General features: G+C 38.3%; 2 protein-coding genes, 1 long non-coding RNA gene and 1 pseudogene across 3 annotated transcripts; 3 read left to right on the top strand and 1 right to left on the bottom strand.

Moving 5' to 3' along the window:
* The first annotated feature begins 6,530 nt into the window (after positions 1-6,530).
* Positions 6,531-7,666, top strand: LOC120524631. The gene has a single exon (XM_039746462.1). The coding sequence runs from the start codon at positions 6,869-6,871 to the stop codon at positions 7,664-7,666; it is 798 nt and encodes a 265-aa protein (XP_039602396.1). The 5' UTR covers positions 6,531-6,868.
* Positions 7,667-9,510: 1,844 nt separating this feature from the next.
* On the top strand, positions 9,511-10,346 carry LOC120524632 (annotated as a pseudogene).
* Positions 10,347-14,663: 4,317 nt separating this feature from the next.
* On the top strand, positions 14,664-26,676 carry LOC120523970. The gene is made up of 3 exons (XR_005632729.1): positions 14,664-17,698; positions 20,781-20,927; positions 26,447-26,676. It is a non-coding gene; the product is annotated as an uncharacterized LOC120523970 (long non-coding RNA).
* Positions 26,677-34,367: 7,691 nt separating this feature from the next.
* Positions 34,368-39,963, bottom strand: LOC120523971 (high mobility group protein B1). The gene is made up of 5 exons (XM_039745726.1): positions 39,864-39,963; positions 37,492-37,668; positions 36,137-36,282; positions 35,764-35,938; positions 34,368-35,023 (listed from the first exon to the last, which is right to left on the bottom strand). Exons 2-5 carry the CDS (start codon positions 37,636-37,638, stop codon positions 34,856-34,858), a joined length of 636 nt encoding a protein of 211 aa, XP_039601660.1. The 5' UTR covers positions 37,639-37,668; positions 39,864-39,963; the 3' UTR covers positions 34,368-34,855.
* Between the last annotated feature and the right edge of the window lie 32,126 nt (positions 39,964-72,089).

The raw sequence follows: 72,089 nt of genomic DNA on the forward strand, positions 1-72,089 counted from the left end.
AGTGGCTTTGGATAATGAGGAAGAACTACATACCTGGAGACCAGGATGCTGGGATATACTGCTGAACTAGTGGAATTACAGGCTTATCAGCAAATCATTGAGTAAAGAGGGTTAGAGTTAAAACTTTAAAATTTAGAAAATGCCACCACTTACTTGAATATCCTGCAGAGTCCATATCTTGAAGAAATGATCACACCAAAGAACAACACTGGAACTGTTGCTGTTTGGATCATCAAAGGCCAAAACAGTACATAAGATCTTTGCTGATTGGACCATAAATAGTCACAACATAGCACAAGAATGTCTACTAACTAAACTCTCTTGCTATGTCAGAAGAGCAATCTTAAGGTGAGAGCAGCCATGGAATTATTGCTGATTGGATTATCAAAAGACACATTAAAAGAGAATACCTTTGCTGGCTGGATCATAAGCAACTACAGCAAAGTGGAAGAAGGTACATTTACTTGACCATCTCATAGAGTCTCAGTTATGTTGTTAAGGTATTTTAACATCCAGTCCTACACAACAGATTTTATTTAGTAAAGTAAAGTCAAAGTTATACTTATTAAAGTACTTATAAAATGTGCATACTGATAAAATCTCCCTGTAAATTAAAAATTTCATAATTCTAGACTGTTGTGTGTGCAGAGTTTGCACATTCTCATTGTATCTTAGAGTGCTTTTTGATAGTTTTTAATGTGGTCAAATACACATGCGAGATGATGTTTTCACAGCTTTTGGTTCATCAGCAGAAAAGATGTGTTATTTTCCTTTTATTTCTTACAAATGTAGCAAATTGTGCACTCCTGTATGCCATATTTACAGCACACAGTTGTTGAAAATATGCATACTGAATATAACACAGAGAGGGACTTAAGTAATATCAAGTGCAGTGGTGAAGTCCTTTTCTTTCCCCAAATACCCAATCACCACACAGTCAGCTCTGTAATAGAAGTTAAGCCATCTGTAAGCTTAGTGTGCCGATTCTTCAAAACATTTAAGGGACATTGAAATATCTTCGTAGTACAGGTTTAATTATTCTGTCCTTCACGACACTCCCAGTGAAGAATATAGATTATTTAAATGAAGTTAAAGTTTTATCTGTATAGTATAAAAAGCATATTTTGCTGCATTTCACCTTAAAAATGATATCGTCATCTTATGTAAATACACCATTTATAAAGTGGCTCAGGTTGTGCGATATTATAACTGTAGTGCAAGTTTACAGTGGGGTGATTGTACTTATAAATACAAACAGTTCTACAAGGTGCAATTGATTAAGTGCGTTTATAGTTTTTGGGATGAAACTGTTTCTGAACCGCGAGGTCCGTACAGGAAAGGCTTTGAAACCTTTTGCCGTGGCTGAGACAGCGTGTCCTTGAAGCTGTATATCGATAATTCTCTTTCCGATCAGCTGCTGCTGTGATTCACACTCAGATACAGTGATATAAATACTCTGAGTGGTGCAGCGAGAGTAATATGGAAAAAGATGATCCGCTGTGGTAACTCCTAATGTGAGGAGCTGAAAGAAGAAGAAGAAGAAGGTGCAGTGAGAGTAACAACACTAAAGTAGTTATGGTATTTGGAATACTATGGCTGTTCCCTGGACAATTATATTGTTACAAGTTAATTACAATCGGATGCGTTACACTAATAAACAATATATATAATTTATAAAGCCGCGTCAGGAAAATAATGAGTAACCACACAGGAACAGTAGCATTGCTTTGGTGCTGGGTGCTGCCAGTCTGCAAAACCAAGCAGAGAACTTGCGTACGACAAGGTATGAGGTACAGTGGAAAAGTGTGTGGCTTTATGCCAAGTGTAGGTTTTATACATCGCGATTTGAACGTGGAAAAGTTCTTACGCAACATTTCTGTGCGTACGCACCGTTTATACATGAGGCCTCTGGGCCCCAGTGAATATTTTTACTTTCAAAACCTGAAGAAATTGTATGTGGGCAGCAGTTTCCACATCATACTGACATCAAGAAAGTGGTGGTAATACTGGAGGACAAAGTTGAATCCTTCAATTCCTAAGGGATTAAATCACTGGAGGAAAAAGTGGAATACATGTGTTGAAGTCAAAGGGAATTGCAATGAAAAGTAACAAGGTGCGTTTGACCATTAGATTTTATTTAAATAAATTATTGAACACCGCTTAGTTATGACACATTGCTTTAGTCATTAATGCTTTTTTTTTTGTCCAATAACTGTTCTTTCAGTGTTCTGACTGAGTTCCTCCTGACATTCTGGCTTCCTCCAACCCTCAAAAGACATGCTTGTTAGATTGATTGGCAACTCTAAATTGGTGTGAATAATAGTGCCAATGCAGTGGACTGCAGTCTTTTGTATGCCTGATGCATCTAGAATAACCTCTCAACTCTTCATTACCCAAAATGAAAAATGCATGGTTCATATCAGAAGGTTTATTTATTAAATATTTCTTTGATTCCTCAGATTGTACCTTTATTTTCTTATATCAGAGTGCAAGTATTAGCCCAGAAATTCCATATTAACTTTTCCAGTTTGTTATATTTATGATTGTGACCACCACATTACTAAAATGGAATTTTGTATTTTTTTCACTGTAGTTATATCTGTATATATTATGTGCCTATTATTATGGAATTTTAAACAGTTTTGGTTTTACTGGTACGCCTTTTTTAGCAAAGATATTTGCTACAGGAAACTGACAAAGGTAATGTGGTAATTAAGAGATACAGTTTTGTTTTCAAACTAAGTAGGAACTTTTTGCAGGTAAGATCACTGAGACAGTTGTCAGGGGCATTAAATAATGTATCTACCTAAGTAGGAAAGAAAAGAGTTTTCAAAAAATAGTTTTTTTTAATGTACGCCCCTGATAACTTTTCATCCACTTTTCCTGCAATGACTTAAACCCCTTTAAAAAAATCTTCTGTTTGACCTTCAAACCAGGACGTCACAGCTGCCTTGACATCTTCATCACTTGAAAACTGCTATTCACAGAGAGATTTCTTCAAAACTCTGAACAGGAATTGATCTGAGGGAGCCGGGTCAGGACTATATGGTGGATGGTTCAGCTTCTGGCACCCACATACTCGGATGGCACCCTGTGATTGACGTGACATGTGAACCTACACATTGTCGTGAAGAAGCAGCATGCCTGCTGTGAGTTTTCCTTGTCTTTTCTCCTTGATTGACTCCTGTAAAGCGATTGTTGTGTTGGAGCAACTCTTCCCAGTTATGGCTGTCTTGTGTGGCATAAACTCCAGAAGCCAAAGTCCTTCAGTATCACAGAAGACAGTTGCCATGACTTTGCCTGCAGATTTTTATGTCTTGAACTTTTGGTGTTTGTTTAATGACTTGTGCTTCCACTGCATTGACTCCAAACAATGAAAGAAATTCACTTGCTCTTCATGGAGCATCTCAAACATCTCCTGACAGCACTGTAGCCTCGTGGCCTCCTGACATGGCATCAGCATTCTTGGAACCCATCTTGTACTGATCTTTGACATGCTCAACTTTTCATGAATTATTTTACAAACTGTACCTGCCGAGGTGCCCATTTCTTCAGCTATTCAGGAAACCTTAATCATCTGTCTGACAAAATTAAATACTCAACTTTCTTGCACATTTCTGTGGAAGTTGCTTCCACAGCCGTCCAGTGCAAGGGTCATCTTCAGTGGAGTCTCTACTCCCCCTTAAACTGCTTGCTCCAAAATTTTATTTTGTAGGATGATGGAACAGACTCACCATAAACTGCAGTCATGTGTTCATGGATCTCCTTCGGCCTTTTTCCTTCTTTTGTGAGAAATTTTATCACTGAATGTTGCTCCAAATCTTGCATTTTCTTACTTGATACGCACAAGGACTGTCGTGACATCCTGTCTCTTGGAATGTTAGACTCGCAGTGAGCCACAACTGTGCATGAGTGACCTGAGACATGTCACAACATGCCCAGACTTGTTTCAACATGCCTTCTACTTTCTTTCATACTCGGATAAATTATTGAACACCCCTCGTAAAATCCCATTACAGTGGAACCTCGGTTTGCGAGTAACTTGGTTTACGAGTGTTTTGCAAGATGAGCTAAATTTTTTAATAAATTTTGACTTGATAAACGAGCGATATCTTGCAATACAAGTAGTATGGATACACTTTGTCTGCTGAGCATCATGTGATCACAACTGAGCTGATGGTTCTTCTCTCTCTCGTGCGCTTCTCTCTCTCTCTATCCTTATCTCTCTTTCTCGTGCGCGTCTCTCTCTCTCCCCTTATCTCACTTGCTCACGCGCGCGTCTCTCTCTCTCTCTCTCTCTCTTGCGTCTCTCTCTTCTCTTGAGGGCAATCGTTTCCTATTCACCGTCTGAGTCTGCGTGCCTCACTCATATAGTCAACATCCGTACGAGCGTATACTGTTTACTACAGCATTGTGAATGTGTGTGTGTGCGCACTCGCGCACTTGTGTGCTGTGAAGTGCAAGTCCCCGTCTTGCACCCCAAAACACGAAGCTGAGTCTCAGTACTTTAACAACACCAGCTTTATTCAGCTTGAAACGGCAACAGAGCGGTTATGTATTGTAGTGGGATCTTTATAATGTTCCTTGTATCACCCATCGACGGCAGGCGCTTATAGAATGTCTGCTATCTTTTTGGATATGCATATACGGCGAACTGCTACAGCGCTGGGAGACTGTGATTGCTTTTGACATTCTTCCACGTGTCGTTCCGTTGGGTGGAATCCCACAAAAGTTTAGAAACTCGCTCACACCAGCCATGATTCTTTGTAAAGGTAAAGTGCAGGTTAATTTGTTTTATGTATTTTTACTTTAGATTTTGTATTAATCATTTTTATATGAATAGTTTTGGTTTATGGAACGAATCTGAGTTTCCATTATTTCTTATGGGAAAATTCACTTTGAGATACGAGTGCTTTGGACTGCGAGCACGTTTCCGGAACGAATTATGCTCGCAAACCGAGGTTCCACTGTATACTTATCATGTATAGAAATACCAGTTACTTGTTATATTAGCTAGTGTGATGTGAAGATGAGCTTCCTTTGACTTTGAGCGAGAGTCCTGTAGCAACTAGGATTATTCAACCTTGGATGTTCCATAAGTGATCTTAGCTAATATGATGTTTGCATGGAGTTAGATGGGAAGGGATCAGAGTCTACAGAGAAATTCCGGACATCACCTTGATGGTATTTCATTATTCAAGATGTTAGCAACAACAGACAAGCACCTCTGAATCATTGTCCTTCATTTGTTGACATATGTTTATCAAAGCAGTCTGTCAAGAACTTTGCAGAAACAGATAAATCTCTTTTTAAACCTATAATATGTATTTGTGGATGAATGGTAGTGTCAAAAACACAATAAAAAAGATAATCTGGTCAGATGAGTAATTCATTGACCTGTTATCACCATTTGTACTAGAATTATTAGTAGCAATAATATTGTCATGTGTACATAGAACATATCTCCACACATGTACATAGCTCTCAGAATTGTAAATATACATACATATATAATCAAACTGTTTATTTTTAATACACACTTATTAAATTTTACATACTGTTTGATAAATCCACTACAAATAAAAAGGCTCACTGCTTTGAGAAAGAATTAATACATTTGCAGAATATATGCATATATATCAGTGAATCATTAGCCCTGATGATCAAAAATCCTGTTAAAACAATTTAGATAGTTGCTTCGTTTATGATATCATTTACCTACTGATAGAATATTAACTACACAATAGACAAAAAAACCTCTGGATTTGCGTGTAATTGAAAATACAGTATATGGCCAAATGTATGGGGAATTCAGCTATGATTTAATAGAATGTGCACTAGAGATGTTGCCCATTCGAAATCATTCAACTTTCACTAAATAAGACTCGATGTGTGATCGGTAAATTGGCAGATCACAAAAACAGATCTTTTTCAGCCCCTGCTTTTCTAGGCTTTATGGAAATTTAGTTGCAGTACTCCTTTCAACAAAGCAAGTCAAGGCTTGTTTTACAAAAGAGAGAATGAGAGACATGATTGGAATATTATATTTAAGTTAAAGAAAGTGGATAATAAACTGAGAAAAAGGAATCAGAGAAGTTGTCTTGTGCAGTTAGACAAATGGCAAGAAAACCTACTTTAAAGAATTCAGAACTTTTTATTTTGTCCTTCAAAACTGACACCATTTGAGTTTCGACAGCGAGCTTGTTTAAGTGCAGCAGTTTACATTATCACTTGGAAAAAGAAAAAATAAAGATGAATTTGTAATTGCTGTTTAAATAACAATAGTCTTGTTATTGTAACAGAAAACTGGCTTTTATTTATAAACCTGTTAAGTTTGTTAGCTTCTTCTTGATGAAGAACTTATGAACATTTGCAACTTTTTTTAAAGATTTGTACTGTGTTTATGTAGAATTATTATCTCAAGAATTCTAAATGTCTAGCTGATACACTGAAAAAATACACCTAAGTTTAGAATATTTATACTTTATACTTTAACATTAAAACAGTGTAGTGCAATTAATGATTAAAACCTATGAGTGCAGGTGTTATATATCAGTATAAGTGTACATTTCAGTTCAGCTATTGATGTCTGATTGTGGGTTGACACCTGGTGATTTGATTGGTAATGCCTTGCACATTTGTTAGTTGTTCAAATAAAGACAAGAAAGAAAAAGGCACGCGCTGTCTGCTCGTCCGTTCTTATCAAATGAAGGTGAACTGTATTATTAATACATGACAGTGGCGACGAGATCAAGCAGTTAATTTTGAGCACTGTGACACTGAATAACAGCAGCGAGAACCGCACCGAGTAAGCGGAAAAGCAAGGACCCGACGCGATAGTGCAACGTGAGTACGATAAATTGCAAACATGTCGTACATCGGAAAGATAGATATTTTTGATAGTTCCACGGAAGATTGGAATATGTATGTTGAAAGGCTGCAACAGTATTTCGCTGCAAATGATATTCCAGCTGAAAAACACGTTCCTGTGCTACTGAGTGCCATGGGAGGGAAAGCTTACGGCCTCCTCCGTAGTTTAACTGCCCCAGACAAACCCGCCGAGAAAAGTTTTAACGACTTAGTCCGTGTAATGCGGGATCATTTGTCACCAAAGCCATTACTGATCGCGGAACGTTTCAGATTCCATAAGCGTAATCAGAACGAGGGAGAGACAATTGCGGCTTATGTGGCAGAACTGAAAAAGTTATCAGAATATTGTCAGTTTGGTGACGGGCTAAACGATGCATTGCGTGATCGTTTGGTTTGTGGAATCCTTCAAGAGGGAATCCAGAAGAGGCTGTTAACTGAGGCAGATTTGACATTTAAACGAGCAGTAGAAATTGCTATTTCAATGGAAACTGCAGCTAAAGATGCACTTGAACTACAAAGAGGAGTGAATACGAGCAGCGTAAATAAAATGGCGGCAGCCAAGATAAACAAAGTACATAAACGGCCCTGTTATCGCTGTGGACGCGACTCCCATCTTCCCTCACAGTGCCGATTTAAAATGAAGAGTGCAGACAGTGCCACAAAACGGGCCATATTCAAAGAGTTTGTCGTAGTGGAAAGGCAAAGTTTAGTGCGGAACACAAAATGCATCACAGCGACAAGAAAAATGTGCATAATGTTGCAGAAGTCTCTGACATTGATAGTGAAGATGCATTAGCAAGTCTGGAATTATTTAGCCTTAGTGGAAAAGACAAGCAGGCAATCTGGCTCACCCCCAAGATAGATGGCCAGGTGGTAAAAATGGAATTGGACACTGGCTCAGCTGTTTCAGTTATGTCACTGAAAGATTACAAGGTGTATTTCAAGAAGGAGAAGCTGAACCCTCTTCTGTTCTTCTCAGAACATACACAGGTGAAAAGGTTATGCCTATTGGAGTGCTGCATGTGACAGTAGAGTATAATGGAAGAAAAGAGGTACTTGATTTACACATAATACAAAATGGAGGTGCACCATTATGGGGCCGTGAGTGGTTAAGAAAGTTGGGAGTTGACTGGAGAGAGATTAAAAGCCTCCGTGTTTTGCCTGTTGTGCAACAGACTACAGAAAAGAACCTAGAGCTGATATTAAGAAAAGCCGCCCCGGTATTTAAGAGTGGCATTGGGACTCTTCAGCACATTAGAGCTAAAATTGTACTTAAGAGTGGTGCGACCTCACGGTTCCACAAGGCACGCCCAGTACCCTATGCCATCCGACCCCTGGTTGAAAAGGAATTGGATAGGTTGGAGTCAAACGGCATACTTTCTAAAGTAGACTGGAGTCCTTGGGCAACCCCAGTTGTCCCAATAATAAAGAGAAATGGTACAGTCAGGCTCTGGGACTTTAAGGTCTCCATTAATCCTGTGCTACAAGCTGAACAGTATCCTCTGCCGAGAATTGAGGACATTTTGCCAGTTTGTCGGTGGTCAGCGTTTTCAAAGTTAGATTTAGCAGATGCATACCTCCAGATGGAAGTAGAGGAAGACTCTAAAGTGTTCCTGACCATTAATACAATAAAGGGTCTTTATCGTTACAACAGGCTGGTGTTTGGGGTAGCCTCTGCCCCAGCTATTTGGCAAAGAGCAATGGATCAGATCCTTCAGTCACTGCCAGGCGTCCAGTGCTATTTAGACGACATTATTGTCACTGGAGCGACAGATGAAGAGCATTTAGAAAACCTCAAAAAGGTTCTGAAAAGGTTAGAAGAGTATGGACTAAGAGCCAGGCGAGGAAAATGTGAGTTCCTGAAGCCCAGTGTCAGGTATTGGGCACACCATAGATGCCCAAGGTTTGCACAAATGTCAGGACAAGATTCAGGCTGTATTGATGGCACCACAACCACAAAATGTTTCACAGCTTAGATCCTTCCTGGGGTTTGTGAATTATTATAATAAGTTTCTTCCAAACCTGGCAACTGTGCTATATCCACTCAATGAGCTATTACAAGCTGGAAAACAGTGGAAATGGTCCAAAGAATGTGAAAATTCATTCCAAGATGCAAAGAGACTGGTGACATCTGACACAGTCCTAACCCACTTTAATTCGTCCCTTCCAATCAAGCTGGCTTGTGATGCTTCTCCATACGGCATTGGAGCAGTGATGTCTCATGTTATGGAAGATGGCAGTGAGAGGCCTATAGCTTTTGCATCACGCTCATTGTCTGCAGCTGAGAAGAATTATGCCCAAATCGATAGGGAGGCATTGAGTCTAGTGTGGGGTGTAAAAAGGTTCAACCAGTATCTTTTGGTAGGGAATTCATCCTTGTCACAGACCACCAACCGCTAACCTCAATTTTCAGCCCACAGAAAGGAGTTCCTGCCACAGCTGCTGCCCGAATGCAGCGCTGGGCATTGTTTTTAGGTGGACACAGGTACAAGATTGAGTACAAACGTACAGCCTGCCATGCAAATGCAGATGGGTTGTCGCGACTGCCACTGGAGGCTGAAAAAGATGAGTTTGGAGATGAGGAAACAATAGATATGATCTCCATCAGCCAGATTGAAAGTCTGCCCGTCCACGGCAGACATGGTGAAAACAGAAACAAAACATGACAAGGTCCTGTCTCAGGTGTATGCTGCCACACTGAATGGCTGGACAGCCCAGCACAAATCCCTGCTGGCTGCATATTACTCGAGACGTGATGAAATTGCCTTAAATGCTGGATGTGTGATGTGGGGTTAAGAACTATTGTACCCACTAAACTAAGACACAGAGTATTAAAAGAGCTTCACAAGGGACATCTAGGTGTGGTGAAAATGAAGGCACTTGCCAGAAGTTTTGTGTGGTGGCCAGGCATTGATGAAGACATCGAGAAAATAGCGCAGCAATGTAGTGGCTGCCAGATGGTTCAGAATGATCCAGAACGTGCACCACTTCATCCATGGGAATGGCCTACATTACCATGGCAGCGGCTTCATATCGACTTTGCAGGACCATTCATGGGGACAACTTTCCTGGTGGTAGTCGACGCATGCTCTAAATGGCCAGAGGTTTTCATTATGAGCTCCACCACTACTTCTCACACTATTGAAGTACTAAGGAATTTATTTGCTAGAACTGGAGTTCCACAACAACTGGTGAGTGACAACGGACCCCAGTTCACAGCAACAGATTTTCAGATTTTCCTCCACAAAAATGGCATACGGCACATTACATCTGCCCCATGGCATCCAGCCACAAATGGCCAGGCAGAGAGGTTTGTGCAAAGTTTGAAACGAGCCCTTCGAGCAATGACAAATGAGAAGCTGACCCTTCAGCAAAAATTGGCCAACTTCTTATTTGCATATCGGAATTCCATCCATGCTACAACTAACCAGACTCCAGCTATGTTGTTCTTTGGCGTCCTCTTCGCTCTAGATTAGACCTGCTGCAACCAAATATTAAGCAGACTGTGCAAGACAGACAAATCAAACAAGGTCATAAAGCAACGGACAAGGTTACACGTAGCTTTGCCATTGGACAATCAGTTCTTGCCAGGAGCTACAGAGGAGATCAGAAATGGGTTCCTGCACTAGTGAAAGAGCAAACTGGTCCCTTGTCATACAAGGTAGAGGCTACTCAAGGTGTCATATGGCGACGTCATGTCGACCAGTTGAGAAAATCAGGGTTGGTTAGAGCTAAAGAGATACCCACACTGCCTGTTGACTCCCCTGCTGTTGCTCCTACAAACTGTCCAGAGCACTTACCATCTCCTCAAGCAGCACAAGTACAGAGCCCATGTGCATTATCTCCATCACCTTCTGCAGAGGCTAACACTGCTGTAACAATTCAAGAAAAATTACCCTGTGAAGAGAGCGTTACCCAATTGCATGCAAGCCTCCACAGAGACTAATTGAAAATTAAATGTAAAGATAGAATTCAATGTTTTGATTTCTTCAGAGAAAAAAAAAAAAAGGGAATAAGTTAATTACTTCTAATTTTTAGATGGGAGGAATTGTTATATATCAGTATAAGTGTACATTTCAGTTCAGCTATTGATGTCTGATTGTGGGTTGACACCTGGTGATTTGATTGGTAATGCCTTGCACATTTGTTAGTTGTTCAAATAAAGACAAGAAAGAAAAAGGCACGCGCTGTCTGCTCGTCCGTTCTTATCAAATGAAGGTGAACTGTATTATTAATACATGACAGCAGGTATATTTACATTTGATCAGTTTTTAATTGCCAATACCAACTAATTGATTGTGAGAGTGTATATTGTTGTTAGAGAAATGATGAAACCTACTTTTTTAATAAACCTTGTTTCAGATGGGTACATTACAGAAAAAACATTAACAGCTTGTACTTATGAGAAGTATTTTATTTTCTTTTATGCATTATGTAATGTGGATAAATATTTTTGTACGTTTTTATTTGTATGAATTTTAAGGAAATTTTATTTTAGTATTTTTATGGTCAATAAATAATAAACCTACAGGATTTAATTTTGTTAATAAAAAAAGTGATCTATAAAGTACACTTTAATTTAGGACATAAAGCTTCTATGACATAGGAGCTTAGTGTAAAAAGTTTTTTGAAGGAAAAAAAATCAGAAATGGTATTGGGAACGGCCGATTGAGTAACATGAAATCGGTGATTGGTATCGGCATTAAAAACTTAATTGGAGCATCCCTAACATGCACAATCACATATCAGGGCCGCCAAGTGCTGAAGACTGTATCACATAAAAAAAATCACCTACCCCCTGTTTGAATCAGACACAGCAGACTTCCAGACTACCACTGGAAGCAACAGCTGCACAAAAACCGTGCTTTACATTAGGTTTACATTACTGAACAGGCGCATACAAAACTATGATCACTGTGTGCAATACAAGAGTTATCCCTAACCTGAGCACCTTGCCATTGGACTTTGGAGCAGTGGAAACGTGTTCTCTGGTTTGATGAATTATGCTCCACTATCTGGCAGTCTGATGGACATATCTGAGTTTGGAGTATGCCAGAAGAACACTACCTTCCAGTAGGAGTGGGCAGTATGGCCAAAATGTTATATAACAATATAATTAATTTTAATATAATTAAAAATGGTTATGGTATATTTCACTGTATAATCTATGTGCATATACTTTTCAGACTGAATCCAGTTTATGTGTTTCTATTGGCCTAATTTTAACAAACTGAATGACGTAATTGCTGTTACAGTGAATAGTACAGGCCATATGAAACACTGAGGGTTTAGCCAGTTACCTTACCAGCAAGCTTGCCAAAACGTACCATCATGCCTGTCAAAGCTGCTTTGCCTCAAAATAAATGAATCATGACCCAGCCACTGAGACACAATGTTGTCCAGTAATATCTTGGATGACTTTTGCATTAACACTAGAATCTCTGAAGTCTACAAAAAAAGTTGTAATCCTGGGCCACCTTAAATTCCTTCGCACTTCCTCACCAGTATCTTTGTTTTGCAAATGTGTCGATCAGCACTGGCTGCAAGCAGCCTGCTATCCCATCCCCCACCAACACAGCTGAAGTTCTCCCAGCTAAAGGCTCTTTATCTGGATGTGAGGTGCCTGGAGTTGTATAAGGTAAATAATACTGTATATCATTATTTGGAATACATGCACTTCATTTGTGTTCCGTGTCTACAACGATCTGGGCAAATGTTGGTTGCTGCTCTTATTGTTACTATTGTAGAATAAAAACATTCATTTGATTTTAGTCTGTAACAGCTGGTGTAAATTTATGGTACTTGTAAAGGTTAGTTTTTTTTTTTTCAATTTTATTCTCTCAGTCACTTTCATGCTCCCCCCGATCTGACACTGTTAGTTTTGAAATAAAGACTTTGTATAACAGAGGTGAACTCAGATGAGGATGAGGGTTCTACATCAGAGAAAGAGAACAGAAGCCCAACCTACAAGAAATGTCCAATCACACATAAGAACAACGCCTTTTGCCTTTATGCACCAGGCATAAAGGCAAAAGATAGTACCTTTTGGATGCAGCAAGAGGTTAGAGGGTTATCCTGCCAGTGAATCTGCCAAACACATGTCCTTCAATAAAACAGCAAGGCCTACAGAGCTCGCCATGGTATTGTGCAAAGTTCTGTTTGTGATTATGTTTTTGATGGTCTTTATATGAAAAACATGTATACAGTAATCCCTCGCTATATTGCGCTTCGACTTTCACAACTTCACTCTATCGCGGATTTTATATGTAAGCATAACTAAATATATAACGCAGATTTTTAGCTGCTTCGTGGGTTCTGCGGACAATGGGTCTTTTTACTTCCTGTACATGCTGCCTCAGTTGGTTTGCCCAGTTGATTTCATACAAGGGACGCTATTGGCGGATGGCTGAGAAGCTAACCAATCAGAGCACACAGTTAAGTTCCTGTGTGCTGAATGCGATGTTAACCAGGAAGTCTCGTCTCGCTCATTCAGCATCAACGTGTTTCGCTGTGTAAAGAGTTAACTTTTGTGCTCTTTTGTGTTTATCTTTGTGCATAGTCAAGCCCTTCATTATGGCTTCAAAACAATCTGCTCCTGCTACTGCTTCAATGAGGCTATGATTCTTTTCATTTTAAAAAGTAGGAAAGGAATATAAGATCTACGGCCGCAGTGTCCTTTTAACCAGGGTGCAAAACGAGTTGTAAGTGGATGTAATAAGGCTGGAATCTGCTTTAGGGATTTGGATTGAAGTCTGCCGGAAGAAGAACAACGGCGGTGATATACAGTTGCCTGAAGAGGCTCCTTTGGAAGAGCTGTAACGCTCTCCTTTGTTGTGCAGTAAAACTAAACTCATCGTTATTGGACAAGTCGTCGTGTCATTGTTGGTGAGTAACTATAATTAATTTTCTACTTACAGTACTTAGTACATGTATGTACGTTTAGTGTCACTGTACGCACATTTACTGTATACAATTTTTCTTGCATTGTACGTATTTATTGCTGGTGGCCTGTCTGTTGTAATGGTTGTAACATATGTGATATCGGAGACACTATATCTTTAAAATAATATTTAGGTTTTACTATATATAAACAGTGTGTTTACATACATAATTTCAATGAATCTTACCTAATATCTAAGAGAATACAAAGGGTTTATGCTGTATAACTGTGCAGGGAATATTTATAAACAGTGTGGGAGAGTTTACAAGGGTTTAAAATATATAAAAATAACCATGCAAACATATGGTTTCTACTTCTCGGATTTTCACCTATTACGGGGGGGTCTGGAACGCAATCCCCACGATCGAGGAGGGATTACTGTATATTACTTATATAAAAGCCACATCGAATGTTGTTTACCTATATTTATTCATTTATCTTCCTACAGTGTTAAGTCAGAAGTAGACTGCAGTGCTTCCTGTGTTTGATCGACATGGGCACGCTGACAAAATATATGTGTAGTGGTTAACAAATTTAACAGCTTCGTTCTCGCTAGGTTATTGCAATAATAGTGCAGTGAATTGTTTTGATTGTGTTGAAGAGAACCAGACAATGTTGCAAATTGCTTTTTTTATGTTGGCAAAATCATGTTTTATGTATGTACACCCACATAATATGAGAACTGAATGTAGTGTCTTGCAGGTCAGTTAATGGCTTGACGCATAGCAGGCATGATGAAGTGAATCTTGACTGAGATATTCCTGACCTGTTGTCCAGTTCCCTGGGAGTGATAACAGGTAGCCAATATACAGTAACCTGACAAAAAGCAAATCCAAGTTCTTCAGTGCAAATACGTAGCATCTTAAAAGGGAACCAAAATATAGTCTGTGCATCATAATAATTGTTTTTTGATGTGTAATGTGTTTATCATGTCAACACTGATTACAAAATGGCTCAGCGATATGAATTACACATGTGAGCCATGATTTAGCTGGTTTGGCTGCATTTCCCTTCCGGATAATTTACCAGAATGTCTGAACTGTTGCATACGCAAGGGTCAGTTTTGCCATAAATATACGCACATTTCCTTCATCAAGTTTTCTTTTATAAATCCCAACATTTGCAGTGAATTTTCATATTTACATTTTAAGCTTCTTTTTGCACATTTGCAAGCCCCTGAACAGAGAAGTAAACTAAATTAAATGCTTTCCTGAACAAATGTTTTAAGTTTTTTTCTTAAAAGAAAGATTTGAGTCAGTTGGTCTAATTTATATTCAAAACTAAGCGGGGATGTCCAGTTCTTACACGGGTTGGAAAAAAGTGAAATTATATCCATTTATTATTTGGCAGTTAATTTATTATTCGAATATTGTTCAAAATTCAGACTGCCATTATTAACAATTAGCGGACTGTAGTTGCTACAAATCATTTAGAGTGACTTATGATAAATGTCATTTTTCATTTCGTCATTAGTAGTAAAAACATATTCGCAATCCTACTCTGGAACAGGTGATGTGTAGCTGGCTGTGTTAAAAGCACGGTTCTTTGAAGTAAACTCCAGTTACTTTAAGTGATTGTTCTTACACTTTATTTATGGACATTTCAAATGCAAGATATATTGGAAATGGAAGTCGTTTGAATCTGAAAGGGAGGTCTTTGGAAATCATAAGTATATGTGGAATGAAAACGTTCTCTCCTTTTCTGATACCAGTTAGAATTGTAGCTTTGATTAGGTGTGGATGATGTGACAGTGTCGACACATTTCTCACAATTAGAATTTACTGTTTTAGGGTTTTCCTTAATTCTTTTTAATCATGTTCACACATTTCATTTTTTTATTAATCGCTGAAACTGTAGCTTTTGGATATTTTCTCTTCCTCTCACTTGGTAATTGTGTTGTGACGAACATTAGGAAAGACAGACTTTCTTGCTTATTTATTAGATGTCTTTATTTTGCAAAATAAAAGTATAAAACTGAACAAGAAATAAACATATATTACACATACCATTGAAAAGACACAGCATGTTTGAAAAAGTGGACTGTATACAGTTAAAAAAAAAATGAAACAAGACTAATAATAAAAAATGTCCAAAGAGGTTTTCTTCACTATTCCTTTGGATCCCAATTGAACAGGAACAACAAGCAAGCATAATTAGATTTTAATATTGCCTTTCAAAACATCTTTATGAAGAAAAATTTATATAAAGACAAACCAAAAAAATGTAGATCTACGTTGACTGATTACTGACTCTGCGGAGGCTATCAACCAAAGCCCTACAATACATTTAGCCTACTAAAGAAAGCTTTCACACTTGTCACATGATTGATTTTCTGAATTATGTTTCTACAGAAATTGATGTTGGTGGAAAATCTTTTAATATTCTAATGAAGAAACATCATTATTTGCATGAAACAAAATGTCTCCTGTTCCATTGCTTTTATATATTTGAAGGTATACATCATTTCAACATCAAATGATGTAAAAAAGATGCTTTTTGTTGCCTTTGTATAACTTTATTTATACTTAGTTTTCTCCTACTTTTTTTTTTAAAAAACTCTGCTGCTCCATTTTCCGTGATTCCCTAAGCATGTACTTATAGTGCTTAATTAGCCAGGGCTACTTTATTATCATTATTTACAGCATTTGAAGTGCAATAAATAACCATACTGTTTTATCTGCTTTTTCAAAGATCATGGAGGCGAGGGAATGGCCCTCTTTAAGGTCCAAAGATGTGATTAAATGAAAAATTATTTTGTAAGCATGTGGGGGTAAGGTTATTGGGTGGAGCGAGGGCAGTTCTCTTCAGAATCCAAAGATGCAGTTGTAAATAGTTTCAGATACAAGAGGGGAAGGGCAAGGGTTATGCATTGTGAGAAGTGCTGGATATATCAGAAGTTAATGGAGTGCCCACTACCCACCATGGACCATCTCTATTACAACAAGTAAGAAAGGCAGCTTCCTGATTTATTTAACCACAATTTAAATGATATACAAAAAGTTTTACTGGATGACAAAGTTCTCGTTTCTACTGGTATACTGCCTACCACTATCTTCCAGATTGCATAGACATCTTTCTTTTCCATCATTTGTCCAATGTACAAAATTAGGTCCATAAAGACATGGTTTGATGAATTTAGGGTTTAGAAACTCTAGTACTCTGCACAGAGCCCAGGGAGTTCTGTATTAAATGCCCGTGGTTTTGGAAAGAGACATCCTAAAAGCTCATATGGGTGTGATGGTCAGGTGTCCACAAACATTTGGCCATATATCGTAATTTTTGGACCCGAGTCTGCAAATAACAAATTAATGTAAAAATATTCATAAAACTATTTTGTGACAGATAACTTAAATAATTAAGAAACATTTGGCACATATCATTCAGATTTAATTAAACAAATTAATTTGACCCAAGTGTGAAGAATTTTTTTGTAGATTGTGGTTATTGCTGAAGAAAAAATTTTAGTCAGATAGTGAAGATATAGAAAGGTTTAAGATTTTCTTTCAGTGTAAGCCCTTCAAATGCTTAAGCATTGCGTTTCATTCATGTCATCCATCTATGTCTTTGCTGAACCTGTTTTTTTATTACAGGTCATGGGAATCCAGAGTCTATCCTAGCAACATTGAGTCCAGGATGAAAATAAAACTGAAAGGAATGTTTTACAGAGCACAGTAATCTACATAATATGTCGAGTAATACTGGGCTTATTCAGAAATGCATGTTAACCTTACATGCCCTGCCTTGGAGCATGGGATGAGACTGGAGTACCTGATAGAAACTCAACACAAAAAATTTGAAAACTCCAAAGAGACAGCAATCAGACTGGAAATGGTTTACTTTAGCACTCTCATTTATATAACTGCATGCTGATTTTGCTTAGAATCTTTTGTGGGTATTGAATGTACAATTTTCACATTTCACAGTACTCATTAATAAAATTGTCAACATATAATTTATTACATTGACATTCTCAAGTAGTAATTGTTTTGAATAGTTTGGAATTTATGTTAAGAAGGCAAAAATAGTTATAAAAAAGTAAAAATGTCCTAATTGTATATTGTTTTTTATATATCAGAACATAGCCAATAATCATATAGTACTAAAATTAAGTTAATGCACAATAAGGTGACAAACACAGGTTTTACTTAATCATTTTTAATCATTAAAAATGTATCAACATGGTTAAGCTATGTATGAAAAAATTAGTACACTCAGTGATTCAGCAGCTGATAGAGCCACTTCTAGCAAAGGTTTTCTTTATGAGCTTCTCCGTTTCTTATGTCGTATCGGAGGGATTTTCACATTCTATTAGAATACTTCATTTTATTGATATTTAAGGATATGTTTATCCACATTTTTTCAGATTTCGCCCCAGCATATAATTGGGGGTTGAGTTCTGAGCTCATTCAAAAACCCAGATTCATTTCACCATTTCAGTAGATGTGCTTGGAATCCTTAAACTCTTGCATGATCCAGTTTTAGTTAAGCTTTAGATTTTGGTCAGATGGTCTCCTATATTCTTTTTGATACTACTGCATAAAGAGGAGATCATGTTTCAGTCTATGATTTTTGCATTCAGAAAGACTTTCTAGTATAATATTTACATGCAAAATAAATTCAGAAATGTGTACTCTTTGCCAAAGCTTTAAATTTTAATTTTCTTTTTAATTAATCTTTTTCTGTGAATGTTGCTTCCTTAGTAGTATCCAAATACTAACAATTATTGATTAGTCATGCAGAAATGCATGCAAATGACACTGATTGCTAAAGCAGAGCAGCAGCTTCAGTGTGAAAGTGATAGTGTGTTAATTAGTAAGGAAAGGCTCTTGTAAAGGCACAGGAAGAATGTGAAAACACCACTCAAGTAGTCACCTTAACCACTGTGCTAACATTTAGCCCACTTTGAGATGAAATGCTTAAGAGCAATTTCTTAATTTCCCTTTTGTATGTATTAATATGTTGCTACCATCTAATGTTTTTATATTTGACCACAGGGTAGGGATTTTGTTATACCTCATACCAGCTCATGTTTATTACAACAAATTCCATGTACTGAAATATACTTTTTCTTTACTTGAATTAAAAGTACTGTGTTCCTGTTTAATATGTTTATTTTGAAAAATATTTTTCTTATTTTTTGAAAAGATCTTTAATGTAGCAGAAAGCATTTATTCATGTGGTATTAACAGATTTTATTTTTTCAATATTTTGATGAATATTGATAGAGTTCCTTTTTTTCTTTTCAACATTATGAATATTGTATATTCAAATATCATTGATTAGGATGTGCCTTAGTATGTCAGACTTTAACTATTGGCCATGTATTCGTTTTTTAATTGACTAATTAAAAAAAATAAAAACAAGGAATAAAACTATATAAAGGTTCATTAATACAAAGGAAAAGTAACATAATACAGACTTTTTTACTTTGAATTTTAACAGTATTGCTCTTCCTGTTCCCTTGAAGTCTTCCAGTTGAGGAAAGGGTTGAACTAAACATTGCCCAAAGCTGTCTCTCAGCACCAAGTCTGAATATTTACATTGTGATATAAATGGTAGGACATCAAAGGGCATGTTTTTGTAGTAAACCACATGAAACCACAGTACAGTGGTGTACAGTACTCCAAAACCACATGGTGTGAACAGACTCTAAAGCCAATAAAAGACAGTGGATTTTGAAGACAGAAAATAATAATAAATTAAAAAAAACAATGTTTCACCTGACCATTTATAACCTGTAAGTTTTTCAATTCAGTTGTTGGGCCTAAAACCTTTATGAATAGCATCAGGCACAAGGCACAGGAGCCATCCCTGGATTGAATGTCTGTCCATCATAGGGCGCCTTCAAGCACAAACCAATACATATTCTGGGCTAGGTCTGAGGTATATGTTAACCTAGTAAACATAACTTTGAGAAGTAAAAGTAAAACAGGAGAAGAATCACCACAACCAAAAAACATACAAGCTCTAAATAGGTATTTAAAAAGCCTGCGGTTTAATCCCAGTTTTCTGGAACTTCTAGGCAGAAGATGTAACCATGTTTTTAACCACTAAATCCTCCCCAGTTTCAGCCATTTCACAAGGAGTATGATAGTATTTTAATAACCTTACAGTAGTCACCTAATGATTCAGTGTCAAATTTCACGTTTATTGCAAAGTGATTCTAAAGTTGTAACATTGAGACCACCATCCAGCATTCAAGAATCTACTCACTACATTTAAATAATGACAAGAGACCAAAGACCATCCTGTCCTTTGCAGGTCCCGTTCATTCCAACTCTCACCCAAATAAAATTAGAAACGCTTTACTCATCTTCTTGATAGACTTTCCTAATGTGGAAAACATACAAAATGATGTGTTTATTGGCTAGTTGTACTAAAAATCAAAAAGCTAAACTGAAACTTATATCAAGATGACAAAAATAATTGCACAGTAAAATAAACATTCTAGAATTCAGTTTAACCTGCAGCTCTTATAGTTTATCTGTCTTAACTTCCAAACCTGTTTCACCCTGAACAGCAAGCATTAGGGTACAAGGTAGGGACATTCCCTGGACAGGGCACCAACCCATTACAGAGTGAACACACACACACTACAGCCAGTTTACTATCACCAGTTCACCTAAACTGCATGTGTTTGGACTGTGTGAGGAAACCCACCCAAATACAAGGAGACCATGCAAAATTGTACACAGGGGAGACCCAAGATGTGAATCCTTTCCTTTTTGTTGAACAATATGGACAAATATGCATTTCAATAACAGTCAACTGTTATTCCGTTTGGCTATACCTATCAATCATTCAATATGTGTTTTGGGTACAACTTTTATAGTTGATATTAACTGAAAGAATTTTATAATGCATGTATGCAGTAGCTTCCAAGCCAAGTTACTGTACTATATAAATGATTCCAATACAGTATATTGAAAGTCCATGAATCCCTTTTCTGAACCTGCTTTTTCCATTACAGAATCATAATGATTTGGATCCTACTGTAGCAGAATCAGGTACAAGGTACACCAGGCTAATTTACAGTCACCATTCAACCTAAGACTCATGTCTTTGGAAAGGACACAGGAACTGCACTTTGACATTGGACCAGGCCAGGAATTAAATTGTGAGTTGATTTAATGTATTTGTATACAATTATGAGAAACTTGAAGCAATTTAATTTATTTGTAAGAAATGATGATCAATTAAAGTGCTAGGAAAATATCTGGAGATTCACAGTATTTGATATTTGAAATTGTGCTAAAAATATACTTTTTGGAATTTTATTGCTCGGCATACTTACATGTTAGAACGTCTGCTTTCACAATAGCCAGCAAGTATATTGGTCCATTTTAGGAATTACTACATTGCTAAAATGCATGATTATTTTTTTCTTAATGTATAGACCAAGTATTGTTTTACAAGTCATTTATAAATGGATATTACATAATCACTATTGGTATGCACTAAGTTATTCTACTAGCATAAGCTGTACTACTTTAAGACCTAGCTCTGCCATTTCCTTAAATACTAAATTTGTGGTGTTTAACAAGTCTCAGGTGCATATGCGTTTTGTGGTAAATCAGGACAGTGCATTACACAGACAGTCTAAGACTGTCACATCTACCACACTCCAACTCAAAAGGCACATTTAGGACACAATTCTATAGAAACGGTCTTCTTCGTGAACGGTGGCTAAGTACCATGGTTGTTATTTGGACTTGCCAAAGGATAAAACTGAAAGATCTGCGTTCAGAAAAGTGCAAAGCACAAGACTTTTCACCATACATCTGTGCCATTTTTAATTGTATCACATTTTTAAACTTACATACCCCAAGTCAGGGTCATTAAGACTGGAGCCTATTCTATAAGCAATGGACACAAGGCAAGAAAGAGCCTTGAAAAACGTGCCTGTCCATCACAGGGTCCACACACGAACATGCACTTCACACTCTGGCCAATTCAGAGTAACCAACTAACCTAACATATACAGTATGTGTTTTGGAATGTAGACAGTAAAACCCATGCAGACACAGGGAGAACATACAAACTCCATATGGACAGTGATTAAGCATCAAATTTGAACCTGCCTGCCTATGAGGCATTAGTGTTGATCACCATGCTTTCCTACATTGTTCATTTAGAAGAAACAATATCAAATCAGCACTACAAATATTTAAAAGCAGAAAGTAGCATGGTGCTACTTGACTTTCAGCTACACTACTGGGCAGAGAGATTTCATAATCTGAGACAATGGAAAGAAGAAGAAAGTACTGAATATACACCTGCTTGGTTGGAAGTAGAGAAAAAAAAAACAAAGTAAAAAGTCCTATCTGCATGTTTTTCTCTGTGCTATGCTCATTTGTTCATTATTCAGTTTAGTAATAATCAGATTATGCTTCATTCACTTAAAATATGCAACCAGTGTAAAAGACACTGCTGTCTGCTGGTCCTTTACAGAAAAAACTTTGCACTTGAGTGATACCTCAGTTTAACAGTATTTTAAGTCTTGAAGGATACTAGGCATCTCAACCTTCAGATTCATATTATTATAATATATAATATTATTCATATTATTAATAATGTGTTTGAGCTTTAAGCTTTTGTAAATCTTAACCTTAATCTGTTGTCAATGTGGAATTTCATTAATATATTCATTTTTCTATTTACCAGTTAGGAACTTTGTAAAAAAGGAATTCCCTAACTGTGATAGTTTTCCACCAGCACTTAAACTTGAAAATATTTTGCTAGTTATGAGAAGAGTATTGGGAAAGAAACTTCTATATCAATATCTCAGGGAAGAGCTGGAATTTAATAATTCACAACATTCATTAATTAATCAATTTGTGCAAAAATGATGAAAATTGTACACCAGACACACCTCTCCAAATTGAAATTATCTAAAATACTTCCGGAATTGGACTTTAATTGTTAATGATCCATTATGTTTTTGGACAGTCCAAAATTAAAACTCTTTTGGGAAAAGGTTTTTTCTTATCTATCAGAAGATTTACCATCATTGCAAATTCTCTTACAGCAGTGTATGGAGTTGTTTCAGATGAGTTTAGACTGGTGATAAACTATTATTTTCCACACCACATTGCTATCATGTTTATTAATTCTGCTCAGTTGAAATAATCCTAAAGTACCTTCCATAACTCAATGGGGAAATGGTACCGTATATTATCGGTTCACCGACAAAAGCGAGATAGACATATGAGCGCCGACAAAACCGTGACGGACAAATGAGCGCCGACAAACTCTGTAACTGGTTTTCGACAAATGCACGCGTACGTGCGCATTATATACACATTATGTGATAGGTTATAACTGTATTCAAAGATGCTAATTGCACTGAGTTTCATTCCTCCGGAAGATGTTGGGTCCGCTTTCGATGAACTGAGCGAGAGTAGACCCGACAATTTTCCAGAATGTTTGATTACTGGGAGGACAATTACGTTGGTCAATTGAGACGCAATCGACAAGCCAACCCGTTGTTTCCTATCACCATGTGGAACATGCGAGGACGTGTTGCTGATGGCATGCTGCGAACAAATAACTCAGTCGAGGGTTGGCATAACGCGTCGTATACAAAGCGGAATTACCAGCAGTCAGGCAGCCAGCAAGTCTAAATACGCTCAACTATCAAGACGTCTTGCTGCAATTCTTCCTGCATATGCAGGGCATGATCTTAAGAACTATCTGCGTGCCGTGTCTCATAATATTGACTTCTAAAATAAACATTATTATACAGTATATGCTTTAAACTAGTAATTCATATTTAATGAAACTTCCGCGATTTTGTCGGCGCGATTTTGGCGCCGCGTTTTAATGAGCGTTATTTTGTTGGTGCTCATATGTCTATCGCGCAATTGTTGGGTCACTATATTATCTAAATATAGAAAAAAAAATTAATTGCATGGAACTGTGCAGAGATTGTTTTGGTATCTGCCAGGAATTCCTGTACACTCACCGGCCACTTTATTAGGTACACCTTGCTCATATCGGGTTGGACCCCCTTTTGATTTAAGAAGTGCCAGAATTCTCCATGGCACCAATTCAACTAGGTGCTGGAAATATTCCTCAGGGATTTTGGGCCATATTGATATGATGTCTGAAGCAATTGCATGGTTCTTTGTCGACTGCACATCCATGATGTGAATCTCCCATTCCACAACATTCCAAAGGTGCTCTAGTGGATTGAAAACTGGTGACTGTGGAGGCCATTTTGAGTACAGTGAACTAATTATCACGTTCAAGAAACTAGTTTGCGATAATTTGAGCTTTGTGACATGGTGCACTATTCTGCTGGAAGTAACCATCAGAAGATGGGTGCAATGCTGTTGTAAAAGAATTTACATGACCAGCAACAATAGTCAGGTAGGCTGTGGCATTTAAACAATGCTCATTTGGTACTTAGAATCCCAAAGTGTGCCAAAGAAAATACTCCCTACACCATTACACAACATCCACCATCCTGAACCATTGATATAAGCCAGGATGGATCCATGCCTTTATGCATTTCTTAACCAATCATCCAAAAGTCACAGAAGAAATCAAGACTCATCATACCAGGCATTGTTTTTCCAATCTTCCATTTTCCAATTTTGGCGAGCCAGTTCGATTTGCAGCCGCAATTGCCTGTTCTTTGCTGACAGGAGTGGCACTCAGTGTAACCTCCTGGTGCTGTAGCCCATTTGCTTCAAGGTTCGACATGCTGTGCATTCAGAGATGCTCTTCTACATACCTTGGTTGTAACAAGTGGTTATTTGATATGCTGTTGCCATTCTATCAGCTCAAACCAGTCTTGCCATTCTCCTCCTACCTCTGGCATCAACAAAGCATTTTAATACAGAGAACTCACACTCACTGGATATTTTCCCTTTTTCGGATCATTCTCTGTAAACTCTAGAGATGGCTATGCGTGAAATCTGAAATACTCAGACCAGCCCTTCTGGCATTAACAACCATGCCATGTTCAAAGTCACTTAAATTACCTTTGTTCCCCATTCTAGTGCTCGGCTTGAATTTCAGCAAGTTGTCTTGACAATGTCTCCATGCCTTAAAACATTGAGTTGCTGCTATGTGACTGGTTGATTAGATATTTGTGATAACAAGCAGTTGAACAGGTGTACCTAATAAAGTGGTCTGTGAGTTTAAGTTTCCTATTGTTTTAGTTAATATGAGATTGTATAACACATCACACCTCTTTTTATTACAAATTAGCTCTCTTTTGTTTGGTTTGGGGCCTATGTTTTTGTGTGGTTTTTGATTACAAATAGATACATTGACCATACAAAATTAGTCAAATGAGAAGAAACTGCTTAGTCCATCAGGCTTGTTTGTTTATCCAGATAGTCTTAAAGGCTGTCAAGTGTACAGCTTCAACTAATGTATCAGTAGTTTGTTCCAAATTCCCACAACTTTGTATAAAAAAAAAACGTTTTCTTGCTTAAATGCACTTCCCCCTTAATTTCCACTGGTGTCCTCATTTACATAATTTAACATTTAGTCAAAGGAATTTGGCTGGTTCTACCTGCCATTGAGAATTTTGAAGATCTGGATTGGGTCCCCAAGCAGTCTCCTCTGCTCAAGACTAAACATTTTTAATTCTCTGACTCTGTCAGTGCAGGATAGGTCCTTAATTCCTGACATGCACCTGGTTGCTATACTCTGCACAGTGTATGCTTAAATCTTTATTTTTTTGGTAATAAATAAAATAGAAATTTAATAATACCAAAATGCATAAATAAATTGTTTAATATATAAAATGAATATACATTAATTTGAAATATTGATATCTGAAAAAATGCCATCTCACCAAACTATGCTTATCTATTGTGTAGTCAAGAAATGTCAATAAATACTTAAGCAAATACTATTTTGTGCATGTATACTTATATATATGTGAAATAGGAAAACCATAGCTTGTATAAATCTTAGGATAAAAATGTAGCTTTTCCAGAGAGGCATTGCAACTTGCCAATCTCACAGATTCTTAGGTGTGTTTTTACCTGACATAGTCCAGGTGGAACAGTGTCTGATTAGGTTATCTTTAAAAAGGCCTTAATTCAAACCTTAGGTCAGTGCAAGACAAAGGGTCTACTTAATCAGTTTTCTGAGCAGTCAGACATTATGTGTTTTATGTTCCGTTAAACAAGGGAGTGGGATGTTAGCATGGTGTACACAGGCATTTCATGCCAATGTTCCCAGGCACTATGAATTAAGCTACTCCATTGTGGATTGACTGCAGACATGGTTTTGGCAGACCAGCAGGACCAGTCCAGATATAACACCAGAGTAAGACCAGCTTACAAGAATGTTTTTCCAGGTCTACCATTCATATTAGTGTTTAAACTGCCAGGAGAATAGATGCCCTCGTCTGTGACAGGACACTGAGGGACAATAGCCTGCTACTAGCCTTAGAACAAGGTGAAATATTAGAGGCATTCTGTTCACACTTAGACATTTAACCATGAAGCAGGACAATGACAGGCCAGACACACCACTGCTTTTGTCACAACTGTTCTGAGGAATGCTGGTGTACAAGTGCTGTCTTTCTCTGCTTTTCTGTTCTGACCCTAAACCCATATGGCACTTTTGGCCCTGCCGTTAGCCAGCAAAACAATTCTTCCCTTTTTACAGGAATGCATTAACATCCTACAATTGCAGATTCAGAGGTTCCCTGGCTCGATGTGCAAGAGGTTTCATGCAGTGGTGGCAAAACGAAGTTGTCACACAAAATACTGACAACTGCAGGACTACGGATGTTAATGTTAATGGTTGTTATTATTTTTCTGTTTTTTTGCTATTGTGCTGTTTTCTTTATCCTATTATTCTCATTTCAGCAATGAAGGTTGAACTTTCACTCCAAATAAGTGTTAATGTTTCTTTTTTTAATAAATACATTGTATACTGTATAATAAAGGTAGATGAAAAATACTGAACGTTTTATTAAGGGTAATTCTTTCAAAATTATGCTAGTTTTTGATAAGAATATTTTAATAGAGAAGCAGAAAACTGTGAACTGTATCTGTGGCTTTATCCTCTTAAAATCACCTCTGAACAATAATGTGCATATTGCCTTATGTCCATGCGATTTTTCTCCTGGTGCTCCATTCCCTTTTTATGTCTGAATTGAAATTAACTGGCATGTCTAAATTGGCCTTCAGTGATTAATGTAATATTTCTTCCAGATGTGAACTGATCAGATTGCAACTAAAGCATATGCAGTGATTGGTATCAAATACCACCTTGCAGGTTTCCTGGTACAAATTCTTTCCAGTTTTTCAAGAGAAAAACTGTATTATGCATTTAGCTCACTTGTGTTCACAGCTATGGGGGTGCTTGTGCCTACCTTGGAAGCACTGGTCACAAAGCAAGAACCAATCCAAGGTGGTCTGACATGGGGAACACTGACACACACACACACACACACACACACACACACACACACACACACACTGTCACTGGGCCAATTTAGTCTTACCAAATGTCTTCTTAAAACTGATTTATCTAGTTAATCAAAGTTAATAGTTTGTGCAAAAATAGTGCAGTGTTCAAAAACGTCAGATAAACATAAACATAAAATTCCTTAGATAAATTGTTATTTTTGTAAGTGAAAGGTGTACAACACAAACATAAACTCAAGGCAAATAATAAGATTTAAAAAGTCGGTGAAAAGAAAGAAATTACTGTACAAAAAACAGAATTCATACCTGCAAAGAAATGTAATTATTCTTTGTCGATTTTTCTTTAATTTAGTAAAAGAGGGCTTTAAGTGACACTGGTTTTCATATACAGTAGAATTTTAATTACCATGTTGCCGGCTTAACCCCAAAACTTTTTTTATTCTGATTTTTATATACTGTATATACTGTATATAGTTACATCAAAAAATAATTATAAGATAGACCGGTAAATAAATACTTACAGTTACTCTTGCCCAAGTAGCCAAATACTTCATGGTATACAAGTAAAGATTAAAACTACTTTTGAAAAAGTTTAATTAGATTCAATTAGTTTCAGAGTGGCATAGTAGTTAGTACTGTTTTTTCAAGTCCTTGAACCATGTTTCAATCTACAGAGCAGATACTTCCTTGTGAGATTGCACGTATCCCCTTGCACCCCTTATAAATATACCCCATACCCTGTATGTCCAAACGTTATGTGCACACCCCTGCAAATTATTGAGTTTGTGTTTCAACAGCCCCTTTTCTTAACAGGTAGATAAAATCAAACACTCCACCATGCAATCTCAATTGACTAACATTGGCAGTAGAATGGTTTGTACTGCACAGCTCAGTTAGTTTAAACATGGCACATTTACCTGTCAAAGTCAATACATGAAATGTCTGCTCTGCTGGATGTGCCCTGGTAAAATTTAAGTGTTGCTAATATAAAGTGTTTGGGGGCATCTAGAAGAAACAACAGCTCAGACATGAAGTGGTAGACCATGCAAACTCATACAGCAGCATATAGCATGTGAAAATCACTTATCCCCTGTTCCATCACTCACAACAGAAACAGAGTTCAAAACTGCATCTGGAAGCAACATAAACTGTATGCCAGGAGCATCATAAAATGGATTTCCATTGCTGAACAACTGCACACAAGCCTAAGATCACGATCCATAATTCCAGGCATCAACTGGAGTGGTGTAAAGCATGCCAACAGTGGAGTCCGGAGCAGTGGAAACATGTTCTCTGGATTGAAGAGTCACGCTTCACCATCTGACAGTGTGATGGACAAATCTGGGTTTAGCAGAGAAAGGAGAATGCTACCTTCTGGACTGCATAGTACCTACTGTAAAGTTTTCTGAAAGAAGGAAAATACTCTGGGGCTGTTTTTCAGGGTCTGGGCTAGGCCTCTTGGTTCCAGTGAAGGGTACTTTTAGTGCTACAGCATACAAAGACATTTTAGATAGTTGTACACCTCCAATTTTGTGGCAACAGCATATTGCTGAAGGCCATTTTCTGTTACAGCATATATATACTGTAAATATATGTATATATTCAGTACTATTTGTATATCTCCTTTCGATTGCTTGAATTTCTTTGAATTTGTTATTCCAATATATGGTGCATCACAAACATTAGCACTGCTTTTACGATATATACAGGTGCCGGTCATAAAATTAGAATATCATGACAAAGTTGATTTATTTCAGTAATTCCATTCCATAAGTGAAACTTGTATATTAGATTCATTCATTACACACAGACTGATGTATTTCAAATGTTTATTTCTTTTAATTTTGATGATTATAACTGACAACTAATGAAAGTCCCAAATTCAGTATCTCAGAAAATTAGAATATCAGTTAAGACCAATGCAAAAAAATGATTTTTAGAAATGTTGGCCAACTGAAAGGTATGAACATGAAAAGTATGAGCATGTACAGCACTCAATATTTAGTTGGGGCTCCTTTGGCCTGGATTACTGCAGCAATGTGGCGTGGCATGGAGTCGATCAGTCTGTGGCACTGCTCAGGTGTTATGAGAGCCCATGTTGCTCTGATAGTGGCCTTCAGCTCTTCTGAATTGTTGGGTCTGGCGTATTGCATCTTCCTCTTCACAATACCCCATAGATTTTCTATGGGGTTAAGGTCAGGCGAGTTTGCTGGCCAATCAAGAACAGGGATACCATGGTCCTTAAACCAGGTACTGGTAGCTTTGGCACTGTGTGCAGGTGCCAGGTCCTGTTGGAAAATGAAATCTGCATCTCCATAAAGTTCATCAGCAGCAGGAAGCATGAAGTGCTCTAAAACTTCCTGGTAGATGGCTGCGTTGACCTTGGACCTCAGAAAACACAATGGACCAACACCAGCAGATGACATGGCACCCCAAACCATCACTGACTGTGGAAACTTTACACTGGACCTCAAGCAAAGTGGATTCTGTGCCTCTCCTCTCTTCCTCCAGACTCTGGGACCTTGATTTCCAAAGGAAATGCAAAATTTACTTTCATCAGAGAACATAACTTTGGACCACTCAGCAGCAGTTTTGTCTTTAGCCCAGGCGAGACACTTCTGATGCTGTCTCTTGTTCAAGAGTGGCTTGACACAAGGAATGCGACAGCTGAAACCCATGTCTTGCATACGTCTGTGCGTGGTGGTTCTTGAAGCACTGACTCCAGCTGCAGTCCACTCTTTGTGAATCTCCCCACAGTTTTGAATGGGTTTTGTTTCACAATCCTCTCCAGGTGCGGTTATCCCTATTGCTTGTACACTTTTTCTACCACATCTTGTCCTTCCCTTGCCTCTCGATTAATGTGCTTGGACACAGAGCTCTGTGAACAGCCAGCCTCTTTAGCAATGACCTTTTGTGTCTTGCCCTCCTTGTGCAAGGTGTCAATGGTCGTCTTTTGGACAACTGTCAAGTCAGCAGTCTTCCCCATGATTGTGTAGCCTACAGAACTAGACTGAGAGACCATTTAAAGGCTTTTGCAGGTGTTTTGAGTTAATTAGCTGATTAGAGTGTGGCACCAGGTGTCTTCAATATTGAACCTTTTCACAATATTCTAATTTTCCAAGATACTGAATTTGGGACTTTCATTAGTTGTCAGTTATAATCATCAAAATTAAAAGAAATAAACATTTGAAATACATCAGTCTTAGTGTAATGAATTAATCTAATATACAAGTTTCACTTTTGGAATGGAATTACTGAAATAAATCAACTTTGTCATGATATTCTAATTTTATGACTGGCACCTGTAAAATGATGCACTGTAAATATTCATGCTGTTGTCTATTTTGATTACTTAGATTTCAACCAATTTTAGATGGGTAGTGCAACTAGTGTGTATATGTGTGAGTATACCTCTGTACTGTATATATATATATATATATATATATATATATATATATATATATATATATATATATATATATATATATATATATATATATATATAAACTGCTCAAAAATTAAAGGAACACTTTGAAAACACATCAGATCTCAATGGGAAAAAGAAATCCTCCTGGATATCTATACTGATAAAGACTGGGTAATGTGTTAGGAACGAAAGGATGCCACATCGTTTGATGGAAATGAAAATGATCAACCTACAGAGCCCTGAATTCAAAGACGCCCCAAAAATCTGAGTGAAAAAATTATGTGGCAGGCTAGGCCATTTTGCCAAAATTTAATTGCAGCAACTCAAAATTGTACGCAGCACTTTGTATGGCCCCTGTGTTCTTGTATACATGCCTGACAACATCGGTGCATGCTTCTAATGAGATGACAGATGGTGTTGTGGGGGATCTCCTCCCAGATCTGGACCAGGGCATCACTGAGCTCCTGGACAGTCTGAGGTGCAACCTGGTGGCATTGGATGGACCAAAACATAATGTCCCAGAGGTGTTCTATTGGATTAGATCAGGAAAGTGTGGTGGCCAGTCAATGGTATCAATTCCTTCATCCTCCAGGAACTGCCTGCATACTCTCACCACATGAGGCCAGGAATTGTCGTGCACCAGGAGCCATTGTACCAGCATAGGGTCTGACAATGGGGCCAAGGATTTCATCCTGATACCCAATGGCAGCCAAGGTGCCTTTGTCAAGCCTGTAGCGGTCTGTGTGACCCTCCATGGATATGCCTCCCCAGACAATCATTAACCCACCACCAAACTGCTCATGCTGAATGATGTTACAGGCAGCATAATGTTCTCCATGGCTTCTCCAGACCCTTTCACTTCTGTCACGTGCTCAGGGTGAACCTGCTCTCATCTGTAAAAAGCACAGGGCACCAGTGGTGCATCTGCCAATTCTGGTATTCTATGGCGAATGCCAATCGAGCTGCATGCTGCTGGGCAGTGAGCTCAGAACCCATTAGAGGACATGGGGCCCTTGGGTCACCCTCATGAAGTCTTTCTGGTTGTTTGGTCAGAGACATTCACACCAGTGGCCTGCTGGAGGTCATTTTGTAGGGCTCTGGCAGTGCTCATCCTGTTCCTCCTTGCCCAAAGGAGCAGATACTGGTCCTGCTGATGGGTTATGGACCTTCTATGGCCCTCTCCAGCTCTCCTAGAGTAACTGCTTGTCTCCTAGAATCTCCTCCATGCCCTTGGGACTGTGCAGGGAGACACAGCAAACCTTCTGGCAATGGCACATATTGATGTGCCATCCTGGAGAAGTTGGACTACCTGTGCAACCTCTGTAGGGTCCAGGTATCGCCTCATGCTACCAGTAGTGACACTGACTGGTACTTATGCAGGGCAGGGGCACAGGGCATCACAAGCCTATTGCAGAAATCACATGATGCCAGTCTATCACAGGATGAACACACATAACCCCACACAAGTTCCATTTTAGCATCACCTGACTGTATATATTCTGGTCTAAGTAAGCAAGTCTTATTTTCAGCTATGAACATAGGATTTGGAGGTGCAGGTTGGACAGGTTGAGTAGTAGCATGAAAGCCATTGCTAAAATCAGGCCATTAACCACTGCCAGTCTCAATATACTCAAGTGGCAATATGGATGGTGCACAGCTGTTAAATTGTGCTTCAAACTTTTTTCCTGTTAGGCACTTGTCACACAAGCAGTTGACTCAGAAATGTGTCTTCTGATTCTGCTGTGGCCCTGTCCGAGTTTCCTCTGGTTTCCAAGTTCCTTCTGATGGTGTAGGAAACTGTACTCACTGAAACCTTGGATTTCATTGCAATTTCTCTAAAGTAAAAAACCAACACATTCAAGAGTTATAAAGATGTGTCATTCTTTGTTAAATTTTTTTTTCACCATTTTGAAAGCATTATACAGTATAGTATTGCCAAGATAATACTTCATAGAGTGCAGCAAGACAATTTGTTCCAACACAGTGTTTATACAGAGAGAGTGTTTGGAAGTTGTCAACAAAAGTTGGGACACCTGTAGGAACTTTTTGCACCAACTTTCAAGGCTTATTTACATCCATTGCCACAGCCAAACTAAATGTTGTTAATCATTATTTGCTTCCTGAAAAGGGATTTTTGTATAACTGAAAATTGATTTAATTTTCAATTATTGGTAACCTAAAGTTTTTGTTTAAACCTTCAGCAATTTCTCAATTACCTTTGTATCATCTGAGAATATTCACTGGACTTATAACTGCTTACACTGAGGAGGAAACTGGAAATTGGGAGTGTTCTAAAATGTCTGACTAGTAGTGTGTGTGTTTATATGTGCAACCTTTATGTAAATGCAGAACGGAAAACACTGAAGAAATTGTCATGGTTTTTTGTCTTCTCTGTTCTGTGAAAAAAATAATTTGCTCAACAGGATATACAAACCATAATTCCAGCCCATATCCAAATCCAGGCACTAGAGCTATGTTAAGAATGACAGGCTGACAATAGACCAGATTCAGGTGGATATGACGACACCAATGATTCAAAATACTCATCCATCCATTTTCTAATTCACTTATCCAGTTAAAGGTTACATAAAGCCTTCATCCCAGTAGCATTGGGTGCCTATCCCTCACAGAGCACGCTGACTTATACAGGGCCAATTTACCAAACATGTACATCTTTGAGATCTGAGTGGAAAACTGGTGTGCCAATATAACATCCCACACATACAATGGGGCACGTATCAGATAATGCCCAGGCACAGGATTCAAACCTAGGCCCCTGAAGCTATAAAGCAACAGATCTAACTACTGAATGAATTTACAAAATGTATCATGGAAAAATATTATGGGCTGCCTTTAAGCTTCAATTGTAATTATACTAATGCATGGACTGACCATATTTAAAAGGGCTAAACAGGTTACCAGTATTTGCAAATAAGTTTTTGCATGAATTAATTAGTTTAACAAAATTTTACGTGAAGGAACTGTGGAACCCCAAGTCTTCCACGGTACAGTAATGGTTTAAGAAAATCATTAGATATATTTTCAGTGTTTATGTTTGGATACCAGTGCAAAACAAGATATCCTACCTAACACATTAAAATCATACTTGACAGATTTATAAAAGGATTTTGTTTAAGATTTTTTTAATGAGTCTTTTTCATTTATATACATCTCAGAACGCTAACAGGAAAAAAAAAGTGCCTTGAGTCAAAAAAGCAAATATTTTTCTTAAGCATTTTGGATTTGTGAAAATCCCATTATTATGATATATTTTATATCCATACTAAAAAACAATGCTGCAAACTTAGGCAGCTGAAATGAAATAGCCACAAGTAAGACCTAAATTATTGGTTTACCTTTTAACCAGTTGTACTCATGGCCAATAATATTTGTGGAACACCCAAGTGAAAAAAAAAGCCAAGGAAGACTTCTTACCTACTTCTTGCAATGAAAATAGTGCCTCCACAAAATGCACGTTCACATTTATGTTGAAAATGAAATTATCAAAATACACTTTGCTGAATTTTACCAAAAATGGCAAATTATTGGTTATCATTGATTTTTGTAAGTATAGTACATATTTTGTCTATCTTGTACTCATCATGTGGAACACGTAGGATTTAACCAGGCTCAACTGTCTCAAACATATAGCAAATAATGTTCAATAAATCTACAAGTTTCAGCAAAAAGGGGCATATAAAACTTTCCTTCAATTAACACAAAAACATTATTTAAAAAAAATTTATTAACTTCAGAAGCATTCAGAATGTCAACATAAACAGCTGCAACTTTGTGCAATTACAGAGTGGTTTTCAGAGTAAAAGAACAATTATTCAATAATGCGCCAAGAGAAATAAAAAAGGAAAAAAAATAAAAACACAAAGACGACTGGAAACAAACTACAACCCCACGTAAAACTAGATTTGTGCTGTGCACCACCAGAAAGAACTGCAATTTCCATGCCATTTTACAACCCCCTAAACTGTACTGAGGCGGAATTAGTGGTCTATGAACTACACCACTGAAAACACGATTATCTAAAGACACTTTCGTAGTGTGTTAACTATACAAATACACTGTACAGTTTAAAAACATTCTCATATACACAGCCTTACAATTGTTTGGGATTTTTTTTGTTTTCTTTTAAAGGAGTGAAGTGTGTACAGGGGGGTTAAATGCTTTATAAACAAGAAATATGCTTTAAGAAAAGCGGATCTATTCGTCATCCTCGTCTTCCTCCTCTTCTTCCTCCTCATCTTCTTCCTCGTCCTCTTCATCGTCCTCATCCTCTTCCTCCTCCCTCTTTTTCTTGGTCTTCTCTGCCTTACCAGGTCCCTTCTTAGCAGATTCAGGTTTGCCCTTTGCACGATAGGCAGCAATATCCTGCAAAAGCAAATGTACAGGTATTCATTTCAGTGTATATTTTCTCCTCAAACTGTAATGCAAGACCTGGTGTGACGACTTCACAATATCTACTATATTGAACAGAAGTGTGTACTGTAATAAATGAAAAATAGTCCTCCTGTCCTTTTCATAGGCACAACCACCTCAAAGGCAGATCTGAATTTTACACTAATGCCTCCTAGCTGCAGAATTTTATTTTCTCCAAAATCTGTGTAGGCTGGAAATTGGCTTTGTTCTCTTCACATGTCAACTGAAATTAGCTTAATATTTATGTTATTAAAAAAATTAAACTAAACACCCATAACTATAGGCAGAAAGTTGAATATTGTGTTTTAGATTAGTTAACTGTTACACTGATTGGTGCTTTCAAGTTTTACTAAATGATGATTTAATGTACACAAATACATGAATGCTAATGCAGTAAATTATTCTATATTGAACCACCTAAATGCATGGCAAGAGAAACCTATGTGATAAGTGTATACATGTATGCTACATTATGTGTTCCCATTTAGTTTACTAAAAATACAAGGAAACACCTTTGGAGTCCCTAAACCAAAATCAGCTCACCTTAGTATTACATATAACTTCTATCGTGACTACTCCAGAGAAAGGAAAAAGAAAAAAACCAAAAAACACACAAATTCTGAAGCACATCATATCAGCTTGCAGTCAGGCATTATTGGTTGCATATTCAAAAATGTACTTTAAAAACTCACCTTCTCATACTTTTCCTTCAGTTTTGCTGCTTTCTTTTCATAAGGCTGTTTGTCTTCAGCACTAGTGCTGTTCCACATCTCTCCCAGCTTCTTGGCAACATCGCCAATGGACAAGCCTGGGGCTTCTGCTTTAATTTTAGGACGATAGTCAGAGCAGAAGATAAAAAAAGCAGATCTATGGGAAAAAAAGAATAAAACATTTGTAAACATAACCACGTTTACACAGTATGCTGATGTTAACCGTTTTCCTGTTTATAAAAAAAAGACAGTTTTAAATGTGATGTGTAATGAGAAAAATCTCAGAATTTAATTATAAATCATTCCTTAGATACATCTGTTTATATACTACCCAATAGTAAGGTGTAATGCTTACGGGGGCCTCTTTGGTGCATTTGGATCTTTAGTTCTCTTCTTCTTTTCACCTTTTGGTGGAACATAAGTCTTCATCTCTCTTTCATAGCGTACTTTGTCCTGTTTCGCTAGATCCTCAAACTTTCCTTTTTCCTTGGCGGACATCGTCTGCAAATCATATGAGAGTTGGAAGACAGTGTGAGCTAAACAGCTTGCATTCTGATGTTTCTCTGAACAAAGAAACATTTGTACTCTGAAAACTTACCAAGGCAAAAAACAGAGTATTCCTTTTTCAATTCAAGATGTTGTAAAATAGGGTAATTTCGTAGTATATAAAAAAAAAAAAAACCATGCAAGATACTTGATTTCATAATGTAATGTTTCTTTGCTTTCCATTAAAATAAAAAAAACAGCTTAGAGTGAACAACCTAAAGCTGGTATCTTGTTAATGGTTGATTTCGTCTTGACAAAATAAGCTGCAATTGCCTGCATCCTACATTGGGAAAGCAGGTTAAGAAAGTGAATGAATAGGTGGACAGAATATACATTTTTGGAAAAAATGAAATTTTATTTAAAAAGTTCCACCATCCATATAGTTTAAAAGAAAATGGTACGTTGACTTGTAAGCCAATGGTTACATCTGTATAAAAAGTAATCTTAAAACCCTTGAGGTTCAGGTAATGCCTACTACTTGTGCGCATGTGCGATTGTTTTTAATAATACCCATACCTGGATTTACAAATGCTGCCATCTCACATTTTCTGGGACCTTGGATCCATCCCTAGTCTATTCATGATCTGTATAAAGTTTGCATGTTCTCTTTTTAAGTGTTATTATTAGCTTCCTCTCACAGTCTTGGAAGATTTAAATGTTAACTAGCAATTCTACATTTGTCATTATTGACCTTCAATTGAGTGGCACCTAGAGATCCTACAATAAAAATCTGAAATGAAAAGGGTCATTTCAGGGGAAAACATTGCTGAACAAAATGGTAAATCCATCGTTCTGCCTTCCTGGCATGTTGTAGCAGCAATGTCTTTTGAGTGTAAATCAGAAGGTTGCCATTTCTGCAACTCACGTAGAAATTCACTTAAAAACTACAGGAGTTCCATTCTTAAAAAATAAAATGCACATAAGGATCCTAAAGTTTTACTATAATGTAATTTTACTGTAAAGGGAATAGGTTAGCTAATAGAACTTAGTTGATAAAGGCATCAATTCAAGTAGCCTTAGTCTGCGAGTAGTACAAGAAAAAGCATGGTTTTTGATATATTTTTAAGCTGCTTTTCAGTGATGTTTGAGCAGAATAAAAATTAAATTAAATCCAAAAAACAGTGATGGGATGAGGGTATCCCTTCTTTTGGTAGAAAAGCCTACCTTCCACCTTTCTGAGCATTTCTTTGAAAACTCAGAGAAGTTGACAGATGCATCTGGGTGCTTCTTCTTGTGCTCCTCTCTGCAAGTCTGAACAAAGTAGGCATACGAGGACATTTTGCCCCTTGGCTTTTTAGGATCTCTGCCCATCTTGCTTGTTGGGTTTTATGTTTTCCTTTCCTTAAGACAAGTAAAAATCATTACCTATTAATTACACAAACAATAAATTTTGTAAAAAAAAAAATTTTAAATATGAACATGGTAAGATAATGCAAAAATAGGTAAATATTTAAACCATCATTATAAAAAAAAAGAAACGTCAAGTGTGGAAACCCTTGGTTGCACTCTATCTATAAACTCCATGTACACTGGCTAGGCTCCGTTTCCTATCTGTTGACGCTTGGATAAAAACAAAACTTCGGCTTCTCACCTCCCCCTCCTTTCCCAATACGTCCGGTTTAGAAACTTCAAGTAAACAATAAGAAGAGTGTAATAACGATGACATAAGCGAACGCATCTCCGCTTGAATCGAGACTGGCAGGACAAAGAAGTGCGAGAGCGCCGCTTATGAGGCTACTAAGAAGACTTTCCTGTCGCTCTACCCCTGTAGACACTTCACTGAATTTTTTATTTTTACACTTACTGTATATATTTAGATATATATATATGTATGTATTCTTTACTATTGCACGCAACTAAAAGCTTTCAGTTGTAATGATCTCTCCAGTGTTTCGCCTTTTTATTCTTAAAAATATGAATGTTTAATATCAAACTTTGACAAAAATATGGAATTAAAAATTATGGTTTAAAACTTGTCAAGTAATATTTGAGCATAAGGAAGAAAATATGGGTTTGGCACATAATCGGGTGTTTTGTGTGAAAAACGCATATTTTTTTAAAAACGCAAAATATGTGTATAATATATACATATATATAACGTATTCGCTATTAAAATAAAAGTGCGCCTCAACTTATATTAAAGTAAAAAAAATGTTCGAAAGAAAAAGAGAATTCTCGCACGCCCTTGTTTTAAAATTAAAGCGAAAAATATCAAGTTGATAAAAAAATATGAAAATGCAAAAAAAAAGGAAAAAAAACTTTAAAATTGGTGACAGTCGGTAGAAGAAGACGGCTATGCGCTTTACAAATAGCAAAGCAATGGCGTATCGGTCCCTGCTTGTTCGAAGGGGAAAAAAAGGAGGTCAGCAACGACAGCAATATTTCTTCTTCCATTTTGTGAAAGGTTTCTTCATGAAAGAAAGTCCCCTTCAAATGTCTCCACCCGCCTTCCTCTGGGCTTTTCTCGACGAGAAATGGGCTCAGGACGGCGAGTTCGGTGCCTATTCACTGTCGGCCGATGCCTATGCACTAGTCGGGGTGTATATAGTAATACATTGGGTCTGTACTCTGCTTGGTTTGTATGGAGTTAGTTTCCCATTGAGCTCGGAATGGCCGCTTGTCTTCATCTGCTCGCACAGAGAATATGGCTCCTTCTCTTTGTGTCAATACACAGCCATTACAAGGCAATTGAGAGCTCAGCGGCGCGGCTACCCGCCTCACTTCTAGCGGCAAATACGACCCTTCGCCACCAAATAACAAGCCCACGAAAGCGGTCATTTAACCAGAAAAAGGTGAAATTTTCTCTAACGCCCCTCAAAACTCCGAGTTGACCGGATATTTCGGCCAAAAACACGGTTTAAAAAAGTTGAAGCGAACTGCGCTCTCGCCATCAGCTCCCCCTACAGTGTCTCTCTGCCTTGTTTTCTATTACAAGTACAGTCAGCCATATTACAGTAGAGCGCAGATCCTGAGGTAATTTATGTTATTTTTTTCGGATCCTGCAATACCAACACAACAACCCAGCCCGACAGGCCCATTTGACTTAACCGTTTTTGTTTTCTTCGGTTTTCATCTCGCTTGAGCTTTTCCTCGCATTCTCATTGATTCTGCTAGTTGTCTGCTTCTTGCTCTCTACTTGACAGCCTTCTCCGTTCTGGCTCTATATACTGCAATGGCTATGCTTAGTGCTCTTGTTTGTACTGATTATACGCATTTCCACTACTTACATTTTCCCCATTTTAATATTTGCAATTCTCAATAATAATGCGAAATTATTTAAATAAATGCACATTTTATTTTATTTTTCCTCTTTTTCATTCCGCTTAAAATATAAAGATTCTTTTACAATGAACCAGACAGGCTAATAAAGGGATCTTGTTTTTACCGTTTCCGAAAACAAATATTTAATATTTATTACAAAATAGATAACGACTTAAAGCAAATATTTTATACTATTTTTCTGCCGCGTTTTTGTTTCTTCGCACGCCGGTATCTCACTTGCCCTACACTTTTAAATTTCTATATACGATACTTACCCAAAGCTGTCACTCTATCTCAATGCACTGCAATGGCTGTATGTGGGAGCGCTAGGGATACGCAGTCTCCTCAGCGTTCAGCTCTGTAACATTACTCTCAGTGGAGCTGCTTCCCTATTGGCTACCGCCAACTCTTCTGTTCAATTGATTGGGCTACTACTTTCCATTGTCCTAATCAGAGGCGAATGTGGATTGGCCATCAATGCTGAATCGTCATCAAACTTTTAAACGGCGCGTTTATATGAAAAAAAAAAGTTTCTGACTCGAGTCAGGCTGCAGGCGGGCTGCTGTCTGAGACATTGTAATTGTGTTTGCTATGCTGGAGTATATGTGTACAAGGCGCTTGCTTTTAAACCAGTTAGGAGTTTTAAAACTTCAAGATCAAAAAGTGGCGACTCTTGTAGCGTGAACATGGAGATATGGGCCTTTTCTGACTACCTACCCCGTCACCCCCATACACCCAGAGGCGTTTCTATAATGGGGGTAATTGGTCAATTAGCTGTTTTGGTATTTATGATGAAAGTAGCAGTCGCTTTATTTATTCCAAAAGAAGTGCCAGCTGCATCCAGAACGTACATTTACGCTTCGGAAAACTCCAAGGATCGATTTTAAAGGTTTGTTTTTAAACTGTTGCTTTAGTAAATCCCCAGTTTATTTAAAGGAGTAAAACATGCACAGTGTGAGTCCCAAAACGAAGCTGTCGACTCGATATTTTGGAATTTTATCAATCTTATTTTGATGCTTTCACAGTCAAGATGTTGTTACGTGATTTGTCTGGCACAGAATTGCTTAGGAATATCTCTAAACCGCATTTATCTACACTTATTTGTACTTTCCGGTTCACCCTTAAATTCTAATGTATCTAAAGTTTTAATTTTAATTCGCCATCGTAATGCATTCACAACTATGGTGGACGGTTTCTAGCACAAGCCTTTTTTTTACATGTACTGTTTGCAAAGATTTATAGCTCCTAAAAGTTAACACTAATAACGTGCTACCCAGTGAAAACTGCATAAAAGAAAGCAACTTGAGTACTTGACCGTACTTTCTAAGCAAAACGAGCATTAGATTAATAAGGAATATATGGTTATTTGTGAGATAAAAACTTGGCTAGATATCGACTGGTAGGTAAGGAATATGCCGGATAACTGGTTTTTGCCGTTGCAAAGTAGCAATCCGTGTTAGTAGTGTGTTGTTGCGCTTCATCAGCTGTCCCATTTTTTTCCTGTGCGTGCTGGACGGACTACATGAACAGCTGCTTTTATCGGTTGATGTACAAGGCGTACTGCTACACACGACACGATTTCATTATACAACACACTTCTAAAAAGTATTGGGGTTGTTTCCAAAGCTGTGTCTTTATTGTTGTCGGCTGTTTTTTAGATAGTGTTTATTACGATATGATCCGCAAACTTAGCACATTTGCTAGTGTAACAGATCATGGTTGGGTCTCGAGGCAAAAGTACGATGAATGAGTGACAGCTCACAGGTGGACGCTATTGTGATAAACCCCCCCCAAATATCCAACCCATTTACAAAAAGTTGCCTTTAGAAAAAAGGAACTACAAAATCTGTCCAGTTGATAAAATGTCGTACGTACCACACCATAAATACAAAAGTATTTTATACAGTGCACTTTATTATACTTTTAATCTTAACAATTTATTGAGCTATGCATCTTAACAACTATTACTCACTTATAACGTGTTGCGAATTGACTGGACGTGCTTGTGGATTTGTTTCTGTAGATTGATATATTAAATGAGCGATTAATTTGGATCGACTATATAAAACTATTTTCAGCAAACTTTTCAAGCCTCTCTTTCAAATATACACGTCTTCGGGTGAAAACACCGTTAATCCTAATAGCCTTCCCTGTATTCTCACTATTTATCCTTTACATCTTATAATCCCATAGTTATGGAGCTGGTTTTGAACGTTTTGAGGTTCCAGTCTATGTGTGACCTTGAATTGGCCATTAAGAATAGATTTGATATTATACGCCCATTCATTTCATATCTGCATTTATATCGATAAGTTGCTCTATTATTCAGTGCCTACTTCACAGAAAGGCTGAGAAAGATATTTAAAGTATTTGTTCATTTTAATAACTGAAATATAACCCAAAGGAAACATGCGTTAAGTCGTTTTTCTGACATTGTATTTGGAAGTATAATCTTGATTCCTAACGGTGGTCTTAATGCAGGTTTATGGCAAATGGGTAACTCTTATTTCAGCCATCTTATACTAATTGTAATATGGGATAATAAAGCCAATTAACAATTATGTGATATCCACAAATCCACAATTTCCTTCCAGAGTGTTGTGTACAATAATATAATATGGATAAAATCTAAGTAACTTCCACATGAAAAAAGCTTAAATTCGCTTTTGCATTATTCTCATTTTCAGGTGTGTTGAGCAGCTTTGTTACTAAATGTGTGGATTACACAACACAAGTTGAGATTTTCTTAGTGGCCACTTTAATATTGTTTGCTGTTCAGCTGGAAGTCCCTATTGAAACCCATTATATCAGAAACTTTATTTCCAATCTCCATGAAAACATGAGGTTGAACATTTGTGTTGGTCATTGCTACTAACAATATGGAATAATTAATAGATTTAATAATAAATTTGAGTCGAGTATTCCTTTAACAACTTGTTTTGCTCCTTTTAGCTGCATCGACTACCATTCACATCACTTTGGAGGAATTTTTAGCTAACCTTTAATGTCAAACTGCATAAGCTGTTTTGGATTTAGGTCTGGACCTTGATATGGCCTAGGGCTGTGGAGTCATTATACAAAACATTTGACTCAGACTCCTCAATTTATGGTACCACCAACACCGTCTTTTGTAATTAAGTAATATATTTACTGTGTTAATTGAAAGCACACAATGCTCAAGATACAAGGGATTTCATCAAAGCCATCATGAATTATCAGACTACTTTTTAGCACCATAACCTGTTGAAGTCTGAGTTTTAAAGGATCTCATGATGCCTCTGTGGCTTTTGTGTACTAAGTATTAAATAATACAAAATTACGAAGGCTAAATGTTTACCCTAAAGGCTTAAAGAAAAAAATATTTAAATTGAATTGGTATAAGTGAAATTAAACATTTTAACACATTTATTTGGAGTCCTTGTCAGAGTCTGTACATTTTCACACACTCTGATTCCAGTAACCCAAGAATTGATTTTGAGTCCACAGCCTGACCGTGTCGGTGTGAAAGTTTAAATTTAACTGTTTTCAGCTTTTAGTGTGAACTTGCTTATGTGTTATGGAACATGGTCTTGCTGCATGATCCAATGACAACCTCACATGAATGGATGACCATACCTTTTCCATAAGAATTTTCTGATGCATAACAGAATTCAAGGCTACATCAGTTGTGCCAGGTTGTCCAGGTTCTGAGGCAGCATACTGTCTCAAAGCCATTGCAGTGCCGCCACAAAACTTAACTGTTATAATCGGTGGGTTATAGTTGAAACATGGAGCTGGAGGTACTTCATATTCGAGAGAGACTGGGAAGGGACCCTTGGAGGTCTGAAAGTGTCTTGATATCAACTATATATAATAAAAGGGTAAGGTCTGTGAGTCCAGTCACTCTGAACAATCTGATTGGTCAGTTTGGATCTGGTGACATGAGGAAGTGAGGTGCACAAAGAGGAGTAACGGTGTATGAGGCACACAAAGAGAGTCGCCTTCAAAGACAAAGTATAAAATCAGGCAGGAGGCAAGAAAGGCAACTCAACAATAATGACAGATTATGAGATGCAGGCTTTACAGGAATGTGATCAGGAGAGGGAGTGCCAGTGAAGACCCATTCACTCACAAAGGTGCTGAAAGTACAAGGGCAGAGATGCCGTAGAAACCATTTTTAAATTGTTTTATAATGTCTAACAGGTATTGTGGCTATTAAAGAAATAATATACAAGAGTGCGAGGTAGAGAGGGGGGTTTCCCTCCGTTTGGGTTCAGAAAGTGTACTGGTGTATGGGGGTGCATTATAAGGATGGTAATCCTGCTTGGAACTGAAAACTCTGTGAAAGAATAGATTGCCACAAAATCAATCCATCTTTTAAAAAACAAAGTGCCAGTCTGCACAAGTACATTTATGTTAAATGCTAGTACTTGTAAGGGCAGAATGGGAAAGTGCTGGTGTAGAGTATTGGTGGGTAGCAGTCCACTTCAAGCACTGGTTAAAATCATATTCTTACTTTGAAATGTTGTGTTTGCTTGACACTAGACACATACAATCAGAAAAGGGTTTTTTTTTTGCTGTAGAATATTCTGTTAAATGACTTTTTCCCTGGCAAATGAGAGACAAGCATTTATTTTATTTTTGATTAGTACTGGTTCCTATCAATGAACTGTGGAGTCGTGAACACTGACCTTTTGCTTAGGCAAGAAAATCCTGCTGTTTTTTGGATTTTTTTTGTAGGATCCAGTGTGTCATCCTGAATGATTTTTCACTGCAGGCTTGAAGTCATTTTGGCAGGCCGGCTACTCCTGGGAAACTTTAGTAATGTTTCAAGTGTCTTCCATTTGAAGACTATGGCTCTCTCAGTGATTCATTGCAGTCCCAGAGTGTTTGAAATGGCTTTGTATCCCCATCCAGACAAATGGATATCACCAACCTTTTCTGATCTCTTCAGGAATTTCCTTTTTGGTGTTATAAAACTGTGGAGGGAGAATTGATTCATAGATTAAATAGGCTGAAATCAAAAATAATAAATTGATGTGACCAGTTCCTAAGGATTGGAAATAAGGAAGTATTATTTCCATTGTTAGTTAAAATTAACCTGACCACCTATATTAAAAAAAAAAAATATATATATATATATATATATATATATATATATAAAAACTATTGGCAGAAAGTTTAATCTGCATCATGGGTAAATTGAGAGAAGCAGTTAAGAAAAAAAAAAAAATTACAACTTTAAGAACAGGTGTATTTGTAAACCGTCCATGGATTCAGATGTGTTTTAGTAGAATACTGGAATTTTTTAGTGTAGCAACAAAACCAAATGACAGGGGAGGTACACATAATGTCATTAACCTCGTATGTAATATAATGTTATTGATATGTCCTAATATTGTTAAAATTTGATATGATTATATAATAAATCCTGGGGTTCTCAAACTCGAACAACTCAAACTGGAACAAAACCCTGCAGCCACAGTGTGCCCCCTGTGGCTGTGCACAGGGGCACACTGTGGCTGCAGGTTTTTGTTCCAACCAGATTCCAAATCAGTGACAACACCTGATCGCACTTATCATTTAATTAGCTGGTTTTTTTTTTTTCTCTCTCATTCTACATTCAGAAAAGCATAGCAGCATGATTTTTACATTTTATAAGACATTTAGAAATATTTCTGCTTTTGTTATATATTTAAATGCTGAACTCTAGTTTGTTGATTTCATTATATTTTGCCCTTTTTCCCCTTCGTTGTATCTTATTAATGACAATAAAAACGAGCAGAGCAGACACTCGGGCAAACGCTACCGAATAATCAAAGGCTGTAACTACTTTAGCATCAGACCCATTAATTATTAAATAATGGATTAATTACACAATTAGAACACCTGGAAAAGAATGAAAATCAACATGAAAATATTTGTTAAAAAAATACATTATTCCCATAAAACTGCTTGGTACTTTTACCAAACTTAGTTTTCTAATTCCTATATTGTTCTCAAAACACAGAACTTGGGAAACAACAGTTCACTTAATTAGCCCAGGAGTCCAATTGAAAGCAGAAGCTGGCTGGAACAAAATCCTGAAGCCACAGTGGGTCCCCAGGACCGAGTTTGGGAAGCACTGTAATAAATAATGTGTTGTAGTTGTGTAAGGTACAAGTCAAGGGAGGTTCTGCTTATGTTATAATACACTGATAAGGCTTCAGCTGGAGTGCTGTGTTCATTTTGTTCTCCATATTACAGAAAAAATGACATGGCAGTGCTTGAAAAGACCAGGGAGGTGCAAATTGGCTGATTCCAGGACTGCAAAGTAGATAGATACTTTATTAATCCCAAGGGGAAATTCACATAATCCAACAGCAGTATACTGATACAAAAAAAAATATATATATATATTTATTAAAGAGTAATACAAAATGCATGTAAAAACAGACAATAACTTTGAATAATGTTAACGTTTACCCCCCCGGGTGGAATTGAAGAGTCGCATAGTGTGCGGGAGGAACGATCTCCTCAGTCTGTCAGTGGAGCAGGACAGTGACAGCAGTCTGTCACTGAAGCTAGTCCTCTGCCTGTAGATGACACTGTTCAGTGGATGTAGTGGATTCTCCATGATTGACAGGAGCCTGCTCAGTGCCCATAGCTCTGCCACAGATCCTACAATAGAGCCTGCCTTCCTAACAATTTTGTCCAGGTGTGAGGCATCCTTCATCTTAATGCTGCCTCCCCAGCACACCACCGCGTAGAAGAGGGCACTCGCCACAACTGTCTGGTAGAACATCTGCAGCATCTTATTGCAGATGTTGAAGGACGCCAACCTTCTAAGGAAGTATAGTCGGCTCTGACCTTTCTTATATAGTGCATCAGCATTGGCAGTCCAGTCCAATTTGTCATCCAGCTGCACTTCCAGGTATTTATAGGTCTGTACCCTCTGCACACAGTCTCCTCTGATCACGGGGTCCAGGAGGGGCCTGGGCCTCCTAAAATCCACCACCAGTTCCTTGGTCTTGCTGGTGTTCAGGTGAAAGTGGTTTGAGTCCACCATTTAACAAAGTCCTTGATTAGCTTCCTATCCTCATTCTCCTCCTGCCCACTCCTGATACAGCCCGCAATAGCAGTGTCGTCAGCGAACCTTTGCCGTGGCAGGACTCCGAGTCGTATTGGAAGTCTGATGTATATAGGCTGAACAGGACCAGAGAAAGTACTGTCCTCTGCAGCGCTCCTGTGTTGCTGACCACAATGTCAGACCTGCAGTTCCTGAGATGCACATACTGAGGTCTGTCTGTAAGAGAGTCCACGATCCATGCCACCAGGTGTGAATCTACTCCCATCTCTGTCAGCTTGTCCCTAAGGAGCAGAGGTTGGATGGTGTTGAAGGCACTAGAGAAGTCCAGAAACATAATTCTTACAGCACCACTGCCTTTGTCCAAGTGGGAGAGGAATCGGTCTAGCATATAGATGATGGCATCCTCCGCTCCCACCTTCTCCTGGTATGCGAACTGCAGAGGGTTGAGGGCGTGGTGGACCTGTGGCCTAAGGTGGTGAATCAGCAGCCACTCCATGGTCTTCCAGCCTGTCGCTCTAACGTCACATATGATGAAGTCATTCAGCTCACTAGGACATGATACCTTTGGGACTTGGGTGATGCAAGATGTTTTCCAAAGCCTCTCCCCTGTTCCAGGCTCAGGTTGAAGATGCGCTGTAGAGGACTCCCCAGTTCCAGCGCACAGGCCTTCAGCAGTCGTGGCGATACTCCATCTGGACCCGCAGCTTTGCTGGCATGAAGTCTCCTCCGCTCTGTGCTTACCTGTGCTGCTGTAATTGTGGGCGGGGATGTCTCTACTATGCTGGTATTAGAGTACTGCATCCTCCAACCATCCTTCTGCTGAGGTGAGAGTGGGTTAGGATGGCCAAGCCTATTAAAGAAGTTGTTCATTTGGTTTGCTCTCTCCACGTCTCTCTCTTGATGGTGAAGTACCATACAGAAGTTGATGTAATCAGTTGTGCAGTCAACAGTCTCTTCAATATTCTCACTATGTGACCCCTGCAGGATATCCCAATCCGCAGGTTCTCAGAGCCTGATCTGCCTCAGGGGACCACTTCCTGAATGATTGTGTGGTTGTAGGTTGCGCCTTCACTCTTGGTTTGTAGTGAGGCTGAAGTAGAACCAGGTTATGATCTGCTTTCCCAAGCACAGGCAGCGGGGTGGCACTGTATGCGTCTTTAACGTTTGCATACAGTAGGTCAATAGTCCTATTTCTCCAGGTGTTACAATCCACATACTGGGAGAAGGCAGGTAATGCTTTGTCCAGCGTCGCTTGGTTAAAGTCTCCAGCGATAAGGACAAGCGCCTCAGGGTGCTCCGTTTGTAACTTAGCAACTGTGGAATGGATGACGTCACTCGCTATCTCCGCGTTCCCTCGAGGGGGGATGTAAACAATAACAATCGCGTGTCCAAACTCTCTGGGCAAGTAATAGGGACGCAGACTTACGGCCAACAGTTCGATGTCCCTGCAGCAATTGGAGATTTTAACATTTACATGTCCTGAGTTGCACCACTTTGTATTCATATAGAGAGTGACACCACCTCCTTTTTTCCCCGCTGGTATTTGCGTCTCTGTCCGCTCTAACTGTGCTAAACTCGGGTAGCTCAACGTTAGCATCTGGGATGGTGGTAGTTAGCAACGTTTCACTAAAACACAGCAAGCTGCATTCTCTGTAGGTTCTGACATTTTTCACCAGCGCAGCTAGTTTGTCGATCTTATTTGGTAGTGAGTTCACATTTCCCAGGATCACAGAAGGCACCGAAGGTTTATAGCGCCACTTTCTCGCAAGCCGCTTGGCTTTTTTCTTAGAGCGGGCTTGGCTGCCTCAATACCGCATTCTTACCTTGTCAGGTAAATAGGGAACCACACCGGCACGGGCATTTCTTCTCCGTGCTTGAAGTTGACAACTTGAATAGGCGAGTCTCTGCATGTAAAAATCCATGTCAAGTAGTAACAGCAGTAAAAAGTGTCCAGGGAGCAATTCCACATTCAAGAAAGTGGTAGAAGTGATCAGAGGGGACTGGGCGGTCTCATGGTCTGGAATCCCTACAGATTTTATTTTTTCTCCAGCCGTCTGGAGTTTTTTTGTTTTTTCTGTCCCCCCTGGCCATTGAACCTTACTCTTATTTGATGTTAATTAATGTTGATTCATTTTGTTTTCTTATTGTGTCTTTTTTATTTTTCTATTCTTTATTATGTAAAGCACTTTGAGCTACTGTTTGTATGAAAATGTGCTATATAAATAAATGCTGTTGTTGTAGTAAAATATAGAATACAGTAACAGAGAAAAAAATTAAAAAGATAGTCCTACACGGAGCTGCTGGAATGGCTGCCACTTGCGGCGGCGCTGCCAGAAATAATGAAGTATGAGATGAAATAAAATTAAAGGAGTTGAATCATTTCAATTTAAGAAAGCCAAGTTTGAGAGACGACATTATTGGCAAAGATGGAAACTTGTTAAGGAATTTCACAAAAGAAACAGGGTGGTGGGTAGAAAGTGGTACTTTAGGGAGTTTCAGATCTTGACTTAGACAAGTAGGATTGGACTTTTTTTTGGGGATGAATGCCTCTTTCCTATGAAAATTGTTGTAATGTTCTGTATGCTACCAAAGCTGTCATCTCACTTAGGCTATAGAACCAGTGCAAAAGACACCTGAAACCTGAAATGCTCATGTCAATCGCATCCATGCAAGAAAATCACATTTTTCCACAATCTGTTACAAGGACAGTATTTGCAGTATGGATAGTAGCGGGTGTTGAACTTTAGAGGTGTGTATTGATATTATATCTGTGTCTTATGAGCAACTGTGCCTCCAGATATAATATTTAATGGAAACATTTATTATATACCAGTAAAAGAGTAAGTCTTTGCTATAAGAAACCTGGCCTACTTTCCAAAACCACCTTTCACTGTTTGCTCTAGAAATTATTCCATACTGTTGTATTTGTGATAAATAGGCAACATTTCCAAGCTATTCCATTGGTTTCAGAAATTCTTTAGACAATCTAATCTAGTGTTGGGAACAGAACCTTTTTTGTTTTGATTTTCAGATAATAAATGGAAGGCAGCCCAAGACATGATACACTCTTTCTCAGTCTATCCAAAATGTTGTCTAACTCAATTGTATGTGGAATACATTTTTTTTTTTTTTTGTATAAGCCTTCTGGTAGTGTCTGCTCAGCTTTCTAAAATGTGGTGAGTCAAGGGCCAAAATGATAATTTATCTCAAAGAGCGGTCACAGGATAACCTTTCAGTCTTTTTCTCAGTGACAGCCATTTAACATTTGAACGGAGATGAAAGTTGTAAAGTCGTTGGAATGTTGTAGAGCAGACTTGCCCAACAGTATACAGTTACACCAAATGTTCTTATTTAGATTTGAACTGTTTTTCTGGCATTGATTGCAAATTATCCTCTTTAAACTGCTTTTTAACTCTTTCTTAATATGCTTAAGAGTATTTCTGCATCTGTTGTAATTGTAAATGTCTTCAGCCTTTAACATTAATGTGATGGGCAAGAAAAATACAGTATTTATACAATTGGACACTATTCAAATAATGCACTTACATTAATCACTTAATTTGTATTTAAGTGATAAAATAATGTTTAGAAGGTGTAACTCGACATATTGTACCTTTTTGAACAGCATTGTAGTGAGTGTGTATATCATACCAGTTAATAAACTGAGTTAACCTCAAACTTAATTGTGACATGTTTTTTAACAAATACAGCTTAGTTAAATTAACACACAATAATATGCAGCAAAAGTATAAAACAATGCTGAATCACAAAAAAAGACCGCATGCACTTATAAAGCAATATTCATATTTCTATACTTTTTTTTTTAATACTAAAGTTTGTTAAAGTATCATAATTTGTAGTCCCATATATTGGCTGTCCTTTTGTGATTTTAAAAAAAGACAAGACCACTTTTTCTTTTGCTCCGTAGTCCAGTTCTGATGCTGATGTGCCCATTGTAGGCACTTTCAGCAGTGGGCACTTGGAGACACGTACAGCACACCACCATACACCGCGTATTGTATAACGTTTCTGTCATGGCCAGCATCAAGTTTTTCAGCAGTTCTACAGTAGTAGTTCTGTGGGATCAGACAAGGCAGGCTAGCCTTCAATCCCCTTGCACATCGGTGAGCAATGGGTGCCCGTGTTCCTGTTGCCAGTTCACCGGTGGCTCTTCCTTGGATCACTTTTGATGGGTACTAACCTCTGTATTCCAGGAACACGCCGCAAGACCTGCCAGTTTGGAGATGCTTTAATCCAGTTGTCCAGCCATGATAATCTGGCCATTGTCAAAGTCACTCAGATCCTTATGTCTGCCCATATTTCCTGCTTCCAGGACCTTCAAGAGCTTACTCTTCACTTGCCGTCTTATGTATCCCACCCCTTGAGAGTTGCCATTTTACCGAGTTAAATATTCACTTCACTTGTTAGTGGTCTTAATGTTGTGGCTGATTGGTGTATGTGTTGCCACATGTTAAATATTTTTGTCTATCACTTCTTGGATCTGAGTAAAAGTATTTGTGGAGGAAGAATGTAAGGACTGCACTGTGGCTTGTCGTGCATTTCCACCCTTAGCCAGGAAGTCCTCAATGGACCAGAAGATGCCAGACATTATTCTACCCACCTTCATTCTTGTCTTTTCCAGGCCATTCTACTTTTAAATGAGTCATACAGTTTTTATTTATTTATTTACAACAACAACAACATTTATTTATATAGCACATTTTCATACAAAAAGTAGCTCAAAGTGCTTTACATAATGAAGAATAGAAAAATAAGACACAGTAAGAAAAATAAAATAAGTCAACATTAATTAACATAGAATAAGAGTAAGGTCCAGTGGCCAGGGTGGACAGAAAAAACAAAAAAAAAAAAAAAGCTCCAGATGGCTGAAGAAAAAAATTAAATCTGCAGGGATTCCAGACCATTAGACTGCCCAGTCCCCTTTTCCAAGCGCCCTACTTTATTAAACCAGCACAGGAGCCGGACACTGAAGTGTCACACCAGCCTGCCCCTTCCTTTTGTGCTTACAGTAATATGTCAACATTAAACAGGATAGCCCATAAGCACCCCAAATCTTCATGACATTTTTGTACTTGATTTTAGAGTAGTCCCTAATATATATATGACATTTCCCAATATTAAAAAATCGTTCAAAGCACTGAAAGGTAAGGAATGCGATCTATTAAAATAGACTGCAATGGAGTACTATCATCAGGTTTCTGACTGTGTTTGAAGATTATAGGACAAGTGTGAAATGAACCAACTAAGAGCAATACTTAACAGTCAAGCTAAATTCTAAAGCCTTTGTGTAGCAGAATGCCATGATCAGTTTTATCAAAGCTTGCGCTAAAATCTCAAAGCATTCTGCTCAAGGCGTTTTCTGTATTGGGATACCAGAATATCACTTACGGCATGACTTAAAGCAGTTTCTGTGCTGTTTAATAAAAATCCAACAGTTAGCTGCTTCTAAAATATTTGGGGACAATACCATTTTAAATAAATAAAATTATATATATAATGTGTGTGTGTGTGTGTTTCTGTATTTTTTTTTCTGATTTAAATTATGTAATATTCCAGGTTTACTGATTTCATAAGTGCAAGGGAGACATGCCTTGCTTCACTGCAACTAGATATAAAAATGACTTATCAGTCTGTGATTTGCCATTATCAATTTTATTAGAAAAACCTTTACCTGTCGATCCACTGCTGCATTTGTTAACCATAACTGCGCCTGGCAGTTTAAGTTTCTTATTTATCAGGCTAGCTGTTTATTCTAAATAAAGTCTGTGTGGTGTTGATGTTTTCACTTTTATTTAACTTGGAGTAGTAGTCCGAGCACACCTTGTAAATCGTCTTTTAAAATCTTGGAACACTTTTAGTGGCCCGGGGATGGGATGCTTAGCATCCTTGGTTGGTTCCTGCTTTGCTTCCAGTTTTGTCCAAGTTAGGCTTTGCCTGTACTGCCCCATACCATCTAAATGGTTTAAGCAGGTTTGAAAATAAAGTGTAATGTAATGTTTTCAGTAAACTCGCTTTAAACACTGTTGTTCTCAATTGATGATGTAATTGTTAGCATTAATTTCATATTTTGAGTTCAAGTTACAATATCTGTCAGTTGGTTTATTTCACTATTACTCTTTAAACTGAAAAATGAAGTTCTTGGCGTGCTCATATATCTTACCATACTGTCATTTAGGTGCCTCATAGTTTTTAGGTGGGTAAGTAATCCTTGTCAAAGGATGGGAAAGACCCAAAAATAATCAATCAATAATCTGCAGTGGCTTCATTAATATAGATTAATTTGTATTCAGGTTGAGTTTACAGCTTTACATGTTAACAGGTAGGGGGCACACTACTCTGCGCTGTCACATCACACACAGAGTGTGCTGAACGTGAAAGAATCGTATTTAAATGGCTCAGTGTGTGGAGTTCTCTACATGCACAAATTCTTTGTTCTGCCTCTTCCCAAAAATGCTGTTGTTTAACTGGCAAACTGGCCGGTGTGGGTGTGGGTGTTGATGTTTGTGTGACTGGGCCCTGTCTGATTAGTGCCCCCTTGTGGTTTATTTCAGTCTTACTCCTGATTCTCCTAGAGTGCAGTACAGTACACAATCCCGAATTGAAGGGAGTTTAATTTACATATAAGAAGATACTGTATTTGTGATGTGTACACAAAAGAAAAGGAATGCCATTAATGAAATAATAATCTGCATGCTGGCTTTGTTGTGAGATTTTAACTGCCGTTATTCTAACGGACATTGCTTGTATAAAAAATGCATTGATTACTGTTTAATTTCATCTAGGAAACAATTTCTGTGATATCTTAAGGTATTGTGAGCTATATTTTTCTTAGCTCATTGATTGTGAGATGCAGTGTTATCAAAGTGCAGATGATCATTCATGGACAACTGAATAACTTGTTACACTTAATCTGTGATGAAAATAGTTGCTTAATTTATGCATTCTTTTTCAGCTTTAGAGATGCAGAGTTAGTTTCACCTTCCCATTCCACATGAGTAATGGTTTTGCTCATTGCATTCATTTTAATATAATTAACACTGATACTGAAAGAATCAACCTAACCTGCATGTTTTTTGTGGATATGAGAGGAAAACCTTAGTACCCTGTGGTAAAATCTCAAACTCCACCCAGACAATGACCATGGAACTAAAATTCAGGATCTGTGAGGTGGCTGTGCTATTCACTGCACTCCTCAGGCCACCACTAAAATATATTCTGTGGGTGTTCCTTAACCTTAGTGCACTGGAAGTTTTTAAAAAAAAAAAATCATGACAATATCCTTTGTGTATTTTGATTTCAGTGTAGATAACTCATAATGAACTGTTTTTCTTCAGGAAGTTTTAAATCTATCTATCCACTGCGTTATGTGGAGAACAGGAAGAAACTGAAAATGTTGAAGGTTCCTTTTTAAGAAGGTACAGTAAAGGAAAATGAAAAGAGAATAATATTTAAAGAGACAACAGAAGGAAAATGTAATAAGAAAAGATGTTGAATATATTATGGTAATTGTGTGAAAGGCTTTTCAGGCACATGAAAAATAACTCACAGCCCCCCCCCCATGCTTTTCATCAACATTGTTGTTCCGTAAGGTTGCTGCCTCAGCCCACTGCACTACAGTCTATTCACCTAAGACTATGTAGCAAAGCATGAGAACAATAGCATCATCAAGCCTGTGGGTGACACCACTGTGATTGGCCCCATCAGTGACAATGATGAGACTGCCTACTGGAGTGGAGGTAAAAGACCTGACTGTACAGTGCCGTGAGCACAACCTCTCCCTGAATGTCAACAAAACAAAGGAGGCCATTGTTGACCTCAAAAAGTGTAAAGGCAGTCGTGCTCCACTCCACGTCAATGGGCTCCCCGGTTCAGACAGATAGCAGCTCCAGGTCTGTCAACACCACCTGTGTTCTCAAAAAGGCCCAGTAAAGGATCTTTTGCCTGAAGAGATTTGGGGTGGGGCCCAAAATGTGAACTTTTACCACTGCATTTTTGAAAGCATCCTGACTAGATGCATCATGGGGTGGTTTGGTAACCTAACTTGCCAGGATCCTCCAAAAGTTTGTACAGCTTCTAAAATCATTGGAGTTGATCTTCCATAGCTTCCATACCATCTGCTCAACGAGATGTCTGGGGAGAGCGGAATCCCTCATTTCTGATGGCAGCCATCCAGGTCACCCCCTGTTTTCACTACTGCCTTCTGGGAAGCACTACTGCATCCTCGCCACCTGCTCCACACACTTCAGAAACGGCTTCTTCCCCTAGACCATAAGGTCACTGAACTCCCAGTAACCTGATCCTACCTGCTGTACACTGTACCCACCTGCTGATTAATATGTAATTGTAGTATATGTTACTTTTTGAAACTCTTATTTACTGTATTTGTGCTATTTATTCATGCATCATCTACTACCATTTATTTACTGTATGTATTCATTAATTCAAATGTGGCTCAATAATTCCTCTGTGCTTTTGCAGTGTATGTGATAATATAGATCTCCATCTCTACTCTTAATCTCTAATTTATATGAAAAGGTGACTGTACACAAATATTTGGAAAGGTACATTCTTAAAAATAAAGTTTTCAGAGGGGAACCATATTTGGTTCCCAAAAGACACATTAACATGAAGTTTACTAAAAAAAACAAAACAACTTTATTTAGTTAGATCTGCAACAGACTCCATACAGAGAATAGCCATGATAGATGGTAGCAGATTTGTGAAATACCAATAGTTCCTGATTTTTAAAAGGATGAATAAATCCATAACCATCCAGGTTTTCTTGGTCTGTTTGTGTACTCTAGCCCACCACACATTAAAGATTTTGTGTTTTTTTTCTACATATTTGAAGATTTTTCAAAGCACAAAGGACCAACTTCATATGCAAAGAACCTGTTCCAGAATGAAATGGTGCTTTTTCAAGCAGTGGTTCTATGAGGAACCACCAAACCCATTAAAGAACCAGTATTTTTGTAGTAGTGTAGGAGACCCATTGAAGGATAATCAACACTGAGAGCTGGTAAAGGGTGTAAAAATGGAAGAAGATTTGGAAATGCGTGCAAAGGCTAAGTCCTCTGAAAGTGGAGGATTAGCAGCAGAATAGCTGCATCTTGTCTTAATTATTCTAGACAAAGAAAAAGCTTACGATAGTTATCCTTGATTATGTGGTGTAAGTGTTGGAAAAAAACAGAGCTTCCTGATAGTTTTATAGAATGCTTAAATGTGCTGTATGAAATTATTCAGAGTTAACAAGAGATTTAGTAAGACAAAGGTGTCCGATACATGCATTGCAATGTATTTCTTGTATTGGTTAATGCGGAAAGAAATACGATGGTATACGACATAGTGATGCCAGAAGGTAATGGCTGTTAGAATAGGATGATTATGTTCTTAAGGAAGTTGACTTCAGAAAAATGTGGACAAGACAATGTTTTGAAATGTCTCTTGCTCCAAAACGGACAATGAAAGACATTTTAAAAATAAATGATTTATAGCTGATGGGTGAGTGAAAGAAAGACCCAAATAAGGAGAAAAATTCGAAGAAGATAATTTAGGGATTTTTGGAAAAAGATTGGCAGACATTGCAAATACAAAATTTGTGGATGGTGGGGGTTAAAGTCTGAAAAAATTTGGTGCCGAGTATTAGATAAGGAGCCATTTTAATAAACATAATGACATATACCCCTAACCATGTACATACGCAACCCTTTAAAGAATGCTAACTGTATAAGGAAATCTGAGGATGAGATGGGGTTAGTGTGGATTGGAAGGTAAAGTGTTGGAGTTGAGCTAGTGTGATGAGAGAGAAAAACCAACGTAAATGGTGGAATAAAAACAAGTGGAAAGACGAAGCAAGTAATACAAAGACAAAGGAGAGTAGATAAAGTGACAAAATGGCTGCTGTTATGATCAAGGAATTGATGGATACAGAGAAAGGAGGGTATGGCAATTGAAAGGATACTACCAAGGTATTGTGGAAACTAAAGTGTTATGTGATAAATGAAAACATGAAGACAGGATTGAGAGCAGAAAAGAACATAGGCAGAAGTTTTAAAATGAGAAAATGAGAAAAGGGGGGAAAAAAAGCCCTTTTAGACAGTAATTGACCCAAAATGCATGTTTTGGAATTGAAAAATATCTAAAGATGTGAAGTGTTGATGCCAAAATCGATGAACTTCAAAGAAGATTAGCTGAATGGTGACATGTCCACTTCATTGGAAAAAAATTAAATGGAAGTTAAATATCAACCGGATTTTAAATAATGGAGATTTGACAAGTTAAAAGCTGCGTTTGTTTTGTGTTTTTTTTTTTTTGTTTTGGTTTTTTGCACACAAGTATGTATAAATAACTCGGGGATGGCTTGGTCTCTGCCCATGTATGCTTGCATAGTCTAAGGATTTTCTCCAGATATTCTGCCTTTCTTCTTCATTCCAAAGACTAAGTCTGATAACGAGCTATAATTTGATTATTTTTGTATGACTAAGGCTTATGGTGAAATCAAGTCCAACCTACTACCAATCTTTAAAAACTTCATATTTTGTGTGACCGACTACACAAAGCTCAGCTTGTACCTTATTTAATTCTGTTTTGTTTGTTTTTACTTTTAGTTCCACAGTTTTTATTTTCTATATTTTCATAAATATCAATCTCATAAAAAGCTGCTTGAAAGGTATTAACGTAGCAGAATACATCACTTTGGAATGTGGCCAGGGCAAATTTTACAGAAATCAGAAAACCAAAATAAAGATGAGAATATTGTCTGTTCTAAGGCTGTGGAGAAAAATGTGCTTTGGATGCATAAGAAATTTGACAAACGAGAGGAGATCATTCAGTCCATCAAGCTTGTTAGTTTTAGGTGTCCTAATGTCTCATCCAGATTTTTCTTAAAAGATTTCTGTTTCAACTGCATGTCTCAGTAGTTTGTTCCAAAGCCCCACAACTCTTTGCATTAAGAAGAGCTACCTGGCTTCAGTTTTAAATGCACTTCCTCTTAATTTCTGCTGGTATCTTCGAGTACATATGTGATTCACCCTTAAGCTGAAAGAATGTTGCTGGATCTACTTTATCAATGCCGCTGACAATTTTAAATACCTGGATTAGGTCCCCACGCAGCTCAAGACTAAACAGGTTTAACTCTCCGAGTCTGTCAGAGCAGGACATGTCCTTCAGTCCTGGGATGCACTTGGTTGATCTTCTCTGCACAGCTTCAAGTGCTGTTATGTCTTGTAGCCTGGAGTCCAGAATTGCACAATATTTGAGATGTAGTCTAACTATTGCATTATATAGTTTGAGCATAACGTCCCTTGGCTTATATTCAAGTTTCTATAATATAACCTAACATTTTATTTGCCTTTTTAATAGCTTCTGTGCCTTGCTTAATCAATGTAAATGGTGTGTCAACATAAACCCCTAAATCTTTTTTCATAGGTTACTTCCTGTAGCTCAGTGTCTCCCATCTTGTATTTATAACTGATGTTCCTTTTACCCACGTGTGGCACTTCGTACTTTTCCACATTAACCTGCACTTTCCAGGTGTTTGCCCACCTCTGAAGCTTGTCCAGGTCATTTTGAATTCTTTTTCCTGCCTCTTCAGTGTCTGCCATCCCTTCAAAGTTTACTAACTATACCAGAATCAACATCATTTATACAAATAATTTTTGACTATTTAGACGGAATGAGATTTCAGCACAAAACATACATGATGATTTTTTTGAAATATAAAGTATGGAGGTGCAAGGATTTCTAATTACAGGAAGGTTCCAGCCTGGGGTGATCCAATTTCTTTCAGCAAGTTTACATGAAATTATTTTTGCTGGACTATGACACTCAAGTCAACAACTGCAATGCTCACAAAGTTTGTTTTTGAAGTAATTACTGTGTTTATTTTTAAGCATAACAATTGTACTTTCTTGCTACCTCTTTGTTTAGGCCCATTTAGTGTTTCTGGCTTTAGTTTAGCATTCCGAGATGCCTGTGCCTTGGGACACACATGTAATTGGATCCAAAGACCAGTAGGGCGCAGCACCTCACAGTTTTCTGGGCCACATTTGGCCCCCTAGACAGCAGCTTCTAACCTTTTCTTGTCAGCACTTTTGCACATGTCACTAGCTCAGAAAACCGTTTTGAAGCTCATGTTCACACGGTGTAGTGGAGATTCAAGTATGAAATGTTTAATTTTACTAAGCATGTATACAGTAAGCTTGCGTGTATTACAGATACTCCATCTCCCCTTGCTGCTGTTCTTGTTTGTTCAGGTTTGTTGATATTGTATGATATTCAAATGTTCAACAAAGGAGACGCTGGTATTTTAAAAAATGTTTCTGTTCTCCAGGAGTTTTTTCACAACTTCTCATTTCTTTGTAAAAATCATTGAAACCATTTATCACTTTGTATAGATCCATTGTGTATAAGTTAAATAACGAAACTTCTCCTAAAGGTTTCTTACTGGGATTTAAACTTGCTTTTCCCGACATGCTTACTTTATGGTAGTAATTATTTTAAGCTCTGATGCCTCTCCATCTCTCTATTAATCAGGCCATCACTCTCCAACAATGACTTTTTTTAAACTGGTTTGCCATTGAGCTTTCAATGCATTGTGTTAATGTGACACTTTATTATTTATTAGATGCTTCTAAGGACTTGTCATAAATAATATGTGCACCTCCTCTCATGTGAAACAATTCCCCACCCATTTAGAGGGCAGTTTAATTAATGAATCTAAGCAATTAGTGAACATTTACTGTGAGCACTATAAAATTTAAGACAGGGATTGCACATTGAATTTCCTGGAGTGGAGCACTCAGCGCGATGGGTTATGAGCTGTCTTTATCACGCTTGAGACTTCATGTTTAACTAAAAAGCATGATGTCTCATGCATTTGCTAAATTTAATGTACCTTATTATTTTTAAATCTACTTATTATACTTAATGTAAAACATTTAGCAGTAATCAATAATGCATGCAAGTGTAAGGTAAATAAAGGTGTTACGTTGATATATGAAGGTTATTAGAAATGTATAAGCTCTGAGACATTAAACTCTGTTCAAGAATATTTTTCATATTCAAGTTGTTTTGTAACAAAACATTCAGAATCTCCATATGTTGCTTGCTTATACAATCATGTATACAAAACTAATACTTATTAATTTTTTTTTTTTTTGCCTCATCTTTTGTATTCCATATTTTTTGAAGATCAATTCCAGTTACACTAGTGTATGTGTCCACAGTGTAAATATTCAACTACGCACAAGTTTGGAGATTAGAGCAGGCCTCATTACAGATGGCTGAAAGGGTCCTTCTCATCTTAAATGTCACAATCGAAGTAACACAGCAGGTGAGAATTCCAAATGTAAGGGTGAAGTGCATTCTACATTGTATTCTAGTTTGCTAAAACGGTAATGTAAATGCTGGACATGCTTACGAGATGTCGACTTTATCAGGGAAATGGTTCTCGGTCTATCCCATCGGAACACTCTTACTGCTCAAATGTTGATCTTTGGCTCTTGAGGCTTAACGGAGTTTCTCGTTTATATTTTATTTAAGAATCAACTTTGTCACAGATGCCTCTCCTAAAATATCTCACAATAAATGAAATGCTTTTCAAAACAAATTCTCAATTTTGACTCCATTGTATCTCATGACTTTTTCTCTAAAGCTATTTTTATAAGATATCTATCTAGTCTTGTTTTAATCTCTTTCGAGACTTCATACTTACTTATTATTGGACTGACGCCTTAATTCAAGGTGATTTGCTACACTTCAGATACAGTCAGTTGCATTTTTTTTTTTACAGTTTAGGCACAAGCAGGCGAAGTGAGTCGCTCCTGGTCACGCAGTGGTGTTAGTAGTGGGACATGAACCCCTAACTGCAGGGTTTAAAGTTCGTCTTAGCCGCCTTTTCTTCTAGAACGAGTGAGATCTAATTGGAGCCCAGCGATTATAAATGAGAGCAACTAATCGTATTACTCAGAATCAAGGGCTTGGTAATCCTAGTAAAGTGATTTTATTACAACTGCCCATGCATCTCACCAAGTATTACTGAGCATACAATGCAAATACTTTCATATTGCAAACAAAAATGTCAAAACGCCATTGTGTGACTTTGAGATCTCTGCTGAAACTCACGAGGAGACACTTGTGAGAATACCAAGGTATAAATCTGAGAAGCAGGAGTCAAAGAAAATGTCTCCATTTTATTTCTTTCTGATCTTACTGTTGCCTAAGAGAAACCAGATATAATATTAAGGAGATTTTTTTTATTATTATTATTATTTCTCTGGAATAACTTGTTTTGAATTTTGGGTACTCTTAGTAAAAATCATCAAAACATTGTCTAAAGTAAATGGCACAGATGTTAAACTACAGTAAACTGTACTTTATGTGAGAATGCGAGACTGGGAAATATTTTCTAAATAGTGAACATTGAACCAAATTTTGAACAATTTCTTTGTACAGAAATTCTTTAAAGCTTGATATCTTCAGGTCAAAACTTTTTTTATTTTTTATTTTTAATACAAATCATTGGTTTTCAGTTAAGTTTAAGACTTTGTTTAGTCACATGTTTGTGTATTGATTTTGATTTGAGATGCATTTGAACAATCTGAGAACAGGCTGTTCAACCCAACAAAGCTCACCAGTCCTATCCACTTAATTCTTCCAAGATAAAATCAAATCACCAAAAAACAGCTGAATCGATTTTTATGAAATTTTGCATACATGTTGCCATTGGTCCAATTTAAAATCGGGGTATATGGCACATCCGGGAGTGGGGTTGTAATGGAGGACTACAACTCAAAAGCCAATGGCAAATACAGGGACTACAATTACCATCAGGCTGCAGGTGAGAGCTGGGACTCATTGTAGGACACCATTATCGGAGCACACAGGAAGGGGAATATCATATATGACCACAGGAATAGCATTTACTTCTCATATTATTCGTTTAACACTTTTATTGCCTTACTGGATTACAAATTTTGTCTAAAAATGCTTTATTTTTAGCAGCCAAAAGACGAAGATTATAGATTGTGTTTAGTCATACTAAATTTCCAAAAACTGCTTTTTCACCAATTTATTTCTGTCTTGACCCTTTTCTGAGAACGCACCAGTCTGAAAGAGGTATACAGTGTTGCCAATCCCTTGTAGAGCAATGTTCCTTTCTTTCAACATCCCCGTAGACCATTCAAAACTCAAACACCCTTTTTAGTGAGTTTTGTGTTTGTGAATTTGCAGGCAAAACTTCATTTTTTGAAACTAATGTGTACACGTGACAGTAACTCTAAAATGAGCCAATGCCACTACATTTTTAATCAAAGCAAAAACGTATTGTCGAAGAAGCCAACACTGTCATAAACCTGCATATTGTTACTAAGGGCAATAGAAATAAGCCACAATGAAACCGAATGAAACACAATTTTTTCGATCCTGCCAAGTCATTTGTTCAGAATATAGTAAAGAGGGAATGACTGAGGACTGTGTTGGTAACTTTTTTTTTTTTTTACTATTTCTTGATGGTAGACATTTATTCAAGTCCATTTTATGGTGAGGCTGTTACAATTTTAGGCTTTGGCGCCAATACAGCACTGTGATTTTTAGCAATTTTAAATCATTGTTCAATGAAACTGTAACAATCTGGGAAAGAAATTGCCACTGGGCAGAATGTTTAGTTATAAATAGTTAAAAGAGGAAAAAAAAGGGGTGGGCAGAGACCCATAAAACAGCCTCTGGGGTGCTGGGAAGGTGGGGTGCTTGTATGTGGATTGGGTTTTAGTGGGGTGTGTTTTGCTGTTTTTTTTTGTCCTGACTACGTTTTTGTTTTCAGCTTGTTGAAGTAAGAAGGAAAGTGAATAAAACCATTGACTAGTTCTTTTATTTGATAATTACCATCACTTGCCTGCGAGATTCATTTGCCCATTGGGGAAGGGATATTACAAAACAATTCTGAATCATCCTTATTGAATACAGCCATTAATGTCCCCTTCTGTAATAAGTAGACCAGCACAGTCCCAAGAAGGGTTAGTAATTAACATTAAATTATACAAAGGATTAGTATAAAACAGAAAACCAAATATCAATCTATGCCCTTCTGGCCCTACCTATAATCATTCATGTTTTCTACACAAGTGCCAGTAAGTTGCTCCTTCCTGCCTCATTTTCTTTAATTTAATGTCTCCTTCTTCCTCCTCCTCTTCTTCACCAGACACATTTTGGTGTTTCACCTGTCTCAACTCTAACATAATCTGACTAAGGAGATGAATGTCCTTATAAGCCTAACACAGGAGGGCTTTCGGTACCATTCCACTCTGACGAAAAGTACCTCTGGGTCACACCTAAAACACAATTCCCAGAAACCTTTGCAATAGCCTGGATCATGCAGCCGAGTACTGATGCTGCCAATCCGTGGCCTGGAAATTTACAGCACCTTTATAATGACCCTCCGCTAAGGGCTACATTCACGCAGCAGCTAAAGGGGACTCATTTCTGATTGGTGGCTCATATGGGATTTTTTGTTTGTTTAAATATTCAAGTTAATTTTGTGATTCAGTTTTTTTTTTTATAAAAAAGAAATTGTTCAGACTTCCATCCTGAATGTGCTCCACATGCACAAAATGAACAAAAACAAATTTGTGCTGGCTGCTGTGACACTCAGAATTGCAGTTTGCAGTGTAGGGTGTCTGTGCATTTGATCATTTTGGAAGGAAAGAGAAAAAGAAATGTAAAAATCACAGCTGTTACACGGAGCGTTGATATCACTGTTGCTCCGTGTACAACTTTATTTTTCTACCTTTTTTTCTCTATTTCACTGATCACTCCTATCACTTTCTTTTATGTGGACTCATTCCCTGGACACTTTTTACTACTTGGACATGGATGTTTACACGCCGAGACTCGTCTGTTCAAGTAGTCAACTAAATGTGAATTTCCCCTTGGGAGTAGTATCTGTCTGTCTGTCTGTGCTGAAACCTGTGGACAGATGAGATGCCAGAAGGATCTCCGAAGAATCTCACTGGTAGAAGTGACATGTACGAGGTGTGGATGCAAAAACTTCTGTGACAATTTCAGGATGTTGAGGGGGACATTCGATTAGTTATGACATGACCTGTCAAATGTTGGGTGTAATGGACGATATGCAGAGGCAGGCATCACAGCTGGGAAGGAGGGTGGTTCCTTAACCAGATGGGAGGCCAACCCTATGCCACTCAAAGAAACTTCTTTGCCCAAAACAGAGGCAGAGGATGTTGATGCCAGGAGGAATACACTGGTGTCCTGGCTCGGTTACGTCCAGGAAAAATACCAAGCCAGGAGGCTCGTACAATGGTAGGACTGGGCAGAACAGTGGATCTGGTACATTGCCTCCCCCAGAATGTTAGATGCAGCTTCCCTGTATTGCAACGGTTCCCACAGGGCATTATGGGACTTGGAGTTCTTTGTCTCAGCCCTGATGGGTACCGTGGGTGCTGCCAGGGGGTGCTGCAAAAACAGAAGAGCTGTATGGCATGGATTTTCCACCTAACCCAGAAGTTCTTGCAGATCATGTGGGTGGAAGAGCAGAAGCACTTCCAGGTAAGCTTTATATAAAAGGACTTGCCGCCCTCATCCAGGCGAGTCAGAGTTGGGTGGGAGTGGGTAAAGCTCACCTGGGTGGGGTTTAGGAGTAGAAGAGAGAGAGAGAGAGAGTAGAAGCTGAAGAGAATTGTGGCGATTATGTTTTTTGGCCTGTGTGGAAGCTATTTGTGCAAATAAATTGGTTTTATTTAAAAGAGGCTGGTGTCTGTGTAGTTGTGTCTGGGGTTTGGGGCTCTCTTGTGCCTCCTAGTGACTCACATGGTTTAGAATTTACATTATTACACATTTTTATTTCTACACTACTGTTTGTCCCTCTGTGTACAATTCTAATCCTGGCCTGTCCTAAACTCCCTGCCCTCCCCCATTCCTTAGTTTAAACAATCCTCAACTAACCTCCTCATGAGCCTCCCCAACACATTGGTGCCCCACCGGTTCAAATGTAACCCGTCCCATCTGTTCCAAAAGGAGTCCCAATGCCCCATAAACCTATACCCTTCTACCCTGCACCAAGATTTGAGCCACGCGTTAAGCCTTCTAACCTCCGCAGTCTTACTTGAACTGGCGAGTGGCACGGCCAGAACTTTTGCGAAGACTACATTGTCAGTTATGCTCCAGTAACAATAGTAAAAATCTTAGAGTGCCTTATTTTAACTTCTCTAAAGTGTCCTACAGCAGACTTCCTGGATCAATTTCAGTTTGCATTTGGGCCTGCACTTGGTCTGCACTTATCAGTTTTCATTTAAAAACATAGACATTTGTCTTCATTTTCACTTTTTGTCTTCACTACCTCTGTGTGTCCAACACATAAAAATGAATACTTCAGAAAAATACTTTCCAGAGCTGGAGACTTCTAAAAACGATGACCCGGCATTCAGGAGCGGACTGGGTCTCAAAATCGGCCCGCGTATCCTTTAACGAGTGAGGTGACAAGGTTGACCCACTTGGCCCGTTATTCATTGTAATTTTGTTAAAATTTGTGAGGACTACAGTATGCAGCTTGCTACTTGCTATGAACCTATGATATGAACTCTATCTATACTGTTGCCAAACTTAATTCCAACACTATTGTTTAGACACAATTTAAAATTTTATGACATGCTTAGAAATAAAATTTAATGAAAAATAAAAATTTAGTAACACGGCTTACACTTTATCAGAGTATGTGTCCAAGTGCCAGTACCCTAGTAGGCTAGTAGCTGCTCATTTACAATTGAATAAATTATAACAGAGGTTATAATGAAAACCTCACATGATTGAAATGTCTTTCCTGTGCTTTATAACTTTATTTCATCATACTAATAATTACAGCTGAAAACCACTAATTATCACTCAAGTTGACAACCAGAGAACAATAAAATGCATAATACATAATCTAAACTAATTATTACCAAAGACTTTTTAAATACTAGATATGAGATAAAATAAATTGCAATAATGTATATGCTAACCGAAATGTAGAGGTATCAAAACAGAAATCGGCAAAAGGCGGTTATGACCAAATTTTTCACTGCCATGTTGTGTACTGACAACTAAAACAACTTGATGATAAATCGCAATTGCCCTACTGGCCAGTCCGCCCCTGCCGGCATTTCAGTGTGGAGAGGTGAAAACATAGATTTTTGAAAATGAAGACTCAAGTGACTTTCTGATTGGTTTGCACCTTTTATGTGGTTCATCCTTGATTGGATCCTGTTGATTACGTCTCATTCCCTGATTGGTCACCCTTCACAGACATATATTCCTGCACAGAAGAGTTGCTTTCCGTGGCGCTTGCTGTGTTACTTACCTGTATACATCTAAATTGTGTTTTGCATCTGAATGTTGCATACATGCACTTTGCAATTAATCCTGTTGCCGGCGGTGTTACCATTGTAGTGAAAAATCGGATTGTAAATAACTCGGTAATGTTTATTACCTTTAGTAAAGGGGGCACTTTCCATAGTGAAGTTAGTAACAAGGCGCTTAATGAACTGGTGTGTGGCCATAATAATTCGGACCATAACATTCAAAAAAGTCAGGAGATGATCAAAGATTTTTAAGAAATGATCACCTGCTTCCCTATCACTTACTCTAAATGGATCAACTGTTGGGATGAGTCCTCTTTGCTTCTGGGCATTGTGTAGTCACAAAATCTTTAGTGGAATGAAAACATCACATTGAATTATCAAAAAAAAAAAAATCAGGGAATTTTTTATTTTATTCATCTTTTTTTATTTTTTTGCATCAGCAGAGGAGATTCTTTCTCACCAAAGCAGTACTGGTCCAGTCCATTCTGACCTTGCCTGTAACTGTCTGGTTTGGTGATGGCTGTGCCCAGACGAAGGCCAATATGCAGCACATAATCAGAACCTGTGAAAAGATCGTAGGCTGTTACTTGCACAGGTCTTGAATGTGAGGTGAGTCCAGGGTAAGGACGTCTGCTGCAAACAGTGGCAGATTTTGGTAGGGGTGACATCTTGCCGGGGTACACTGGGTGCCCTGATTCCAGCAGTGGGTGTATGCTATGTGTTCTTTGGAAATTGCAGCTTTATGAAACTGAAGGTTTTTAAACATGCTGTATATTCTATGTATATAAAATTCTTTTCACGTTTGAAACGGAAATTACATATGACCACAAAACATATACAGGAACTAATCACTTCGTTAGTGGATGCCATTTTTATATCGTCCTTTTAAATTGTTATTTGTGTGAGAGTTACTTTACTGATATTGAAAAGAAGTAAGCACAAACACGCCAATCTATCCCATAGAAGTGCGCCCCGCATCGCCCTCTCCCAGCCCTCCTCTCTGGACTCCAGCGCTGAGCCGTCCGCCACTAGGCGCTTTCTGACAGACAAGGTTTATTTATTTGTCCACGTGACTGTCTCAAGTCCTCTACTTGATAGTAGAAGAGATGAGGAAAACAGCTTTGCACCTTTCTACTTTTTAACTGCGCCGAGCTGTAAACAATGTGAAGACGACACCACCTTCAGCGGCGAGGGGTCATGAGAACAAAATGGACGCTCTGAGGCACAGAATGTCGGGCTGCTCTGCCAGGTCGAGAGCTTCACAGTTTCGGGCGGCATCCTCTTTTCTTGCACTGTTTGTGACACTTCGAGTGCCCTGTCGGCTCCTGGGAGAGTGGAAATCATTGTGAAATGAGTGTAATCGGAAGACTCTCTTTGTAAATTGCGGTGCACGACTACTTACTGTCCCTTAAGGTGAGTTTGGGTCACTAAAACCCCGCAACATTCAAAGTTGCTATTGTGATAAAATCTTCTAAGAAGATGGAGGGTTTACATCTAAGAAGATGTACCGACCTCTTCATGTTAAGTTTTGGAATTGAGAATTGTTTGGACCTTCTGCCCGCTAAGCACGAAAGGGCAGGGTCCACATTTCTCAGAATAATTTTTCTCTTAAATCACAGGGACGTAGTGCAATGTTGTCAGGTAGAAATTTGAAGGATCACATACAAAATCTTATTTCTATACCACAGCGGTCGTGTAGTGCCTTTCACAAGGGATCTGCTACCGAGAGATGATCCAAATACATTTAAGCTGCTGTTCGTGCTACTTACCTGTTGTGTTATAGCGCCTTTAAAATGTACTTTACCCGGAAGCACGCCAGTACTGCTCAATGTATCTTTACCTCTTACATGTTAATGTTTTACTGTTTAATAATTTATATACTACATTTTATTTTTTTCGCCTTGCACTCAGTGAGTGAAGCCACTGGGTAATCAGCTAGTATTACTATCCATCCATCCATTTTCCAACCTGCTGAATCCGAACACAAGGTCCCGGGGGGTCTGCTGGAGCCAATCTCAGCCAACACAGGGCAGGAACCAATCCTGGGCAGGGTGCCAACCCACCGCAGGACACACACAAACACACCAAGCACACACTAGGGCCAATTTAGAATCGTCAATCCACCTAACCTGCATGTCTTTGGACTGTGGGAGGAAACCCACGCAGATACGGGGAGAACATGCAAACTCCACGCAGGGAGGACCTGGGAAGCGAACCCGGGTCTCCTAACTGCGAGGCAGCAGCGCTACCACCGTGCCACCCTAGTATTATTATAAAAATATTATATCATTCTCCAGTGGTATGGAGTTAATTCCTGCCGGTTCCCCAGGCTAGGGAGCTTATTCTGCTATTGGCTGGACAGGAGGTCTGAAATAAGCAGATTGATGAAGGAAATGATACATGGAAATACAAGTCTTGTCATTGTTTGTTGTTGCTAGAAAGAAGCCCAAAAAACACAGAATTCTCTCAAACAGTTGTAGAAAGGCATTGTGATGTTTCCAAGCCGTGGACACTTCACAATAATAAGAATATTAAAACATGTGAAGTTTTCACATTTTATTAGGCTTTCAAGGAGATACTACACAAGTGTGTTGGATCTGTCGTAAACCCCCCCCAGCCAGCAGCCATATTTAAATTGTCATGTTCCTTTCAAACCTGCTAATTTAATTAGAGTCAGTGAAAGACTTATTAAAATTCCAAAAAAATCAATTTGTTCAGTCTTTACATTTGTCTTCTATTTGCGGTTATCCCTTAAGGTGAAAGTCTGGTAAATTTCTTATAGAAAACATGATGTGCGATGCTGACATGCTGTCTTGAGAATTCTGTTTTTAATGAAGATATGCGAAAACGGCAGTCACAGTTGCCAAGCAGAAGCTACAATACATCTGGAAAGCTGGCCTCTCTCTGGGCACACGCATGTGCTCAGCTTCTGGTGCGTGTTTCAGCGCAGTTTTATTATGCCAGCTTTAAAATTCATATATTTACAAAGGTGTTGTCATTTCTATATAATGCATAGGACCAAAACACATTTTTCCTTGATTTACTCCTCTGCTCCACATTTTAAAACTACAAACCAAACAATTCTGACTAAAGTGATTAAAATGTTCATTGCAGACTTTCATTTGCGGGTATTTGTATACATTTCAGTCACAGTACATAGAAATGACACTCTTTTTATACAAAAACCCTCATTTCAGGGTGCCTTAATGTTTAGGACACAGCAATGGCAGCTCTATTAAAGCAGTCATATTTAGGACTTTGTCACAACGATTGCTTGATGTCTGTGATTCGTAGACACCAACAAGTGCTGAAGATCTTCCCGGGTGATGCTCTGCCAAGCCTCTAATGCAGCCATCTTCAGCTCCTGCTTGTTTCAGGGGCTCAATCACTTAAGTTTTCTCTTCGGAATATAGAAGGTCTGTCAATTAGATTTAAATTCAGGGGACTTGCTTGGCCATTCAAGAATATGTTATTTTTTAGCTATGAAAAACTCCTGTGTTGCTTTAGCATTATGTTTGGATCATTATTTTACTGTAGGATGATGTGCCACCTAATGAGTTATATGGGGGGTGGGGTGGGGTGGGCTAGGTATGTACTGGAACTTGGAATACACCTCAGTATTCATCTTGCCACTGCTGTCAGCAGTTCCATCATCAGTGAAGATACATGTGCCTGTGGCAGCCATACATGCCCAAGCCATAACCCACACACCACCATGTTTAATAGATTAGGTGGTATACTTTGGATCTTGAGCAGCTCCTCTTCATCTTCACACTTTGCTCTTGCCATCCCTCTGATACAGATTCATCTGTTCACAAGACCTTTTTTCCCCACAATTACTGCAAGCTTTTAAAGTACTTTTTCACAAACTGTAATCTGAAGATCCTGTTGCTGTGGCTAACTTGTGGTGGAACTTGAAAAAGGAAGACTGCAAGGTTGAGTTTAGGGAGGAGGTGAGACAGGCACTGGGTGGCAGTGAAGAGTTACCAGACAGTTGGGAAACTACAGCAGATGTAGTAAGAGTGACAGTGAGTGCTTGGCATGACATCTTGACAGAGGAAGGAGGAAAAGGAAACCAGGTGATGGAATGAGGAAATACAGGAGAGTATACAGAGGTAGAGGACGGCAAAGAAGAAGTGGGATAGTCAGAGAGATGCAGAAAGTAGACAAGAGTACAAGGAGATAAGGTGCAAGGTGAAGAGAGAGGTGGCAAAAGCTAAAGAAAAGGCGTATGATGAGTTGTATGAAATGTTGGACACTAAGGAGGGAGAAAAGGACCTCTACCGATTGGCTAGACAGAGGGACCGAGCTGGGAAAGATGTGCAGCAGGTTAGGGTGATAAAGGATAAAGATGGAAACATACTTACAAGCGAGGAGAGTGTGTTGAGCAGATGGAAAGAGTACTTTGAGAGGCTGATGAATGAAGAGAACGAGAGAGAGAAGAGGTTGGATGATGTGGAGATAGTGAATCAGGAAGTGGAACGGATTACCAAGGAGGAAGTTAGGACAGCTATGAAGAGGTTGAATGGAAAAACCGTTGGTCCATATGACATACCTGTGGAAGCATGGAGGTGTTTAGGAGAGATTGCAGTGGAGTTTTTAACCAGATTATTTAATGGAATCTTGAAAAGTGAGAGGATGTCTATGGGGTGGAGAAGAAGCGTACTGGTGCCGGTATTTAAGAATTAGGGGGATGTGCATAGCTGTAGTAACAGGCTGTGGCTCATCAATTGTATCCCCTTGAAGTTATGGGAGAGAGTAGTGGAAGCTAGGTTAAGATGTGAGGCGATGATTAGTGAACAGCAGTATGGTTTCATGCCAAGAAAGAGCACCACAGATGCAATGTTTGCTCTGAGGATGTTGATGGGGAAGTATAGAAAAGACCAGAAGGAGTTGCATTGCATCTTTGTGGACCTGGAGAAAGCATATGATAGGGTACCTTGTGATGAGCTGTGGTATTGTATGAGGAAGTCGGGAGTGGCAGAGAAGTATGTAAGAGTTGTACAGAATATGTACAAGGGAAGTGTGACAGTGGTGAGGTCTGCAGTAGGAGTGACGGATGCATTCAACGTGGAAGTGAGATTATTTGCTGATGACATTGTGATCTGTAGCGATAGTAGGGAGCAGGTTGAGGAGACCCTGGAGAGGTGGAGATATGCTCTGGAGAGGCGACGAATGAAGGTCAGTAGGAACAAGACAGAATACATGTGTGTGAATGAGAAGGAGGTCAGGGGAATGGTGAAGATGAAGGGAGTAGAGTTGACAAAGGTGGATGAGTTTAAATACTTGGGATCAACAGTACAGAGTAACCGGGATTGTGGAAGAGGTGAAAAAGAGAGTGCAGGCAGGGTGGACTGGGTGGAGAAGAGTGTCAGGAGTGATTTGTGACAGACGGGTATCAGCAAGAGTGAAAGGGAAGATCTACAGGATGGTAGTTAGACCAGCTATGTTATATGGGCTGGAGACGGTGGCACTGACCAGAAAGCAGGAAACAGAGCTGGAGGTGGCAGAGTTAAAGATGCTAAGATTTGCATTGAGTATGACAAGGATGGATAGGATTAGAAATGAGGACATTAGAGGGTCCGCTCAAGTTGGACGGTTGGGAGACAAAGCCAGAGAGGTGAGATTGTGCTGGTTTGGACATGTGCAGAGGAGAGATGCTGAGTATATTGGGAGAAGGATGCTAAGGATAGAGCTGCCAGGGAAGAGGAAGGCCTAAGAGAAGGGTTATGGATGTGGTGAGAGAGGACTTGCAGGTGTTGAGTGTAACAGAGCAAGTGCAGAAGACGGGAAGATATAGAAAAAGATGTTCCACTGTGGCAACCCCAAATGGGAGCAGTCGAAAGAAGCAAAAGATTAGTGTTGTCAATTGACAACTGACAGTTACTCCAGGGGCCTCATGTATAACGCCGCGCGTAGAACTCGCACTATAACATGGCGTAAGCACAAAAGCCGAAATGTGTTTACACACAGAAAAATCCAGATGCAGGAATCTGTGCGCATCTAACTTCCACGCTCTTCCGCTACATAAATCCCGATCAGCGTGAAAACTAACGCTCGTGCACACGCATTATGTAACG

The sequence above is a fragment of the Polypterus senegalus genome, chromosome 2 (genome assembly GCF_016835505.1).
Source record: "Polypterus senegalus isolate Bchr_013 chromosome 2, ASM1683550v1, whole genome shotgun sequence".
Classification (NCBI taxonomy): domain Eukaryota; kingdom Metazoa; phylum Chordata; class Cladistia; order Polypteriformes; family Polypteridae; genus Polypterus; species Polypterus senegalus.

What these genes read in the sequence shown, in the direction of transcription:
- LOC120524631 (XM_039746462.1), top strand. Translation starts at nt 6,869, where the DNA reads ATGTCGTACATCGGAAAGATAGATATTTTTGATAGTTCCACGGAAGAT.
- LOC120523971 (XM_039745726.1), bottom strand. Translation starts at nt 37,638, where the DNA reads ATGGGCAGAGATCCTAAAAAGCCAAGGGGCAAAATGTCCTCGTATGCC. An exon ending in AATGCTCAGAAAGGTGGAAG is followed by an intron (nt 36,283 to 37,491) that starts GTAGGCTTTTCT and finishes TATGATTTGCAG; the next exon opens with ACGATGTCCGCCAAGGAAAA. An exon ending in TGAAGGAAAAGTATGAGAAG is followed by an intron (nt 35,024 to 35,763) that starts GTGAGTTTTTAA and finishes TTGCTTTTGCAG; the next exon opens with GATATTGCTGCCTATCGTGC.